General features: G+C 51.7%; 2 long non-coding RNA genes across 2 annotated transcripts; both read left to right on the plus strand.

Moving 5' to 3' along the window:
- On the plus strand, positions 13,980 to 36,853 carry LOC110256830. Its single transcript, XR_002338841.1, has 3 exons — positions 13,980 to 14,157; positions 31,409 to 31,545; positions 35,561 to 36,853. It is a non-coding gene; the product is annotated as an uncharacterized LOC110256830 (long non-coding RNA).
- On the plus strand, positions 37,083 to 40,414 carry LOC110256783. The gene is made up of 3 exons (XR_002338766.1): positions 37,083 to 38,257; positions 39,250 to 39,423; positions 40,285 to 40,414. It is a non-coding gene; the product is annotated as an uncharacterized LOC110256783 (long non-coding RNA).

Genomic DNA, 70,749 nt, shown 5'->3' on the forward strand with positions numbered 1-70,749 from the left:
AACGAGACAGAAATTATGCTTCTGAACAGGTCATGCCCAAATCATTCGGCAATTAATTTGCCAGTTTCTTTGTTTAGATGGTGTGTGTGTGTCTGTTTCTGTATGTAGCTCTAGCACTACTGTGGATGGTGAACTTACATATGTAACTACGTACACACACGTGTGTAGTGTGCTCATTAAAATGGGGAATCAGAGCAAAGGGACTCTACACATCCATGGCAGTAGCTCCCTTAACCCCTGGTGACACTATGCAAAAGCAACACATTAAATGTCTGCTTTTTGTGTGCAGGGCGCTAGCTTTTGTTTGAATACTTTAAAATTCAAATCAAAAAAGTCTGTGTGCCCACACTTTGGGATCTAATCTTTTGGGCAATCTAAAAGGAAAAAAAAAACTTAACCAGGCTAATAGCTTGGTTATCCGGCTCTACGTATTTTATATGCTGTCAGTACCCTGACTTAAGAAGATTCAGATGTTGAAATCAGGCTTATAGGTGTAGTTCCTACTTTCTAAGAAAACCCTTCAAATTGTTAGGCTTAAATGAAAAATGTCCCTGTTGAGGCCAAATGATTAGTTAGCTCAGGAAAAAGAAAACCCTCAATTTTCTAGCATAAAGACGAGGTGAGGGGCATTTCCGGAAGTGATGGCTTGGTGGCACTGTTGAAGGCAGAGGCTCGGGGCTCCCAGAGGATGGTGGATGTCAGGGCTGGTGGGATCCAGCCCCAGAGTGCCTTTCTGCAGTGGACCGTGACCTGTGCAGCTGCCAACCAGCCTGGTCCAGGACCCAGGGAGGGAGTCCTGAGCCATCAGACCGAGCACCCAATTCTGTTTGAGGGAGAGCTGGATGGGATAAAACTGGGGAGCACAAGATGTGGCCTTGACCCCCCGCTTTAGGCAGCCTCTCTGGGTCTCCCCGTTTTGGGGGACACCAGGATACCCCCATAACTCCTAGCCCCTCCCAGGTCCATTCCTCTGTCTCTGCCTGGTAGAGGTGCTGATAAATATATTCAAACTGTTTCAGGACAGCTTCCCTTTCTGTTTCTTTATTTGCAGTTAAACAGTAGACTCTGGTGTTTTGACCAGATGGGTTAAGGAAACGTGGGAATCTCAGTCCCTGAGAAAAGTATGGTTGCATGGCATTTCTACCGAGGCTCAGTGGTAATGAACCTGACTAGTATCCATGAGGACGCATGTTCTATCCCTGGCCTCGCTCAGTGGGTTAAAGATCTGGCATTGCCATGAGCTGTGGTGTAGGTCACAGACAGGGCTCAGATCCTGCGTTGCTATGGCTGTGGCTGGAGGCTGCAGCTCAACACCCAGCCTGGGAACTTCCATACACTGCAGGTGCGGCCCTAAAAAGAAAAAAAATACACAGTATGTTTGGGGCAGCAGAAGGCCGCCTGCACTCTGAGCTTTGCACACGCCTATGCTGGCGTGTGCTAGGGGCGCTGGGTGAGAGGGATGTCATAGGGGAGGTTGGGGGTTGTTGGTCCTTGCAGCGCCCCTGGGAGGGGTCGCCTGCCCCCAGAGGCCCTCCCTGGCCTAGAAGTGGCGGTGCCGGCCCGTCTCTGGTGGAGCCAGGAAGGTTGGGCGTCCCCAGGTGCCTGGCCCTGCGGCTCCTCGGTGTTTCTGGAGCTGGAGCTGGAGGGTTGTCATCTAGCTAGTGGGTCAATGGCAGATAACCTGGTCTCAGATTCTGTCCACAGCTTGGTGGCCTGTGCACTTTCAGGGAGAAGGGCAGCCAGCCTGCCCTCCTGGACCTCCTGTCACCATCACTGCAGTGACCTTCTGCAGATCCTGGCACAGAGGCTGGAAGAACAGGGTAGGACTTTGGGAATTTCAATAGCAGCACACTTGTGGAATTTTTCCTGTCCCGTTCAAATGTGCTCCCAACGAAGAGCGGGAAAACAGGTAGGACGAGGCTTCATCTCAAGGTCAGGCCCTGGGGGAGGCAGGGGAATCCAGGGGCCACTTGGCCAGAAACACGAGCCCTTCTGATCTGCATTCTCCACGTGTCCTGGGGTTTAAGGGTGGGCTGTGCAGGAAGGAAAGACTTCTTTCTTCCATTGCTTGGAAGAGCTCATTGCCGTCCTCCCAGTGGCCACATGTACTTGGGGACCGCGGCTTCTGTTACCCACCACCGGGGCCACCCCTCCCCTGCCGGTCCCGCAACCTCCATCATCTGTGATTCCAGATGCTCCTTCCTGGGGTAACTCCATACTCTCCACACCAGAGGTTCCCCACTAGCATTTCAACACGTTCTGGCTCCTTCCTTCTGTATCACACATGCACATGCATGCTCCAACTTACATGCACACACATGCATGTACACCCACCACCCACCCACACACACACACTCACAGAGTGGCTTCAACAACTGACTTTTTTTCTCACAGTCTGGAGGCTGGAAGGCCCAAGATCAAGGCACCAGCACATCTGATGTCTGGTCAGGGTCCCTTCTTGGCTCGTAGGTGACCGAGTTCTTGCTACGCCCTCAAGGAAGGAGGAGCGAGCAAACTGTGGGGTCTCATTTATGAGGAAGCTAAATCCATTCACTGGGGCTCCCTGTCATGACCCGATCCCCTCCCAAAGCCCCCATCTCCTGACACCACCGCACGGGTGACTGTGACACTGAGGGTGGGGAATGCAGACATTCTGTGCATCACGCCCTCCCCAGAGAAAGCGGAAATGATGACAGTGGTGGTGGCCGGGACATCAGCACGCCCCTCCCACCCCCTCCGGCTCTCCTGGTAAATGCTGCTGCCAGCCTGGCTGTCTTGCTGGACTCCTCTCATTTTCCTCCTCTGCAGTCAGCACGTCCCCTGGATCTCTGTCCCCTCTGCTCCCATTCCCACCAGCCTCCCTGCTTTCCACCCCCATTCTGGTCCCCCCAGCATTTTGGGGGTGTCCCAAAGTCCCCAGGTAATGTATAGATGGCAGAAAGTGGCCTCTGAGGGCCCTGGCTAGCTCTCTCCTTCTTGCCTCTCCAGCATCCTGTTTCCTGCCCTGCAGAGATGCCCTGTTTCCCCTTCTCTGGTGTCTTTGGGCTTCTCCCCATCCTGCCTGGCAGCACATCCTGGGGGGCCTCCGAGCATCTTTTTTCTCCCTTGAGGAGCTTCCAGGACCCTCCAAGGCTGAACCCGCTGTTCTTCATGCGAACATCCCCAGACCCCTGACCATCCTCGGTTCTGTCCTGACCACATGGTGAGGGCTCTGCCTTGTCCTCCCTGCCCCGCCATCCCCCACAGCCCTGCCCTGGACAGCTTTGGAGCCCTGGTACCTGGCAGTGCCCGGCTCAGCTGTGGTTGTTGAATGGATAAGTCCATTTCCTGTCTGAATTCATTTCCAATCCAAACACCTTTGAATTTATTGGGCGACACGTTATCTTTGCCATTTTCCTTGGAGACCTACATTTTTACATTTGATTTATTTAAAAAATATTTCTCTATTATCTATTTCTTATTGGCGTCTAGTTGACTTACATTAGTTTGAAGGGTGCAGCATAGTAATTCAGTATTTTTGCAGATTACTACACTGTTATGAGATCTTAATTTTTTTTTTTTGGTCTTTTAAGGACTGTAACCTGCAGCATTTGGAAGTTCCCAGGCCGGTGGTCAAATCAGAGATACACCTGCCGGCCTACACCACAGCCACAGCAACGCAGGATCTGAGCCGCATCTGTGACCTATACCACAGCTCACAGCAACACCAGATCCTTAACCCACTGAGCAAGGCTGGGGATGGAACCCGCAACCTCATAGAAACTAACTGGGTGTGTTAACCACTGAGCCATGATGGGAACTCCGAGATCCTAAGTTTTAAATGATCAAAAAATCATCTAAAGTCAGTTCTTTCGGAGAGTAACTTTAAATACTAAAATTCTTCATTGGAGGAAAAAGTGAAATTGGTCAATTTAGTGGTTCTCCTTGGGCTTTGGGGTTTGATTGTATGTTTGTGATCAGAAAGCCGGATGATGATTCTCCGTCCCAGAAAGGGTGGTATTTCCAGGGCCCAGACAACAGCCTCTACATTTTCGAGCCCCATGTTCTAAAACTAAATACCTGTGTCCCCAGAGAAGCAGGCGTTAGGTTTCCCCATCCTCCTCCTCTTTCTCCCTCCCCTTCATCTGCCCGCCAGCTGACAGCTGACGTTCCCCAAGGACCCTTCACAGGCTACTGTACACAGTTGCTCCCCCCTGAGTCCTCACACCCGCCTCTGGGGCCGCGTGCACCCCCATGTTACAGAGGAGGAAACCGAGGTGCAGGGTGGGTTGGCTCCTTGCCCACATTTTCCCCAGGGTGGGGCCGTGTACCCGATCCCGCCAGGTCTGGCCAACGCCAGTGCCCATGATCTTGACCAGGCTTGTCCTTTGTCTTACCCCCTGTGGTTCCCCCAAGGCTGGTTTTTGAAAAAAAAAAAAAGGTTCCATTCATCAGTTTATGGTACTTGTGGATCGAGCCGCCCCATCCCGGGTCAGGCACTGTGCTGGGGGCTGGAAGAGAGAGATGAGGGTTGCTCTCAATTTTCAAGGTGCTTACGGGGTATGGGGGCTTCAGCTCTGCAACACGGGTCGGGGGGCTCACCTGGACCCCAGGGAGGGCGCTGTGGCAGGAGGGCGGGAGGACCGGCCAGGTGCACCAGGGAGGTGCCGAGGCTGCCGAGAAAGGGGGTGAGAGGGAGGCTGCGGGGCCCGGAGCTGTGATGAGATCCAGCCCCGCCCACCGCTCCATGCTTCCCGGCTCCCCCGGGCCCCACTGGTCCTGTGCGTGGGGTCGGACCTGGGTGATCCGTCAAGGACGGAGGGGTCACAGACCGCTGTGTATAAAGGATCATCTGAAAGCTCCCTCCGAAGGCAGATTCCTCCCCCGGCCCCACTGCAAGCCTTAGGTGGGACCAGGAACCTGGGCTGGAAGCAGCTTCTCAGACGATGGTGATGCAGGTGGTCCCTGGGCCTCACGCTGAGGACGCTCAATGGTGTGCGGTGACTCAAGGTCCCAGGGAGAGCTGGGGCCCCCTGCCTGCTGCCTTTCAGGCTGTCGCGCTGCATGCACCCCATGAGAAGCGAATCCTGCTTTTAGCATTTTTAAAATGGTAATGCCATTTTAATCTATGTTACCGAACAATATTATTCATAGATTTATATAGTAATAATTTAATAAATCTTGTAAGTAATATAAATAGTATTAAGGAAGATAATAAGATTCCATGTCCAGGGCAAAGGAGGGATCTGCAGGAAAAGCTGGTTTGCAGTCACGCACTGTGGGAGCGGGGAGCGGGGAGCGGGGGGGTGTGTGTGTGCGAAGGGGGCGGGGCACAAGGAACAGCATGTTTGGGCTCCGGAGGTACCAAGAGCCCCCCTTGGGTGGCAAGAAGGGGGCTGGGACATCAGAAGCCGCTTCCTGCTGGGCGGACCCTGTTGCTCACTCTGAGTGGGGCTGTGACAGCGTCCCTGACGGAAAGGTCTCCACCTCGGTCGCCTCCCCCAGCCCAGGGGGGACGGGGCTTTTCAAGCTGGTCTCTGTGGTGCGGGCTCTCCTCACGCCCGTCTGCTAAAGGGACTGGCTTTGGTCTTTCTTCAGGGCCCAGAGCCCAGAGCCCCCGACCCTCCCTGACCTGGCACCTGCAGGGTCTGGCCCGCAGCACCCGCCCCTTTGATGCAGCCCCTCTGCATCCCATTAAGCCCGGTGACAGGCACATCTGCACTCAGCATGCCTCTCTGCAGACCACTGAGTCATTAGCAGAGATGAGATGAGTCCAGATGTTAAGGAACGTGGCAGCGCCTCACGGACCACCACTGGGACAAATAAACGCGGGATGTGTGCAAGTCAATTGGGTACCAGAAGTTTGGCAAGTCGATGCCCTTACGAAAGGAGAGGCTGGTGACCTGGGGGCGGGGGGTGGTGGCAGTGGGGAGAAGGGGACGGGGCTTTAATCCCAGTGACCTTGGGGATGAGTGCTCTCTTCTTGAAGGGAGGGAGTAGGGACTCTTCCCATTCCACTTTCAGAGGGTGATTTAGTCTCATCCTAGAGCCTGTGCGGATGCCACGAATGTAACTTCCGGCCGCTGCAAGGCTGGGCTTGATGTGTTCCTGGCTGAGGCTGCGTGGTAGCGCGAGGCCTCTAAAGTTAGAGGGAGGATAAACCACGAAGCTTCGGCTCTCCTGCCTCTAAAGGGAAGAGCAGACATGCTGTGAGGGCTGGGAGGATCTGGGCACCTGGGCTAAGTGACATATTAGCTCGGGCTCATTAAGGAGGCGCGATGAGGGTGCTGGCAGGATTCAGTCCCTCTGTTCTGTCATCTCCAGTGACCGTGCATTACACGCCCAGCTCAGGGATCTGAGAGCAGAATCCGGACTCGGGCACATGCATTTCAACACAATACAGAAATGCAAGTGCTGTTTTTGGTTTTTTCTTTTTACAAAATATCTTTTGTGGAAATATAGCCTAATAGCAAAGCTCTAGGCCTCAGTGGCTTTGAGGAAATTAACGGTGCATGATGTCCAGCTAGCCGTCTGAAAAAAGAAGGAATGCTTTTGCAAAATGCAACGAAATGTTTATTCAAAAAAATGTATTCAAAATAACCCCTGTCGTGGCACTGCGATCCATTACCTGATTTCTCGCACATGGAGCGGTGTCGCAGGTTGGGTCCTGTAAGCATTCCCCTGCTCAGTTATTTCCAAGACAAAGGCGCTGTTCGGGAGAGACCTGGTCTTTCTCACGGATGCATTAAGGATTTAGTTAACATAGAGCAGACCCGGCCAGGGATGGGACAAGGGCTAAACCAAGATGCCCAGGCACGTGACCACAAAACTTCGTTTTGGATTTTCTGACTAAAAAAGCTTTGCCCGGGGATTCCTCTTTCTGCAGCCAGCAAAGATGGCCGTCCCTTCATCTGACCACATGTGCCTGAAGATGCTGTCTGTGTCCCTGCATCCTTTTTTAGATTAGGGTTTTCTTAGAAGGAAATCTCCCAGCGTTCCCATTTCGGTGCAGTGGGTTAAGGCTCCAGTGTTGTCTCTGTGGCATCTCGGGTTGCAGCTGTGGCTCAGATTTGATCCCTGGCCTGGGCATTTCCATATGCCGTGAGTGCAGCAAAAAAAAAAAAAAAAAAAAAAAAAAAAAGAAAAGAAAAAAGAAAATCTCTCACAATGCACCCAACAGAAATAATAGCACGAATGTCAGTTCTTTTAAGATCTGTTCTCTGCTCCTCCAGGTAGAAACGTGGAGGAGTGTCTGGCTTGATGCTTCGTTTGCTGCATGGAGAAGCCACACTAGTATTATTCTGCACAGTTTATTTTCCTCAATTATAAATCTCACCCAATTGATTTGTTCAGTATTTGTGAATTTAAACATTCAAGAAAGACCAGCAAGCAGAGTTCATAGTTCACTCCGGGCAAAACCAAGAGCAAAACCGAGATTCAGGAGTTCCCATATGGCCCAGACGTAACAAACCCCACTAGTATCCATGAAGATGCAGGTTCAATCCCTGGCCTCGCTCAGTGGGTTAAGGATCTGGTGTTGTCGTGAGCTGTGGTGTAGGTCGCAGGCGTGGCTTGGATCCAGTGTGGCTGTGGCTGTAGTGTAGGCTGGCAGCTGTGGCTGCGTTTCAACCTCCACCCTGGGAACCTCCATATGCCGCAGGTGGGGCCGTTAAAAAAAATAAGAGAGACCAACAAGCAACTAGAATCAAGATTGGAAGCTCAGGAAAAAGAATCACTCAGTTATCCATTCATTTCTCCAACAACCTCTCTTCGTTGTGAGAGAGTGAGGCATTCTCCCTGCCCTGCAGGGCTCACCCTGTGGGTGACACACTTTCCGTGATGTGGTAGCCAAGGGCCGCGGTTACCCTGGTTACAGGCAGGTAACAATGGGCTGGGGGTGATGAATTCCTCGGGGTGGAGATTGAGCAGATTTGGGAGCTGGCGCGGTGGGGATGAGAGAGGGAGAACTGCGAGATGCTCCTTGAGCCTGAGGGTTAAGGAATCAAAACCTGTGTAACAAGATCCTGCTGTGTAGCCTGGGGAACCCTCTTCAACAGCCTCGGATGCAACATGATGGAAAAGAATATGAAAAAGGCTGTGTGTGTGTATGGATGACTGAACCACTTCGCTGTTCAGCGGAAACTAACACGGCACTGGAAATCAGCTCTCCTTCAATAAGTTTGAAAAAGAAGCTGTCTAAAACCTCAGATGGCCATCATTGTCACAGTCAGTGTCACATTCAGGGTGACGTACTGTCCCAGGGTCAAGGCCCGGAAAAATGGAAATGTTTAAGCAGACCCTGTCTCATCCAAGCTTTGCCGCCCAGGCCCCAGGTGCAGAAAGTGTCCTTAACCTGCATCGACCGAACCAGAGTTTCGCCTTATCAACTGGGTGCAACACAGACCTGCCCGTGGCAAAACCAGCTCCAAGATGGCTGGGAAGTGGGCTAAGATCACTGCTTTTTTTTCTCTCTCTCTCTTTCTAAAATTTTCTTTTTGCTTTTCTTATAAGGAGGTCCCAGGTCAGGGATCAGATCTGAGCCACTGTTGTAGCTGCAGCAACACTGGATCCTTCAACCCACTCTGTGGGGCTGGGGATTGAACCTGTGTGCTGGTGCCTTGGAGATGCTGCTGGTCTCACTGCGCCACAGGGGGGAGCCTGCTTTTCTCTTGATATGCTCATTATAGCACATTGCCAGGCTAAGACCCCCTCCCCACGGGCGTGGAGAAACTACATGGATAAAGAAGGTGTGGACCCAATTCCTGAAACTTTTGGCCTTTTCCAAGAAATGAGAGGAGGTCAGACCCCACTCCATCTCTCTCCTTTGCCCCTCTGCAATAACAACTCTCCCCTCATTGGGGAGAAGGAGTTTTTCCGAGCACAAGCCCCCTTCTGCACTTTCTGGCCATTGATCAAAAGCCTGTCTTTCTTACACTGAGCTCAGTGTCCTTACTGGCGGCTTGGATCTGATGGGGAGGAGTTCCCTGACTGAGCCAGGGGCTCCGGCTCACTGTGTCCCAAGAGTGGGGGCTCACGTGTAATTCAGTAATTTTTTTTTTTCTTTTAGGGCTACACCCACAGCATATGGAGGTTCCCAGGTTAGGTGTTGAACTGTAGCTGCAGCTGCTGGTCTACACCACAGCCACAGCAACGCCAGATCTGAGCCATGTCTGTGACCTACACTGCAGCTCATAGCAACGCCGGATCTTTAATCCACTGAGTGGGGCCAGGGATCCAACCGGAGTCCTCATGGACACTAGTTGGGTTCATTACCACTGAGCCACAGAGGCAACTCCCTAATTTGGTAGCATTTTGACAATGAGAGTTTTCTGTAGGGGAAGACCCTGGCAGGTCCTAATAGGGCCCTTTGGTCCTGTCACCACCATCGAGTTGTCCTTAGGCGGCTGGAGGAGGAGGGGCGATTGGCAGGATCCTGGGGTGACATTCCCAGAGAGTCTGCTTTGAGCTGCTTCTTTATGAAATTTCCAGTAATGATGTGAGAGCTTCCTCAACAGTTTGCAGGACACAAATATTTCTCTTTGTCCTTCTTAATCCCCTTTCTCCTTTCCTGCATGTCTATTTCCCCTTTATTTCTGACTTACTGAATTCTCCCATCTAAAGTACATGCTCGTTATATAAAAATTTTAAACTATGGAAGAATAGAAGAAAAAAAAACACTCACAGTCCCTCCTGTAGCAGTAAACACTGTTAACATTTGGTGTCATTTTTTTCAACTCTTTCCCTAAATCATTTTTCTTTCACACAGTATGACCATAGGCTATGTCCATACACATCTGTATCCTGCTGCTTTATTAGGTATCTATTTATTTATCTAGTCTTTTTAGGGTCACACCTACCGCATATGGAAGTTCCCAGGCTAGGGGTCGAATCAGAGCTGTAGCTGCCAGCCTACACCCCAGCTACTGGCTGCTTTAGTTCTATCTTATATTGTAAATATTTTATCAGACTCTTTATAAGTGCTTCAAGATATGACTCTTGCTACTATGTTTACTTTATAGTGTAAATATTTGTCAGACTGTTTCTAAGTGTTTCAGGCTGAGGAGTTACTAGAATGCATTCTTCCCTCCTAACTTCTTACTGAATACACATTACTTGCAATGTTTTTCTAACATAAATAACACCGCAATGGACATCTTTTGGTGGGAAACTCCTTCTGCCTTTAGGACTATTCTTTGGGGCTGGAGAACAGCCATGGAATTCCTGGGTCAGAGGACATAAGCATCATTACTATTCTGGGTACAGTCGGCCCTCCTCCGTGTGGGAACACATCTCCTTCCCGGAACCCTGTGAACAACGGCTGCTGTAATTAACACCCGACCAGCCAACCAATGCTGGTTTCATGATCTGCATTAAACAGATTTACAGATTTGAGACGGAGGTAGAATGGATGACATTTCCCCTTTTTCTAGCTGAGGAAGGACCTGGGCCTCTTGCCTGATACACTGTCCTGGGATTAAGATTGATCTCCGTGGAGACAGAGCTTGGTGAGTCCTTCACTGAGAAAACTCAAGCTTAGGCTACATGTTGGCTCCTGCAACAGGTATTTCTTTCTCTTTCTTTTGCTTCTTTTCTTTTTAAGGCTGCCCCCAAGGCATATGGCAGTTCCCACGCTAGGGGTCAAATCGGAGCTGCAGCTGCCGGCCTACGCCACAGCCACAGCAACGCCAGATCCGAGCTGCATCTGTGACCTGCGCTGCACCTTGTAGCAACGCCGGATCCTCAACCTACTGAGCAAGGCCAGGGATCGAACCCTCATTCTCACGGACACTATGTCGGGTCCTTAATGGGAACTCCACAACCAGGACTCCAGGGACGGGTATTTCTAGAGCAGATTCTAGCTTTCTGTTTCTGGTTTATCAGAGATGCTCAGACGGTGTGTCCATGAGGCCAGGTGTCGCTGGCAGACGGTGAAGCGGAGCCCTGCAGGAGGTGGGGTTTGGGTGCCTTTGCGCCTGGGGGCAGGGGCAGGCCCAGCACTGGCTTGGGGGTGTCAGGAGAGAGGGATTCCCTTCGAGGTCTGCAGGGAAAGGTCAGCCCACCCAGACGTGTGTCCAGGCTCTAAGGTGCCCACATCCACGTTCTCGAGGGGAAGCCTCCTGCTCTAGTAACTAGTCCCTCAGAGCTTGGTTCTTCTGAGCAGCTCCCACTGCCCTTGGCAAAAGGCATCCATTGCTGTCTCCTGCACCATCTGAGCATGTGGGCACCTCCACATGCCCGGATGTCTTGGGCTCCAATGGCAAGTCTGGAGTCCTCTCGCTGATGAGCTCTGGGGACTGACTCCCTTCATTTCTTCCTTTCTTTCTTTCTCTCTCTCTCTCTCTCTCTCTTTCTTTCTTTCTTTCTTTCCTTCCTTCTTTCTTTTGTTTTCGTTTTTGTTTGTTTGTTTGTTTTTTATGGCTGCACCTGCAGCATATAGAAGCTCCCAGGCTAGGGGTCAAATCAGAGCTACAGCTGCGGCCTATGCCACAGCCACAGTCTCAGCCAAACCAGGTCCAAGCCACATTTCCAAACCTCACTGTAGCTCGAGGCAATGCCAGATCCTTAACCCACTGAGCAAGGCCAGAGATCAAACCTCATGGATACTGGTCAGGTTCTTAACCCTCTGACCAACAACGGGAACTCCTGACTCCCTTTACTTCTGATGTCTGCATTTCCACAACTGCCCCTGGATAGGTCTTACGCTGGCCGAACTCTGAGACCCCTTGGCCTCTTTTGGGCCTGAGCAGCCACCTGGAATCCCTGTGGGTGAGCCATCCCCTGGGATCATAGCTGATTCCTGAGGATGAAGGCAGCCAGCCCGGGGGTCCTGGGCCCGGCGGTGGGTCCTCAGCCTGATTTACGTGGCCTTCCGCGCGATCACACAGATGCAAAGTCTCTCTCAAGACAGAACTTTTTGGTTTTGGTTTCTGTTTTCTCACTTCCGTAAACCGTTACAGTTTCTCTCGACAACAAAATGAGAATAAAGGGTAAGTTATAAATGCCACCTCCTAATAGGACAGCAGTTAAATTGGAGCCGTACATCATTGGCCACTATGAGAAACAACTTTCATAATTGTTTTAATTTTCTCTCTTGGTGTTATGAAGCCCTTCATTACATAGAGTTCTATATTTGCACCTTTATTTGTAATGAAATAAAGGATGGAAGAAAATTGAGGTTAAAACATGGCCTCGCTTCTAATGGCAACACGTAAAGTTCAACTCACATTCAGAGGAAATCACACAAGCTTGAGGCTCTAAAAAGCCGAATCCCTGCATCCCCTTTGCTGTCATTTGACCCCCACCCCGGTCCCCCAAGATTTCTTAAAAAGGTAATCTATGCCTGGTGTTATCCCCAACATATAGAAAGCTGTCACTAAAAGCCTGAGCCACCGATAAGACAATTTTCAGAAATACCTGCTCACAAAAACTTCCTCTGGGATTTTTTTTCCAGTCATGATAAACAGGCTTGCTTTTTCCTAAAAGTGAGGAAAAAACAAAAACAAAAAAACTTGGAGTTCCCGTCGGGGCGCAGTGGTTAACGAATAAGACTAGGAAACATGAGGTTATGGGTTCGATCCCTGGCCTTGCTCAGTGGGTTAAGGATCTGGTGTTGCTGTGAGCTGTGGTGTAGGTTGCAGACGTGGCTTGGATCCCGTGTTGCTGTGGCTGTGGCCGGTGGCAACAGCTCCAATTAGACCCCTAGCCTGGGAACCTCCATATGCTGCAGAAGCGGCCCTAGAAAAGGCAAAAAGACGAAAAAACAAAAACAAAAAGAACTTGTCCCTTGAAAACGTAAATATTCAAAGAATTTCTTTCTTTTCACAGTCAAAATCAGTAGACCATTAGATTTCATAGATTTTTTTTAAAAAAAATCTTGATTTCTTTAATTTCCTGTAGAAAAACACCATACTGCACTTTTTTTTTTTTTGAAATTCCTTTGCAGGAGGGATCACAGCAGCACAGAACATGTCTATGGTTTTAGGTGGTGGCGGGGTGGGGGTGGGGTGGGTCTGGTTGTTCATTTTCAAAGCAAGTCCCCCTTTCAGAATAAAAGTCAAAGGAGACAGTTAAGGAAACGTTTTCCTACAGAGCGGGCCGCGGGTGCTGGTGGCCATTCATAGCCTATTTGGTCACCACACTAGGGAACTCCTTTTTCTGTTACCTCCGATCTTTGTGAATTGTGCGCCTGAAGACAGCAACAAGCATGTGGCTGAGATTTCAAACAGAGCAAGAACCTCCCGTCTCCCAAACAGAGTGGGTGAATACTGGGACTGCGGAGGAGCTAAGACACTTGAGATCATTACTCGAGGTCAGGAGGTTTCCTGCTAAAAATCTCCCACTTAAACCCAAGGGGAATGGACTCAAAACATTTTTATCAGAATGGCTCTGGAGTCGGGGATATGCTTTGACTGCTGGTGTAAAGCTTTTGACCTGTAAAATTCCAGAGCCGGCGTTTGAACTGGGGCTTTAAGGAGCCGAGCGCTGACTGCATGGGCTGGTGTGGGTGAATTTCCAGACGTGGCTTGTGTGTTTTTAACTGCACTGCGCTTATAAATCACGTTGCATTTTCAAAGTCATTGGTGTCAGTACCCTTCTGGCTCAGCGGCCTGGAGCTAGAGGGTCGCTGTTGTTTTGGTGAAACAGCCCAAGGGCCGCCCCATTGAAGTTGGGCGTGGACTTGAATGATCTTGTTTATAAATTAAACAAAACAAAACAAAACAAAAAACGAGGTGAGACCTGAATGTCTGGGGGCTTGCAAATGGGTTCTAAGCCGATTCCAGAGTTAGAGTCGGAAGTCAGCCTGAGCAGAGGGAGCCCCTTTGGCGCAGAGGCCGGCGAGGGGGTGGCTTTCAAAAGGGAAAACCCTTGTGGAGAAGTGTGAGCTTCTGCACGTATTTAGAAAAATGAAAACCTCGTGATTTCGAGGTCATGGTTCAGACAGTGCTGTCCCTCCCAGTCGGTGGCTACATTCATTCCATAAATAATTTCTAGGTGGGAATGACTCCTTGCTGGATTGTTTACGGCTGTGAGTTAACAGGATGGCAGCTCTGTTACGAATGGAGGATACGACGGTTGCTTGGACTCTTGGTCAAAATCAGATCAATGGCTGGTTCGCTTGCTGTGGATCTGGCTGGTCCTACAGGTGGGGTGGAGGTTTAATCGCCAGGCTGCTCTCTGGTAAGCACTGTTTGGAGTCACCCTGGGCATGGCACGAGTCCTGTCTCTGTCGTCCCTTCAGGGATATTTAACCTCCTGAGGACAATTTCTGCCACGGAGGAACGCGTTCCCGCTTCCAGGACAGGGGAGCCTGGCTTGCAGGGGCCAGGGCTCGGACGGATCTTAGGCAGCGTTTGCTAAACCCCCTCCCCATGAGGCCTCAGAGGGGGTGTACACCCTGCCCTCCGTTTTAGGAAGGAGGCTGGATTCGGGGTGGCCGTGAATGCACGTGACCCGGCGTCACAGAAGTGGTTCCTTCTGGCTCCGTTCTGGGCTGCCCGCTGCCTCGTTGGTCCTGCTGAACAATTTCACTTTTATTTTACTTTGCCTTAATCCAGAGCAGATTTACAAATCAAGTGGCCTCTTGTGATGAGCATGCGGGACTAAAAATATGAGATTTGTCTTTGCTTTATATGTTATTTCTGCATCTCAGATATTTATAATTGTCTTACTCTTTGAGGATATTTGTATGGGCCAAGGATGGCTCAGGATGGCGGGGGCTCCCCTGGACCCCTGATTGTGGGGATATAAACAAACCCGGCCATTAGGATCTGGGACCACAAGGCGCACAGACGTCCCTCTGTGGTTGGGACAAGGAAAAGCAGAGCTGGATTCTGTGGGAGCTCAAAGCCAGGCAGAGCAGGAAGGCTGGGAGCTCTGTGTGGTGACTGCTGAGCCGCTGGCCCAGCCTCCGTCGGTGGATCTAAACTGTGCCTGACTGAGCGGAATCTGTCACGCGGGGCAAGGTCCTAAGGTCTCCGGGGAGGGTGGCGGCCCCTCGGACCTTCGCTGCGAAGGATGTGCTGAGCTGAGGAGATGTCCCCGGCTTCCAGGATTTCACCTTTTTTGTCCTCAACCGTTTGATCCACAAAATTACCCATTGTGCGGGCATTTGTCTGTTTACTATAATGAAGACAACCGGATTTGTAATTGTCTATTAAATGGTCTATTAAATAGTGTCATAGCTAGAGGGACCTCAGCAAAAATAATTCGGCTTCTCAATGCTTCACAGCCTCCCTCTCCTCACACTGTGTGGCCACACTTTTTGGGAAGATAGCTCAAGGCGCTCTTCTTTCTTCTTTGAAATCTCATAACCTGAAGCTCTGCTGGCGTCCCCCCTCCCCCACAAATCTCAGTTTCCCCAGGATGTTGGGTGGGGCTCTCCTCTCGCCTGGGGGTTCTCCCAAAGCTCCTTTATCTCTCTGAAGTTCTGTTGATATAATAGTTTCTGCTCCTGGCTGATCACCCTTCCTTGTGTCTGGTTCTGTCCGGGGGTCCTGTCTTCTCCAGCCCCCACCCCCAGCGCTGGGTTCGCTTCAGGCCACATCGCTACCTCACCTCCTCTTGTCTCTTTGTTACCTGTATCCCTACCTGCAGCTTTTTTTTTTGGTCCTTTTAGGGCCACACCTGCAGCAGGCAAATGCAAGTTCCCAGGCTAGGGGTCAAATCGGAACTGCAGCCATGGGCCTACACCACAGCCACAGCAACTCAGGATCCCAGCCGCATCTGCAACCTATGCTGCAGCTCTCGGCAATGCCAGATCCTCAACCTACCGAGTGAGGCTAGGGATTGAACCCTCGTCCCCATGGATACTGGTCGGGTTCATTACCGTTGAGCCACGGCGGGGACGCGGTGGGCTCTGTTTCTGGTCTAGCACACTCATCAGTGTCCCCACCCTCCCCATCACGCAGGAAATCTCCCTGGAAGCTTGTTTTACACTCTCCGTCCATAAGGTCACTCTCCAGATGTGGCACGTGTTCTGTTGGTGCCCACAGAATGGCCCTTCAGCCGGGGTACATCAAAAACATTAAACACATCATTGAAAAGGAACTCTATTTCAATTAAAAAAAAACCTTACAGAACTCAAAAGAGATATAAGCTTAAAACTGCCAAAACGAATAATTAGGAATTTGTTTTATCGCTTCTAAGTAAAAGAAACTCATGACATCCAAGAGTTCATAGATGAGGACTGAATAGTGAGAATGAGGCTAGAAGAGAGTTTGGTTTAAAATTGTTTCGAGCAGGCGTGCCGGGACATCAAAATCCTTACAACGGGTAAAAATCACGAGAACTCGGGAGGTCTGAACTGGGGCTGCCCAGTGAAAATCGAGACCCAGTAAGGTTCCTGGATCATGTCACACGCAGGAAGAAACAGAATTTTTATTAATTATGTTTTCTCTATTCTAAGGCAATGTATGATGATTAGGTACAAAAAAAAATTCTTTTGTGGTTTAAAAAGCCAGCTTTGGGGAAGGTATTTAGTCAATCACATTCAGCAAGTGGGCGCATTGACAGCTGCGGGAAGGCAGGGCTGAGCATCCGAGGGGTGAGGACTCAGTCTAACCAGCCTTCCTTTCGCAATGAAGCACAAAGAGGGCCTGGGAGGGAACAGGCTGGTTTCCAAGGAGGACTGCACCTGCGGCTCTTGCAGGGCCAGGCTGCGGTCTGTGGGACCCAGGGGCCACCCTTGAAGATGCTCCACGTACAGGACCCCCTGGAGCGCCCTCTAGGGGATGTGCGCTGGCATCCTGAGGGCTCAAGGGGCTGCCGGGAATTAGACCCATGCCCAACCTCCTCCGGAAAAGCCCTGGGCAGGTGTTTGCCCTGGAGAGTGACTGCGGGAAGAAGAGCTGGGACTGGAGGCCCTCCTCGCTGCTCAGGGTTCTGTCCCCTCGGTGGCAGCTCTTCCGGACTCCCTCGTTCCCTCACATTTTCACAACCATCACGTCTCTTGACTTAGAGGATCATTCATTCTACCCATGGTGGCAGGATCGTTTCTGGAAATACTCATTTGTGCTTGGCTTCTGTTTTCCCGCTTAGGCCCTCCCAGCAGCCGCATAAGCCAGAGCGGGCCAGGCTTTTTGGGGACCTAGCACCTTGGCTCCTTCCTGGCTAGTAGATCCCTGATTTGGGGGGGCCTAGTTTCATGACTTGGATAAGCCAGTCCTGGCAATTTTGTTCTCCTTTGCTAGTGCTTGGTGTTTCAGTTGTCATGTGATCTGGCTCAGGCCAAAAAGAGCTATGGGAAATCTTTGAGGAACTTTTGGGAAGGTTTCCCCTTGTTAATGAGAGAGGAGAATGAGGAGAAATTCCTTTCTGCTTGGGACAGTGTGGCATAAGATGTGAAATCCGGCACCACAGCAGCCATTTTGCTACCAAGAGGGGAGAAATGGTCAACTCCCTGAAGATGAGTGAGGAGGTATGAAGGAGACTTTTTTGAGTTACCAAAAGATCCTCAGAAGTTCCTGCTTCTTGAGATCTTAGGTGAGATAATTAATGCTTTTATGAATTACCTTTTTTTTTTTTTTTTTTTTGCCAGAGTCTCCAGAATGATACCAGGCAGTTTTACTCTCCCAAGCCCCAGATGTTTTCTTCTGCCGAAGGGAAAAGTTAGCAGCAGATCCTACCTATCTTGGATTTTGTCTTCCAAAACCTGAGCTCCTAAAGAGTTCATACCTGGGGATCAGGGGAAGGAGTAGTTGTCAGGAATTCCTGACAAAGGTGATGATTCCATAGAGATGCAGGTGACCATGGTGTACTGAGGAAGGCTGGTCCCTGATACGGGGACTACCCTGAGTGCCAGATTTCCTGGTCCAAGTCTGCCTTCAAACGAACCCCTGGGCACAAGTGGTGAGGCTATCCATGACGCCTGTGATGGGCTGGGGATGCAAGGACTTTGCCCACTTTCAGGAGCCCCCTGAGAAGCCCCCTGTACTCTTATGTGGGCTGAAGGGAGGGTAGGAGCACCCAGGATACGGCTGAGATGGAATTCCTGCCCACCTGATGGGAGAGATGCTTGGCACTGGATTTAGCTTGATTTTAGGGAAATCCTGAGTCTGTGATGTACGCTCCATTCCTGATGTGCCACACTGTGCATCTTGCTGTGCTCCTTGCCCCTAACTTGTCTGGAAAAGGCTGGAAGGCTGCACTCTCCCCAGAGCGTGCTTACATGGAGATGATGGCAAGGAGTGTGAGCCAAAGACCACCTGGGGTCTGAGCAGGTGCACCTTCTGAGGGTTGCCAGCCTTTGCTTTCCTTCTGCTAGAATTGCCTTTAGGGGGTGACCCAAGCAATATGCCATCAGGGACATCCTTCCAATTTAAGGAGCCATTGGGATAGAGTAGCAATTGCTCCACTTTCCTAATTCTTCAGTGTCTGTCTCCTAGTGTGTTTACTATGGGTGGTGGTAGAATTTCTCTAAGTGACTTAGGTTTTTTCTTTGATAAAAATTTCAACACTGCACCTGAGTTTCCTTTCCGGAGCCACATTTCCTTTTAAGATAAACTTTTTTGGGGAGGAATAATTTCAGATTTACAGAAGAAATGGCAAAGACAGTAGAAAGGGTTCCTTCATCCATTCCCCTCTGGTGGCATCTTACGAAACCGTGTGCATTTGTCACAACCAAGAGGTTACCACTGGGAGATTACTGTAACTAAACCACAGACTTTATTCAAATTTCCCCAGTGGTTTTTTTTGTCTGTTGTTGTTTTGTATTGTTTGTTTTTGTTTTTTTCCCCCCAAATGTCCTTCTTCTGTCCTACAGTCCAGTCTAGGAGGCCACACTGCATTTAGACTAAGTCACGTTTAATGTTGCATGTGAGAAAATTGTTTCTGTTTCCCATTCTGTTTTTAGCACCCAGCTTTCGGACACCCAGCTTTCGAGCCACCAAAACATCATTGCTGTCATTAAATACAAAAGTCGTATCAGATAACGTCTCTCTCTCTTTTTTTTTTTTGTTTTTTGGTTTTTGCCTTTTCTAGGGCTGCTCCCATGGCACATGGAGGTTCCCAGGCTAGGGGTCTAATCAGAGCTGTTGTTGCTGGCCTATGCCACAGCCACAGCAACAGAGGATTTGAGCCGAATCTGCGACCTACACCACAGCTCACGACAACTCGGGATCCTTAACCCACTGAGCAAGGCCAGGGATCGAACCCGCAATCTCATGGTTCCCAGTTGGATTCGTCAACCACTGAGCCACGATGGCAACTCCAAGTTAACGTCTCTTTAATAAAATTCCCAACTTCTACACCCTATCTGTGAAGGTGCTAAAACTTGGACAAAATTTAAAGACATTCTGCGCCGCGAGTCAGATGGTCAACGTAGCTTCAAAATATCACGTGGTGAAAAATATTCCCCAGAGAGCTTCTCGGAAGGGAATAGGTAGAAACCCTCACAAGTTAAAATATTTTTTTTCTTTGCATGCAAATTTGGAAATTTCCATTTTCCTCCTTGTTTATGGGCTGAAAGGTTAGGAGGCAAATGGCTTTGTATTTTTTATCCTTTCTGTGAAACGATTAGCATATGCTGCCTTTAAAATGCTCTTAATAGTTTTTAATATCCGTAGACTTTCATAGATGATTGTCTAAGTAATCCAATTGGGAAATTAATTGCTTGATCTTGTAAGTTTCCGAGTCCAAGACGTGGAAGGGACATCAGAATGGAGTTCTGTTTGATGGTATCTTACGATAGACTCACTCTTGGAATTGATTTTTGGGTCCGTAGGCACCAGCGGTGAGAGCCTGAACAACTGGGGGAGGCCGACCTTGCTGTTTGATGCTGTATATTCGCATTTACACTGTGTCTACTTTTGGCTTCGTGAGGTCGTGGAACAAAATTACGACGTGAAAAAGAGGCCCATGATCCATTCTTTTGCCTGTGTGACACCTTCACTGACTTGTCAGAGCCTTTTCTCACCAGATTGCCTGTGCTTTCTCACAACTGTGTATCATCATTGCTTTGTCATCTTCAGGAAACCTCCCTACTAACACTCAATACGGGACCCAGGCCGCCCTCATCCTGACAGCTGCAAACCGCACAGCACCAGCTGCCACACGGGAGCATCCTGCGTTATTTGCCCGGCTTTCCCTCAGTTTCCATTCTCTTAGGACATGGGTATGGGCGTCACACCCTGGACCCTTGACTCTGGGGCAGACTGGCTTCATCTCCGTGCCTCGGAGACCTGGCTTCTTTGAAACCACCTCCTATAAACCCTCTCTGCGCATTCAGATGTAACCTTCCCTCTTCAAATCCTTGTAGACCTGAGATCCGACTTGCTTGTGTCTCGAGAATCTCCAACTTGTTTGCTGGGTTCTCCAACTTTCTCTCGAGGTCTCAGTGCCCTCTAACCCCACTCCCCTTCCCCCGTCCACAGCCCTAGCTTGCAAGATGGTGGCAGAAACTGGTGGAGTTCTGTGCCTGCCTGGTAGCCAACGGAGGACACCATTTCTGGAGCATCTTCTGGGTACCAGCCATTGCCCCGTCCCTCTGGGAACTCACGGGTCCTCCCCACAACTTCATGGGACGGATTCTTCTGTTTCCCTCGTTTTGCCTGCGAGGAAACAGAACTTAAATAGTTTCGTGTGAACTTAAATAGCTTTTCTGGGCCAAAGCTAGTCTGTAGATGAGCTGGATCTGGAACCCACAAGTGTTAGGACTGCAGAGTCAGAACGCTCTTCCCTCCAGGAGCTGACCTGTGACCGGGCCCAGTGAGCAAACGATACGTATTTTTAGCTCATCCATCTAATGGCGTTTCTTGAGCCGGGAAGAATTCCCTCTTCCGGAGAACCTCGCGACGGCATAATGCAGTCTTCTAGTACATTGTTTAACTGCCCCGATCTTGGAATGACTTTATTGTATCACCTCCTGTCATTCTTACATTCTGAAATTGACTTCGAAACAGTTAAATCTTTCCTTTGCACTGAATAATGTGATGTTTGGATGTTGTCCAGGTCTCCCCACCGTGCACAGGCATGGGGGGGGGCGGGAGGGGGGACTCTTAGAGCTCTTGAGAAGTCGTCTGATCGTTTTCACCAGTGACATCAGGGAAGGTGGGCCAGCACCCTTTTCCACCCCTCCGGCTGGGCTGTGGCCCCCTTCCCAGAGCAGAGCTGTTGCAGCTGCCTCTATCTGGATTTCCCTGAGAACCGGGTGACTGCCTGTGGGGTGGGGTGGCACGATTTCCCAGGGGAAGGTGGGCTTTTCTTTTTCCTTTTTGGCGCTACCCACGGCATTTGGAAGTTCCCGGGCCAGGGATCAAATCAGAACCACAGCAGTGGCAGCACCAAATCCTTAACCGCTAGGTTACCAAGAACTCCCCCCCCCACTTTTTTTTAATTTATTTTTTAAATGGCCACACCCATGGTACATGGAAGTTCCCGGGCCAAGGACTGAGCCTGTGTCTTTGTGGGGACGTGAGCTGCTGCAGTCAGATTCTTAACCCACTGCACCACAGCTGGAACTCCCTAAGGGACTCTTAAGGTGGGATTTTCTGAAGACACGGGGCAGGAGGAGGAAGCACCAGTGGCCCGGCCAAGGGGCCATGTGGTCGCCAGACTCTAATACTTATGTGAGTCTCTCAGGTGGGTTAGTCTAGCCTTCATCTTTCTGAACTTGACTGTCGCTGGACCTCTCTTCACTTGCACCAGGCTGCATCTCAGTGCTGTGGATGCCTTGGGAGACCCTTGGTGGAGCTGGGCTTCTAGCACCTGGAGGACAAACATCAGAGGGCTTTGGAGGCAGGAGGAGCTGGGAAGGGGCATGGGCTGGGTCCTAGGACGCAGGGTAATAATAGAGAATGAAGATGCTGTGTGGACCACCTTAACCTTGTCCTGGATTCCAAGGTGGAACCAAAGATATCTTGGTGGTGGCATTAACCAGGCTTTGCGGCCGCCTCCAGCTCTCTTCATTGCTGTAGACCTGCCTGGCGGGTCCTAACGGCTCTTTTGCGGGAGCAGACTCGGCCGCGTATTGGATGGTGAGCTTTGCAGGCGGGGACGAACCTCTGGGGGCTGCTGATGGTCTCGCCCACGTTCCGTGTTCTGTGAAATGAATTGTTGGTTGAGAAGATCACTTACTTCCTTGTCCCTCTGTCTCGTCACCTCTGTGCCTGTTTATGCCACTTTGGCCACAGCACACAGACTGCACAAAGCATGCGCACAGGCGGGGGCTCCCCGTGAAGGTCTATGTGGCACGTCTCTTGGGTTCTCTACCTTGGCAAACTGCCTTTTGGTCGGGAGTGGAGCCTGGAGAGGCATTGCCTGGGCAGGATGCATTTGTTGTGGGTTCAGGGCAGGATTCATGAATCTTGCTTTTTTTTTTTTAGTCTTTTTAGGGCCACACCTGTGGCATATGGAAGTTCCCAGGCAAGGGGTTGAGTCATAGCTGCAACTGCCAGAATCATAGCTGCAACTGCCAGCCTACACCATAGCCACAGCAAGGGCAGATCCAAGCCTCAGCTGCGACCTACACCACAGCTCACGACAACTCGGGATCTTTAACCCACTGAGCAAGGCCAGGGATCGAACTTGTGTCCTCATGGATACTAGTCGGGTTTGTTACCCCTGGGCCATAATGGGAACTCCTGAATCGTGGTATTGCCCAGAGGGAACTGTGTGGTAAATCATTACTGTGTCTTCAAGCACTTTGAACCATTTCTTTTAAAAAAGATTTTTTTTTTAAGACATTCCCTGTGGTGTACGTGGGCAGCTGCAGCTCTGATTCCACCCTGAGCCTGGGAACTTGCATACGCCACAGGCGTGGCCATAAAAAGGAAAAAAAAAAAAAAAAGAACAATTTGATTTGAGTATAGTGTGATCGCAGGCCAAGGTGGACTCAACAAACTTGCAAACTGTTAATTTCAGGTATACAGTGAAGGAAATTAGTTACGCTCGTACGTGTTCATGTGCTTTGAAGCATTTCAAGGCCTTTCCAGGTCTTCTGTTTTATTCGTTCTTTATAACATCCCCGGACACTGAGTCCCAGAGAGGGGAATTGACCTGTCTGGGGTCCCAGGTGGGAACTGGGACTAAAACAGGAGTCTCCCACTGTCGTCCCTGCGCTCATCTCTGGAAGGACTGGGTCACTGCCAAGCCCCTCGGGGGACCCCCGGCGTGCAGGTGGGAGCCAGGAAGGTGGTCCAAGGCGCGCAGCCCCCAGCGTTCCCCAGGGTTACGCCTACAGCGGCCGTGCCATTTCTGCAAGGCCGCGCCCAGGTCACAGGAGGGTTTCTGCAGAGCGGGTTGCAGGGGCGCGGAAGTGAGCGGAAGAATCGTGTGCTCCTCCGCCGCCCATCCTCTTCCTCGGCCCCGGCCTGCCACTCCCACCACTCCGGAGCACCTGTCACTTCCCTCCCAGAAAAGGCGCCCTCTCTCCTTCAGTACTTCAGCTCCAGGGAAGGAGGGCTTGTGGTCAAGGTCAGGGGGGCTGAGCTGGCGGGGAGGGGAGGGCAGGGGGGTGAAACCCAGCTTGAGCCGAGCTGGCTCCAGGGCGGAGGAAGTAACGCAGGTCTGGATGGCGGGCCGGGTTCCATCGGGAAGAGTGGGGAGAGCGGAACGCAGAAGTAAAAGACGTTTGCCAAGTGCCCAAGGGGAGACATTCCTGGGCCCCCCCTTGGCCTAGGATCCCACTAATAAGGGCAGACGAGTAGAATGCGTTCCAAGCAGCAGAACGGAGCTCTCAGCATCCGGTGGGGATGGGATCCAGAGGACCACCCCCAGCCCCGGAAGGGGGCCGGGAGCCACAGAACACCCCAGCCAAGCTCTCCTTGCAGCCAGCGGAGGCCTCTGCCCGCAGCCACTTCAGAAGGAGCAGACCCACTGCACGATGCCGGCTGGGAAGAGGAGCCCGTTCCGAGGGCCGCCACGTGGGGGCAGCACCTTTGAATATTTCAAACCGCAACCCATTCTCTCTGTAGCTGAGACGCTGGCAGGAAAAAAACAAAAAACAAAAAAACAAAAACTTGCACGTTAACAAAGGACATTTCGCATTTGAAACGATTTAGGGGAGAAATCCTGTTTTAATGTCAGCCCAGAGTTTCCGCGTATATTCATATTCAAAGTTATCTCTAGAAAATAATCCATAGAGTTTTAAACTCGGGTGACAGTAATGGATCAAGCATAGAAATCACAGCCAGGGTGGGATAACCCTCTGAAAAATCACAGTATGTGGTCGATTTTCTGAGTGGATGAAACTGGGCTTACAGTTTATGCGGGGAGTATTTGAGCTAAATGAACTCATGAAAGAAGATAATACAATGTACCATCATTTTAAAGTAATTTAATCATGAAAACGAAAAATTTGGAAGAAAACAGATATTTTACTTAATAGAAACCATCTGTACTGTACAGTAGGCAAATTGTATAAAAATGAATAAAACTGTCTCTGGAGGAGAATGGCTGAGGCGCGGGGCTTCTGTAATGAAGATGTATATGTGCCTTTTAGCATTTGCATCGTCTATTAGATGAGGTAAATTGCACGGGAGTATAAGGGAAACAGTTACAAATTTTATTACCGTCATATGACTGATGACAAATGCAGCATTAGAAATAATGCACGTGCGAGGCGGTCTGTCCCCAACTCCGAGTGAGCGGCGCTCCTCTTCGGACTGGTCTTGGCTCCACGTTTATGGCGCATTGGGTCACTCGGAAGGCTTCGTCTAGTTACTACTGCCTGAGTGGCTGGGACCCACTAAGGATCCTCTTTTAACTTGTTTAGGCTCCAAGTGTGCTCTTTGATTTGATTTGGCTCCACCAGGGAAGGAACTAATTTAAACACGTCTGGAGTGGCTTTCGCGCTGGACTTTGGGCCAGACGGATGCAGGCAGATGATCTGAAAAGCATCCCTCTACTCCTGTTGACCTACATCGAAATGCATTGATTTGACAGGAAACTTTTGTTCTTCTGCAACAGGGGCTGGCTCCCTCCTCTCTGTAGCTGAAGGTCGAGTGGCCACATTTTTCAAAACAGGCACTTGTTCCTAATCTGCAAATTAACTAAATAATCACAACTGCTAATTATACAGTATCAGGCCTGGAATACATAGGGCTTGAGTAATAATCAGCTTTTTAAATTAAGTTGGTGACAACCACTATTAGCTGCTGTGATTTAATAATCCCAATAAATGTGCACATTTTAAAAAGGGGCTCTTTGTAATTTTTTTTTCCCCAGCATTTGCAACTGAATCTGTTAATGAAAAGAGAACACAACAGTTTTATGTTACAAATGATGCCATAATAGGTAAATAAAAGGGCTCCTCCAGACGCTATTAGTGATGGAGATGCCACGAATATGAACGGAGAGGCAGAGCGAAGTCTGAGAGCAAGTCTCTATTTCTGTTGCTATGATGAATTAAGGCCAGAAGGAAACCCTGATTCCTACTGTATATTGAGCATTTTGGGGCAATGAGAAACAGACCCCATTAGCAAATATGTAAAGTAAAACTACCTCCCTGAAGATTTGGAATTTGGCAAATTTAGAACAAATGAGATGCAATTTTCTACCTCATATGCTCCTCTGGATTTACCTAATATTATTATAATATATTGGCTCAAACAGTGACCCGAGACCCGGGGATGGGGTCTGTGCCTTGTCGGCAGGTGGGGGCCCCATCCTCTCCGATGCCCATACCCCAGGGCCCCCTGGTGGGACATCCTGATGCAAGTCTGAGGGGCCCAGGGAAGCCGCTGGGGGGCAGCTGGGATCCTCACCCCCTCGCCAGACTCGAACCTGGACCTTCTCTCTCCCCATGGCTGATGGCTGATAGCACTTTCTTTTTTCTAGTGGTCAATTGAAATTTTATGGCTAAGTTATTTAAAAGAGACTATAGAAGAACCAAACGAAGAAAGGATGGTGGAAACGCTGCCAGTCTCGCAATAATTACTCTTGATAGCAATTTGAGCTCATTTGCATGAAAAACACCCATTTAACCGATCTGCTGAAAAGAGCCCCTTCTTGTGCGCTGTTCTGTAACACTGTGCTGTGGTGCTGTTTTTGGTTTTTCCTCCAAAAATAAATTGAGTTTACACCGTGGAAGCAGATCAGGGCGGTGAGTCCACCTCTCTGGGCAGCCGGGATGAGGCTTGTATTCGTCTACTCTGTGCAAAATTCGGATCTTGCCTTTCATTGCCGTTTGGGCGCATTTCTCATCAACTGACCTTTTTACAGGGGAGCAACTTTCGAAGCCGGGAGAGGAGGGCAACGGTCAGAGCCAGGATTCCAGGCTCGGTGCTCGGGACCGTCGGCCAAAACCTTCTCTCTTCTGTCCTGGGTGGTTTTTCATCAGAGCGGGAACGTTAACACAATGCTTTAAGCCCTTCCCTCCCCAATGCCTTTCTGGTACGTGCGCACATACCACCTAAGTGGCCATTGTTAGTGATGAGAAGCTGCCGACAGCATATCCATCGATCCTTCCATCAGAGAATCTTACTCCAGGCCCAGCCCAGGCTGGGGCTCGTGGAGGGTTGGATGGTTTTGTGGGTCCGTCCTGGGACTGAGAAAGTCAGATGGAGACAGTCCCTCACCCCACCCCCCATCCCCGCTCTCTTCAGGTCACACCCGCTGTCTTCACATCACTCCCACTGTCTTCCTCATGCTTTTTTCCCCCCAAAGAGAGGAGAAGCTCCCCGTCTGGTTATAAGCGGCCACCCTTTGGGCCCTCTTCCCGTTTCTTCTTTTCTGCCCTTTTCAGGTTCTATTTCCTTTTGTTCCATTACGTGAACACGTTTTAATCTGAAACTTGGAAAAGAGCTGGCATTTCAGGCAGGCATCTTGGCAAGCCTGTTGGCCACAAGGTCGGCGTGGTGAGCAGGAGGCCGAAAGCCCTGTGTGGAGGTCACCGAGGCAGAGTTCAGGGGCCACCACAGGTCTCACTTTGCAGATGGAGAGACCGAGGCCCCTGAGGGGAGGTGTGGACCCCAGGAGAGACAGGGGAGAGCGCCCACCCCCAAGATGCCCATCTTCCCTGCGCCCATAATTCAAACACTCTGGGAGTTCCCATTGTGGAGCAGTGGTTAACGAACCATGAGGTTGCGGGTTCGATCCCTGGCCTTGTTCAGTGGGTTAAGGATCCGGCGTTGCCGTGAGCTGTCGTGTAGGTTGCAGACTCGACTTGGATCCCTTGTTGCTGTGGCTGTGGTGTAGGCGGGTGGCTACAGCTCCGATTAGCCCCCTAGCCTGGGAATCTCCATATACCGCGGGAACAGCCCTAGAAAAGACAAAAAGACAAAAAAACAAACAAACAAACAAAAAAAAACTCAACGACAACAACAACAACAAAACCACTCTGAATATGGAAGAGAGTTTTTTAGAATTAGAAATTATGGCTGAAACCAGCTGAAAGCCAAGTGCGACCAGTTGGTCTTACTTTGTCTGGCTTTGTTCTTTCCCCTTCCTTCCTCCCCCCGCTTCCTTTCTTTGCTTCTTCTTCTTTCTCTCACTTTTTTTCTTTCTTTCCAGCTGACCTTCTCATCACTTCAGGGTCGCCTGAAGTTCACAGAGACCTTCCCAGCCCTGAGCGGGGTGCAGAGAGACTGGACACAAAGCCATCCCAGGGGTGCCTGGGAACGCAGGCTGTGTGATGAGGGACCCAGGTGGGGCGCTGGGGGCTGCAGGTGTGGGGCGGGGCTCCCTGTGCCCTTGCTTCAGGCCAGAGCACCTTTTGGCTGTGATGCATCCTGCATTCTGCAGAGGCCAAGAAGGCCGGCTGGGCCAGAGGAAGAAAGACGGGAAGAAAGGCAGGCTGGCCCTTCTGCCAGAGCCGCTGGAAGCCAGCACCTGGCCGTTGCATCTGCCATGCACAAGATGGCACTCTTAGGCTTTCCAAGGAGCTGCGTGCACAGAGCAGAAATGTGACATTCCGACCTTCCCCAGTCACCTCCTCCCAGAGAGGCTCAGGGGGAGGCAGGAAGAGGGGAGGAGAGTTGGGGCCCTCCTGGACGTTTCCTGGCGCCCCCAGTGTGGGCTCCCCCCGCCCCCACCATCCCCTTGGACAGCCAGAGCTCCCAGGCACTCATGGAGCTGCTGCTGACAAACTCAGGAATTGCCAGTGCGGTCCTCACGGAAGCCTCCCCCCTCATCCTGTCCCCCGAGAGCTGCACTGGGAAGGATCTCAGGCTTTGTTTCCTGAATGGGGCAGAAGCCATCCAAAGAGCTGGCTCTGACCCCCAAACACTGCCAGGCCGTCCAGAGCCACGGGGCTTGGTTCCTGGATCTGATGGAGATGCTGCCCTTGCCCACCTGGTGCTGGAGAAGGCTCCCCATAGAGGGGCTCGGGGTGTCTGCGAAAGCCGGCACCCCCTCTGGAGGGGCGGTGAGAGCTCCTCTCTGGGAGGTGTGCCCAGGGCCACTAGAACAGATGAGGACATGCCAGACTGCATGGCATGTGATAAGGATACATACGATCTCTCGAAACTTTTATTTTAGCCCACGCAGACATACACACAGAGACACAGACAGACAGAGACACACACACACACACACAAATGTGTGTGTATGCACAGATGTGTGTACATCAGGCCCTGAAGTTCACGTTTGGAAGCACCAGCCCTTGTCCCTGGAGGACAGCACGGGGCAGGGTCCCTGGAATGAGCCGTGGCTTTGCAGTCCCTCACATCTGGGCTCCAAAGTGGTTCTGCCACATGGTGTGACGTTGCTTCCGTGGCCACATACCTCTCCGAGCTTCACTGGGCTGAAACCCACAGCTGTGCCGAGCCCGATTTATCTGGTGTTCTTCAAGTCAAGTCCGCCTACATGTACAGCGTCTTAGGTTGGAGTAGTTTTAACTCAACTGGAGACTTGCTGGTGGGTCCTGGCGGGGTGCGCAGAGGGAGAGGTCTGTCGGATGGAAGGAGCCAGAAGAACAAGGTGTCACCGTGAACACTCCAGGGCTGTGAACGCACCAGCGAGTGGGCGGCAGCGGTGTGGCTGCAGAGGCGCCCCCCACCCCTGGGGGGTCACGGGGCTCCTGGCTCCTTTTCTGCTCTGAGCGTCAGCTGCAGGCTGATCCGAAAGGCGCAATGGACCCTTTCTGTCCTCACTCATGGATTGTCTCTGCCACGGGCGGCGTGCCTGGTTTGGACAGAGTGTAGGTGAGTCTTGTCGTGCATGACTTGGTGTCTTAGGACAAAGCTGGGAAGAGGGCGCAGCCCCCGATCAGGCAGAGCCCTGGGGGAGGTGGCATCTGCTCTCCCGTCTGGCCGGCTGCCGAGCTCCTGTGTGCACAGCCGGCCGCGGCAGTCTCCCCTCCCGCATCCCTGAGAGCACCTCCTGAGAGGACCAGCCCCGGCCCCCCGCCTGGGGCACTGCCACAGAGAGACCCACGCTCGCTGGGAGGTGGGGCCTTGCGCAGGTCTGTACCTGTGCCCTGGACCTCAGCCTCCTCATCTGAAAAGCAGAGAGGCCGGGTGGGATCATCTACTGGGCCCCTGAGTCCGGCTGGGGCAGAGGTTACTCCTCTGCTTCCCCTTCCCTTGGACTTGAGTTCCAATGAGCCTTTCCCGGATCCGGTTCCGTGGTTCCCGGCGCTGCCTTGAGCCTCACAATTTAATTCACAGAAGCTTCTGAGTGAGGAGTACCACCCTGGCCTGGACTCAAAGCCCTGTTTCTGATCCAGTGGGAAATTTTTAACCTTCAAGAATGTCATGCAATTATCTCCCAGGAGTTTTCCTATTAGTTTTATAATCAACTTCCCTGGACCAACTAAGAATTGATATTCAGCCCAAACGCATTCTTGTCAAACTGCATAATTTTACCTCCTGGTTCTATTACTTTGTTCTATGTTATTAGAGATAGTATTTTAACTAGCATTTTGCCTTAATTGTGTTTGCAGAATGTTATTTCTCCAGGATATTAGAAAGTGTTTTGCAAGGAAGTGGGAGGAGTGTTCCGTAATCCAATATATTTGGGAGGCACGAGTCAAATGCATTTGAACGGGTTTCATTAATGCGGGCCTTCTCAGAGCCTTATCTATGCAAAGAGCATTGGGCGGGGTGGGGGTGGGGGGCAGAGGCCAGCCCCTGCCAGCTCGACCTCTGCCCTGCTAGGAGTCTCTGTGGGTCCCTGGTCACTGCCGCCACAAGGGGTTGAAAGACATATCTTTGAGGTCCTTTACCAGCTCTGTTCTTCCCTAATTTCTCTCTTCCTCCGAAAGGAATTTCTTGGGCATTTGCAGTGTATAGGACACTGATGGAGTGTGTGTCTTATTGTCCATAGCTCAGACCCATGTCCTGTGGGGGGACCACGTATATCAGACATGGCCTCTGCCCTCAGAAGGTTAGACTCACCTTGGGAAGGGACATGCTGAGGGCTTCCTGGCGATTCAAGGTCACCTATGGGAAGCTATGACAGGTAAGAAGTCCAGAGAGTGGAGTTCTTGTTGTGGCTCAGCAGTAATGACCCTGACTAGTATCCAGGAGGACTTGGGTTCAATCCCTGGCCTCGCTCAGTGGGTTAAGGGTCCAGCGTTGCCATGAGCTGTGGTGTAGGTTGCAAATGAGGCTCAGATCCCACGTTGCTGTGGCTATGGTGTAGGCCGGCAGTTGCAGCTCTGATTCAACCCCTAGCCTGGGAACTTCCAGATGCTGCACCTGAGGCCCGAAAAAGACAAAAAAAAAAAAAAAAAAAAAAGTCCAGAGAGAGCTGTATGGTGGTCTGGACTGGTCAGGAGGGTCCAGTGGACGGAGCTGGCCCTTAGGCAGATATTACAAGGAGGCTGCATTTGCATCGATGGGGGACCACGAAGAAAGAGCTTTGAGTAGAGGCCACCAGAGGGGTGGAGGCAGAGGGGATGAGATGGACTGGACCCCTTTCATAGGGAGGGGTGGGGACATTTTACTCTGACAATGCAAGTGGCAGCCCAGTTTTCCCTAAATAGGCTTCCTTGTCACAACTGTGGCTCGGATTCAATCCCTGGCCTGGGAACTTCCATATGCTGTGGGCGTGGCCATAAAATGAAAATAAAGAAATGAACAAAGAGGCCTCCTCTCCTTAATCCTGGGGTCCTCCGGTCTGTCCATCAGCCCTGCTCGGGTTACCCCTCCCGCCTGAGTTGACTTGTGTACGTTGCCAAAGGAAAGGTCACCCCCCTTCCCCTGGCCTGTATGGTGTGACCTGGGCTTTCTCCTTTGCTCTCGTGAGGGGGGCTTGGAAGGGTGTAGAACGGTGCCAGCATGTCCCGTGGCATGTGGAGGTGTCTTGCCTTCTCCCCTGCTTTGTTCCGAGGTCCTGTGTGGGGACACTGGAGGCACAGATGTCCACGGGTGGCTGCGGGAACCCGTGTTCTTGTGCTCCTCCATCCTGCCGGAGAGAACGGAGCAGCTGCCTGGGAGCTGTTGAAGCCACTGTAGCTAAAGGAAGAACTGGTGACAGCTGGAGTCTTTGGGATGTCTGCGTCCACACGGAACGGTTCTGTAAGTTAACGCCCTCGTTTCTCTATCCACAGATACGTTTCTCGGACCATCTCATGGGCTAGGCCCTTGCGGGACAAGGGGAAAGGCAAAGGCAAGGTCGTGGTTTTGAGGAGGCCCGTGATCACGTCGGAAGGACAATCCTGATGAACGACCACGGTAAACAAATAAGGTAAAGCGCCACGAGGCAGACGTTGTACTGAACTTGGTGCCCGTTGGCTGTGCCCGTGTTTCAAGCCTGGTGCTGGTGACCCACGCTTTTCCATTTTCTTCGTTCTGTTTCCGGCTGCACCCACGGCACACGGAAGTTCTCTAGCTGGGGATCCAAGCCGAGACTGGAGCCGCTGCAGTGACAATGCTAGATCCTTAACCCACTGAGCCAGCAGGGAATTCCAACGCTCTTCTTTCATTAAATGTTCACCAAATACTTTCCGAGCTGGTGTCGCTAGTCTGTGGTATGTGTTATTATATCTTCTGCAGATGCAGAAACTGAACGGCAACGCAGGCTGAAGATCTTGGCCCAGGTGGTTCTATGGGCTGTTCTATCAGTCACTGGGGTCAGGATACATGCGAGGGTTCTGGATCACAGAGGGGGGAGTCGCTGACTCCGAGCACTCTTCACAGTAGCTAAAAGGTGGACACAATGTCTACCGACAGATGAGTGGATAAAGAGCATGTGGTACCTGCACGCAAGGGAATATTATTTGGCCGTCAAAAGGAAGGAAGCACTGATAGAGGAGGAACCTTGAAAACGTGCCAGACCATAAGAGACCGCCTACTGTGTGCTCACTTGATGCGAAAGGTCCAGAGGAGGCGAATCCCTGGAGGCAGAAAGCAAATTGCTGGTTGCTAGGGGCCAGGGGTGGGGAGGCTGGGAGAGCCTGCTGGGGGGCTTTATTTCGGAGGGTGAATTTGGGAATCAGAGGTGATTATTCATCACTGTGAATATAATCAATGCCTTTGAGTCTTGCGCTTAAAGACACTTCACTTCACGTCATGTGAATTTCACCGCAAACGTAACTAAATAAATCCCAGCCAATGCCATTCAGGGGTGGGCATGGCTCATGGGCTGGTAAAGGGGGCCGCGGGGCCGAGGGCCTCCGGGTGGGCCCCACCTGTTCAGGCGCCCCAGGAAGCCTGGTCCCCATTCTCATGTCACAGACCGTCCCTCGGGGCTCCCGGGAGGAAAGGATTCTCACCACATGTAAAGAGGTTTTTCCAAGTGAACCCACCTGACTCTGGGAATCACTTTTCTGAAGCGAGATAATAAAGGGTCAAAGGGACTCCGTTCCTATTCTTTTAATTGCTAGGATCGATGGGCACAATTGATTGGAACTGAGAAATAGTCTCCGGGTGACATTTAGGGAGAAGCCCGGAGACGGGTGCCTTGCGCATGGCCATCTCCGAGGGCGCCGCCTGCGGGGCTCGGCCGGCCCAGCCGGGCCTGCGGTCAGAGCGAGCCGGCCAGAGAGGCTGTCTCCGTGGGATCCTGCGGCCGGGCCCTGGCTGCTTCCAGAAGCTTGTGCCCTGAAACTCTGCTGGAGGCCCGGCTGCTCTGGTGCTCGCGAGGAGCCCCCGGCAGAAACTACTCCCCGGAGCACCCGGGCAGAGCCGGACCTCCTGTTGGGCTTCGTCCATCAGAAACTTCCCTGTAAGGAGGAGCTGTTGGCCGAGGTCACTTTCTGAGGGACTTTCTTGCCACCGTGCTGCACCTTGGAGAGGAGGGCAAACCTCCCCTTTGGGTCTCTGTTTTGGGCATCAGCCCGGGATGTGAGACAGGGACCGGGTACCACGCTCAGAGCAGTTCACGCCTGGGGCTCCCTGCCAGCTTGGTCCTTTCTGCAGCTTTTGGGAGGAACAGCTGGCCTCAGAAGAGAAACCAGTTTCCAGCCCAATTCTCGGGGAGCGATATTAAAAGGAGAAAAAAAATCCTGTGGACTCGTCACATCCTGCGTTGCTGGGACAGCTCATCAATAGGATTGGAGGACTGCACTGATCTTTTGCTTATAATGCAGAACATTGGATGGAAGGCAAAAGTGCTTTTAAAAGGGGCCCCTGGAACACTTTGAAAATATTAATTAGTGTGTTGAAGCATTCTGCGGAGCATGTCATAGTGAAACTGCTCCAGGGGTTGCTCAGGATGAATTATTAATAAAAACCCCTCTGCCTCCTGTGCTTCCTACCCACCCTGATTTTATGGGTGTGGGTGTGGGTTGGGTGCCTGTTCTGTTCACTTATTGCTCATTTCATGCAAGTGGGAAGGTTGGGGGGGGCCATGTTTGGGGCTCATGTGTCTGGAAGAGAAGACACACCCCAAACACCAAGAACACGCCCTGGAGGGGAAAATGCAGTCACTGGTGGTGTTGGTTCGGGTGCTTTGTGTTCCAGTTGGAAACCAAATGGGCATGACTTTGCTGGGTGAGTGAGATCTTCCCTACAGGTTCAAGGCTCATGCAGCAGTGGCTTCTCCAATCATGAGCCTTGAACTTGGGATTGTATCTGCGAGAGTCCTGGGCAGCTCACCCTGAAACACCACGTCCCCTAGACAGGAGAGCGCTGAGATTCCAAGCCGAGAGCAAAGCCCACTTTCCCCTGTTCTCAGAAGCACCGATCTGTAGAAATACAAACGTATTAGGGAGGGCATTTCCCTTTAAGCATTTTAAATTAATTCAGTCAAGGATCATGGAAATACTTCTGGTTCTGCGAAACTGCACACTGAGAATCGGGGGGTTAATCTAGATATTAGGAGCCTGCCTCCCCGTGGAAGGGAGCCAGACCTTGACGTTTTCACAGGACGCCTTAGACGGGCCCCTGGTTTGTCTGCTTTTGTTCCTTCCTGCCCCCACTCATTTCACACTTCACATTTATGGATTCCATATCTTTTCTCTTGCAAAAATACGTGCAGATGTCTTGGCTCTCTGGAAAACAGTCAAAAACTGGGTCTGTAATGATGGAGCTTTTGACACGAGGGCAACGTTAGACAATCAGATGAAACGGTGAATTTTCCACGTTCATTTTATTGGTGTTTGCTGACTTCAGGATAGAAAAGAAACGGCCTTTCCAGTTTAAAAATGAACTAGTCGACTGGACGTCTTTGAGCAGTAGGTTCTACCAGGACCCCTCTGGTCCACTGGCCACACGAATGTGTCACACCTGCTCCCGAAAGTTTGAGGTGTCCCGTTGGTCTCCTCTGTCCAACCCTCCAGGGAGCACCCCCCACCCTAAGCTCAGCTGGAATTTTCGGGTTGCGAACGTCCTGCCATTACGCCGGGAGCCGATGGCCAGCCACGGACTGTGTTCCAGCGGGGAAAGGGAGCGGAGAGCCGGCGAGGCTTCGGAGCCACAGCAGAAACGCGCCTGCTTTTTACGAAGGGAAGAGCAGGACACGTTTGCTCCAGAAATCTTGCTCGCATCCTGAGGATGTGACGGCACCACGTCGTCTGGAGCAGGTTCCGAAGCCAACTGATTAAAATTTCAAGCATGCAGCGACCTCCAGGCCCTGCGAGGCCCATTCTCACCATCGTCCTTTGTCCATATCTTTCCTTCTTGGAGAGAGAGAGGGAGAGAGAGGAAGAGAAAGAGAGAGGGACAGAGGGAGAGAGAGAGAGAAAGAGAGAGAGACAGAGGGAGAGAGAGAGGTAGGCTTCCTAACTGAAGATCTCTATAAAATTGCACACGCCGGATGCCATACTATTCTTTTACCCACTTCTTTTCATCCGAATGAAGCCCAGATTTAAAAGAAAAATCAGCTTTGCAAACAGATCCCTGCCTGGCCTCCTCTGGGTGACCTTTGATAGGGTTCTGCTTTTTGGAAGGTGTGACACGGCCGGCCTGTGGGCAGACCCTGCGGTGGGGTCTCCCATGTAAACTGAGCTCAGAGCCTGAAAGAAGGAAATGATTCCATGAGCGCGTTCCCACCTCGTAGGGACAAAGGAATCTGCAGTGAGCAGTTGTGTGTGTGTGTGTGTGTGTGTGTGTGTGTGTGTGTGTGTGAGTGTGTGTGTGAGAGAGACCGAGGGGCTTGCGAGCAATGGCAAAGTTTTATTTTTATTTATTTTCGGGTGATGATTTAAACACTTTCTGCTGCCAAATCCTAAGCAGAAAGAAGCCCACGTTTGGCTTTTATCAGCTAAGAGAATTAAGGTGATTTTTTTCCTTGACTTTTTTTTTTTTTTTTTTTTTAACAGCCCGAGTACCTTGGCCAGATTCCAGTTCAGGTAATTACATTCTGTCTTCCGAAATTCCCTTGTAGCTCCAATTGGGCAAGCTGCTCGTCACTTCCCTCCTAAAGGCTGATGTGCGGGGTGCCTGGCGCCGGATGGGGTGGCTTCCAAGAGTGAGTCCCACGGCGTTCGGTGGAAACGCATTTCGAGAGGCTTCAGCGTGCAGGGCTTGTGTGCACATGGAAGGCGTATTTATTGCTCTTTCCATCAGTGGCTGCCAACCCGAAACTGTCTCTGGATGACATTTTAAACATGAAGGCCGGGGGCATTAGGACGATGCGATCCGAAGTCCGTTTGTCTCACCTTTGGGATTGTTGGGCGCTGAACCCGGGGTGGGGAGGAAAGGAAGGAGGGAAACGCCCTGTCCTGGGAAACCCTCTTACGCTTCATTTTCCACAAAATGGCTCTTTTCTTTTTTTTCCTATTTTCTGATTAAAATTAAGGGGGAGTTATTGGGCTTTTGTGTTTTTGTTTGTATTTTTCTAAGGGTAAATCTGGACATGGAGGGGTTTTCCATGTGTATAGGACTGAAATGACATGCCCCCTTTAAAAAAGTCGGATTCACTTCATTTAAAGTTAATTCTTTAAGTGTTTATTGAGTCTCTACCATGTCCCAGACCTCTGTCAAAGGGCTCTTTTGCCACGGAAGCACTTTCCTTTTTTAACCTTTTCCTTAATATTTCTCTTCCTCATGGATACCAGTGTGTTTCTCAAAAACAATGCAGGTACTTTTTATAAAAGAGCATCTGTAGGATAAACAAAGCATGAGATTGACCTGCCTGTGTTTCTGTGATTTGTCCTCGTGCCTTTGCGGAGCCAGCGGCCTTGGGTGGTGGGACATTTCCTGAGATGGACACCAGTCGTCGCCCCAAACGGGAATTTAGGAGGAGTCCTGAAAGATAAAAAAGAAGACCAGATGCATGAAAAGCATTATCCTTTAGAAAATAAGCAGAAGGGTAAAGGGATCCTTTTTCCAGTCGCCATTAGAGACTCGGGAACCTGCTGCCGCGGACCTCCTGTCAGTTCTGTTTTTGGCCTAATTCCTACACAGTAGGGATGCCAGGCTTAAGAGATGGCCTTTCTGAAGGAGGCGGTGCAATGCCCCGGGGGGGGGTACCCCATCAGCTGTCCTGGTCGGCGGTCTTCCCACATACTTCGAAGCAGACAGATCTCCCCAGTACTTTTAGTTTGTATCTTCTGTTAATTTTCCCTACCTTGTGTCCTTCCACTACTAAGTGCCACAAATTGATGGCCCTGTGCATTTATTTTTATTTAAAAAAATTTTTTTTTGTCTTTTTTCTTCTTTTCCAGGGTCACACCTGCAGCATACAGAGATTCCCAGGCTAGGGGTCGAATCGAAGCTGTAGCTGCCAGCCTACACCACACAGCCACAGTGATGTGGGATCTGAGCCGCATCTGCGACCTACCCCACAGCTCACGGCCATGCTGGATGCATAACCCACTGAGCGAGGCCAGGGATGGAACCCACAACCTCATGGTTCTTAGTAGGATTCATTAACCACTGCGCCGCGATGGGAACTCCGATGGCCCTGTGCATTTATGCAGCACCAGCAAAGCCGCTCTGAGGAGCCTGGCGACCACGGCCCCCGCATTGAGGTCATACTGTCATTTTGCCCTTTCACTCCCCTTCTCTAGAAAGCACGGAGTCCGGGCAGATATGAAACCACTCCACTCAATCCCGCGATCTCCTCTGGGCTTGTAACTTCAGTGAATTGCATTTTTTCATAATTACAGGAAAAATAGCAAATTGGCAAACATCAGGAAGTGGGTACACCCCCTCTGATTTACAAGGAAGAGTGCAGGGTGACTTTACAGCTCAGGAATTCAGTGAAATAAATTTATGGTTAGAAAAATTCATGTTCTTAATGTGACGAAGGTCCTTTAACTTTTAACACGCTTCTCCGGTTAAGCTGCCTAAGACTCTCACGGAAATGGCTGTCTACAGCTGCTGCAAATTGATTTATCCCCAGATAATAGTCAGAGCTGCAGACCGAATTGTTGGAAAGAAACCGTTCTTTAATTTCGGTGTTTGGGGCTGTCCATACATTGTGGACATACATTCCTGTACATGAGCAGAGATTGGCAGTGGCCTGACTTTTCCAGGCAATCAGGGCAATTTTCCTCCCCCCCTGGTGGGGGGGCTGCACGGCTGATAATCTCCCCATAGAGTCCCCCCCCCCCCCCACTGGGGCCTGCAGCCCCCATCAGCTCCTTCCTTGGCATTCGCGAAACTCTGAGCAACCTACGTGAGAGTGGATGGCGTGGATGTCTGTGGCAATACTAATTTCTCTTTCGAAAATTATATTTTGAGGATCTGCTGAAATCGTTGGTCCTGGGAGAGGGATGAATCTGCTCCACTGAAGGCGTTTTCCTGGCACGACAGAGGCGCCGCCCCAACCCTGACGCGGTCGTGGCTCCCCTGGGGCTGCCCCTCCATCTCCAGAGGGAGCAGAGCGAGATGTCAACCCCTGGCAAGACCTAGGACTTCATTCAGTGACTGTTGGCTGAGCACCTACTATGTGCAAAGCAGTGTGTCAGGTCCTGGGCACAGGGGTGCACGAGACAAGACATGTCCACCCCTTGGGATGACAGTCCATCGAGAGATAGAAAATGAGACAAGCAAAGAGATGCTTTGCGTAGGTAATGACCCACTGTGTGGCAGAAAGAAAAACTACAAGGAGTTATTAGAGGGGGGGGGGCGCCCTGCTCCAGGCGGAACCTGGGAGGAGGTGACAGGAAGACAAAGAGGCACTCAGTCCTTTCTCTGGCACAGGAAAGATCCTGGGGAGATGCTATGGACAGGAGCACGTGTCCCTGGCTGGTTACAGCACAGGCTCTGTGGTGTTCAACCCAACCCTGAGGTCCACTGCCCATCCCAGGTCATCATGCGACAGTGCTGGGGCCCTGAAGAAAGTCCGTCGTCTCCAGCTGCACATTGTTTAGGGCCCCAGGCTTCATGCGGACGGTCCCTGCCCCCCAGGGTCGCTGCAGCGCGATGCTGCTGTCCTCCTCTATGATTCCCACACTCGGGGTCGCCAGTGGTCACTTGCCTGAGTGCCCCCCATCTCTGGTCTAAACAGAAGAATACCTAGTACTCCAGCCCCCCGAATACATTGTCTTGCTTTTCACTTTTCTGTGATCCCAAGCCTGGATGTTTGGGTCTGATCTTTTTGAGGGCAGCTGGGGATATGCGGGCAGAAATCTAAAATATTTTCCTCTTTTGTATAGCTTTCTCCTGGAGAAAATATTCACTGTATATTCACGTGCTTTAAAAAACAGCCAAGTGAAAATAACTGGAAAGAAATATCTACCTGTGTATGGTGATGCATGTTAACCAGACTCATGGTGGGGATTATTTTGCGGTGTATACGGATATGGAATCATTAGGGTGTACTCCTGAAACTAATAGAATGTTATAGATCAATTATATTTCAATTAAAAACAAACAAAACCCTTGAACTTTATGAACTGTTTTTTTGCTTTGGATAAGATGAAAAGATAAAAAAATGAAGATAAAAAACTTAGAGACAAACATAGACATAGAAGAATTACAAAGAACTTAGGAACAAAGAAACTCTATTATGGATGACTCTTAAATCCTTGCCCCTCTGCCCTCCCCTTCTTTTCCCAAGCCTCTGTCAAGTACCTACCTGATCCTGCGGAGATGCTGCCAGACCTGGAGATGCTGTGATGCAGAAGATGTGGCTGCTCTCTCTTCAGGAAGCACGATTTGGCTCGTGAGACAGCGATGGACACATCAGCTGCTGGGACGAGCCTGGCTGACATGTATGAGTACCTGTGCTCAGGTGAGCCTCTGGTGCAACTTTCCTTGGGGGTGCAGACAAGAAAGGGTGATTGGAAGTGTCTGGAAAGCCTCCCCAGTCGGGGTCCCATCTGATTCAGGCTTTGAAGACTGAGGGGCATTTGTAGAAGGAGCCCTGGGGAGAAGGGGGTCTCCAGAGCAAGGGCAGGTACTGCGGAGGGCAGATGTAGAGGAGGGTGTGTGCCTGGGACAAGGGGGGATGGAAGCTACCTGCCCGGGTCTCTTCCAGGGTGATGTGCGGAGCAGCCCTTATTGTTGAACCTGTCTGGAGTCTTTCGAGAACCTTCAACACTTTGCAGTCCTTTGTACCATGCTGAGGGGTCTCTTTCTGCTGTCAGCTCACGAAATCTCTATATATAAATGCCCTTGCCCTTAGGGCTCCTCGGGGTCTTGCCCACAAAGGGATCAGGATCCGAGGAGGAGGCTGGGATGACTTGGAGCAGGCGACCCTGATGGGACCTGTCACTGCCACGCAAGGGTGGGTGCCCCTGAGTCACACCTGTGCCCTGCAGATAGCCATTGTGGGGACTCAGTCATTCACTCCACAAAGGTCTGTGGGACCGGGTATGACAGGGCAACATCACCACCCTGTCATCTTGAGCAAATATGTCCCTGAAAGAGAAAGCACTGGACCCGTCCCTAGCGTTTGCTCTGCTTTTCCGTATTTAATGTATTTAGCTTAAGCTCTTCAAGGAGAACCCCGAGGAGCTGCTGGACATTCCCCACAAAGTATTTTCACCTTAGATCACCTTAGAGCTCACCTTCATCCCCCAACTCATGCGAATGTCTATTTCTGTGATAAGTTGAAATGTTTTTTCCTTCTTCTTTCTTTGTTCATGCTTAGAGATGCATTCTTGGACGCAAACCTAATATACTGGACACCTTTCCATGGCGCCCATCTGAAGGCTTCAATGTGTGGGATGCATTCCTTTCTTCATCCAGACAACTCTTCACTGAGGCCTAGGACATGCTAAGTAAGCAGGGCATCTGGTCCCTGTCTTCATGAAGCTGACAGTCTAGTGGGGGGGGGTGAGCAAATTCCACAACCGACTGTAGTAAGAGATAAGCCACGACATGGTTTCAAAGAGCCATATCGCTGATGACGATGGTTAAGCTGGGAGATAATTCCAACTGGGTCACGTGGTGGTGGTTGTGGGGCACCCTGAGCGATTCTTGCAGAATGTATAAGGCATCGAGAGGCAGAGAAAAGAAAAACGGCACTTGGGGCAGAGGCAGGGAAAAGATGCAGAGCTGGACGGATCCCAGCAGGGCCAAGGCCAGGCCAGGAGGCTGGTCTCCAAATGCGGCTCAAAAGATGGCTCTGGCCAGCTTGGCAGGGCCCAGTGCCCTGCTGGGACATGGCCCTGTAGATGCAGCCATGCCTTATTTATCCTCAGGACTGGAGGAAAAAAAGTAGGAGGCAGGAAACAGGAGCCAGCAGGGCTCTGAGAAGAGGGTTATAGGAGAGGTCTTTGATTTAGGGACACAACTGACATAAAAACAGAAAAGGGACAAAACTAGACCAAAGAGTCTGATTATGCACGCACACAGAGAAGTGAAAGGTCTGTGAGCTGGGCTTCCAAACCAGGACCCGCACTGCTCAGGGCCTTGCTCATCGCCTCCTGGTGTCTATACCGCAGGGGGCAGCCATCCACCCACCCCCTCCCAGATGGTTATAGAAGACCTACCGTGTGCAGATTCCGGGGGTAGGAGAGGAGAGGTCCATCTGCCAGCAGAAGGAGCCCACGGGCTGGTGAGGCCAGTGGCGAGTAGTTCAAGGCAGGCCGGGTGCAGGGCCAGCATCATCATGGCCAAACCTGCAGGTGTGTGAACGATGAGGGTTCGAGCCCGGCTTTCAAGGACGGGCAGGAGAGCTTTCAGCTGAGAGAGGAGAGGAGGGCCTTCAGGATGGAGGTGGGCCGCTCGTCTCCAATAAGGGTTCACGTCGGGGAAGACGATGGAGCAAGGTTTGCTGGGGCAGCTGAGTGTGGGGCCTTGAAAGCCAGCGGCTGGGAGCCACGGAGGTGTCTGAGCAGCACAGGGGTCTGGGGAAAGGAGACATGGGGGGACGAGGAGGCCCAGAAGCTCTTTGCATGTGGGTGGGTTGCCTCAGGGCTGGGGGGACAGAATCTCTCGGGAACAGTCATGTCCTACTTTTGGATTTTGCCCTTTGATGACAGGGACCTGTGTTTGGCTCCTCTGTCTGCTGGGTTGGGCAGGGGTGAGGGAGACTTTCCTCTCCGGAGCTCAAGGGTCAGTGGGATTTGGTGTGCGCTGGGGTGGTCCGAAGGGAACTGGCCATCTCATGGGTCTGCTGCTCCCGGAGGCCTCAGCCTGCTTCCGGCCACTCCTCATTCATTGAGTTTTGCTCTGTGGCTGAGCTGGTGCTGGCACTGGGGGGTCAGACACACAGAATCCTGCCCCAGCCCCAGGGATGCCCTGCTGGGCAGGGCACAGAGCCGAGAAGAGCCAACCAGGCCCCTCGGAGTGGGGACACTGCACGGGGGTGCTTGGCCCCAGGCTGAGGGGAGGGCTGCCTCGGTGTCCCCGCTTTGTGCTGAAGATGAGGGCTGGGCTTCAGGGTCACCCTCTCATGGTTTGCTGAAGCAGCCCTGGGCACCTCGCCAGGGGTTGGCGGGCCTGAACAACCATGAGATAAAGCCGTGGAAACTGGGTTTCCCCTTTCTTTCTTTTTCTTCTGTTTTCTTTCTAAGGCCACACCTAGGTTCCCATGCTAGGGGTCGAATTGGAGCTGCAGCTGCCAGCCTACACCACAGCCACAGCAACACTGGATCCGAGCCACGTCAGTGACCTACACCGTAGCTCGTGGCAATGCTGGATCTTTAACTCACTGAGCGAGGCCAGGGATCGAACCCGCATCCTCGCAGAGACGTCATGTCCTTAACCCATTGAGCCATAATGGGAACTCCTCCCCCACCTTTCCGATGGGCTTCCTGGTGGCAGCTTAGGGAAGACGCCCCCTGAGGGGCACTCACAGCAGCTCATGTAGCCTGTAGGTCACCTGAGGCCTCCATGCCAGGAATAGGGCCTCATGGAGATACGAACACCAGCCCCCCTCTAGGAACCAACATAAGGCGACAGTGACCAGTGGGAGCCCTGTCCCTCCACCTTCCATAGGACTCGGAGGAGCTGCTTCCTGGGGAAGGAAGGGGAAGGTGACAGAGCAGGGCCGCTGGGGACAGGCAGGAAACCTGAGAGACACTGGCCTGCTGCCCATGCTGCAGAGTGTGGCCAGGTTGTCTCCCGCTCCAACGGCTTCGGAAAAGGGAGAGGCAGCAGGAGGATCACACGGAATCCGTGGGGAACCTTCGGTGATCAGAACCCTGGAGAACATCAGGAGCATCAGAATTTACCCAGGCCAAGAGATGACATTGGACCGACCTTTGAGTCTGGACAACATAAATAATTCCTGGGGAAGGCTTGCCACCCACCCAGCCTGGCAGAAATAAAAGCAAGAAGGCGCAGCTGGATTGGCCAGGACCCCTCTCCAGAGCAGCCCTCTCCAGGCTGAATGACATTCACAGCGTATTTTAAGAGCGGTACGTCCCGGGAGAGGTTCCGATCGATAGACTCAGCCTACCGTGCCGACCGTGGTCCCTGAGACTTCCAAGTATTTGAAATAGTCCCCGACTACAGGAGCGGAAATAACCGAATAAAGAGAAGGCCTCCTTATGGGGTAATCTTCCAAGAGAACTCCGTCTCTTTTCCAAAGTGCTCTGAATTTGCTGAATCCACTCCAGGTCACTCTTTCTCATCTGGTAGCATCACAAGGAAGGTCTGCCTCCTGGACCCTTGGGGGTCCTCAGATCTGTGCTGCAGGATTTTCGAGGCGCCTGACACTGTCCTTGCCATTGTGGACAGTGAGGAAAGGAGCATTCATCCCTCACGGATCCCGACTTCCACTCAGGGACACAGCTCTCATCTTGGTGACTTTGTTTTCGAAAATACCAAATGTTATAGAACAACGCCAGCGTAGGTGTAACAGCATAGGCATGTGGTTTGCAAACAGGGGCTGAAAGGGTACATTTTAAATGAAAGAAAGCGTTTGCAGTAGGTCCCGTCAGGGCTCAGGGGAAACGCATTTGACTAGCATCCATGAGGATGACACAGGTTTCATCCCTGGCCTTGCTCGGTGGGTTAAGGATCCGGCGTTGCTGTGAGCTGTGGTGTAGGTCGCAGCCAGAGCTTGGATCTGGCGTTGCTGTGGCTGTGGTGCAGGCTGGCAACTGCAGCTTCGATGCCACTTCTAGCCTGGGAACCTCCACAGGGCACCGGCGTAGCCCTAAAATAAACACTCGCGCAAAGAAAGGTTTTACAGGTAGAGCACGTGCCAGGGGGCTGTTTGCCCAGGTCAACCTGGAAGGGTAGTCCTTGGGAGGGCATTCTCTCTGCTTTGCCAAACGCCACGCCCCCTTTTGGGAAGGGTGAGTTCATTTCCAGGCTCCTGCCAACACTTTCCCTCATCCAGCGGCATCCTCTCCCCTGACAGCGTTTGCTGGAATGTGGGTGACCTGGGGATGCGGTGGCTACAGCGCCCCAGGGACACCGGAGGAAATTACAGTTTGAGCGCAACTCAATCAGGGTCTCCTGGAGAGAGCAGGGGCCTCTCTTGGTCTTAAGAGGAGGCTGCCTCCTGGGCCAGCGCTGGGCTCTCCAGACGCATGCTAAGTAGCTCTCACTCATCCGTGTAAACACGGGCGTCCTGGCGCTTCCAACAGGCCTTATGAGAAGTGATCAATTGCCCCCAGAAAGGCTCAACCAGCACGTGGGCCCTAATTGTCTCCTGGCACCAGGGGTCCGTCAGGCCCTGGAAGATGAGGTTGCAGCTCCTGCAGGCCATCCGGAGGCCCGCAGCTTTCCTTGTCCCCCACCCGCTCCCGCGAAGGCCACGCAGGGTGCACCCCTGGGCGCGCCCCTGGGGATGCCCGGCGGCCCAGCAGCCCAGCAGCCGTTCCCCGAGCCCGCCTGCGCCTTAGCATCGCCGTCGCCGCTGGGGGCAGGGAGCTCGCGCTTGCATCGGTTAATTAGGAGCCGGAGTCGGTGGGCCCCCGCCCGCCGGCCTGCGCTCCGCCCGCCAGGGGCGCCCTCCCCGCCGCCCGCCGGCCCTTTGATCGCCCGCGGCCTGCGGCCCGCAGCCCGCGCGACGGCGGGCAGGTGGCGGCAGCAGGGCGCGGCGCGCTCGGGCGCTCGGGTCCCCGGGCCGCGGCGCGCTCCCCGCCACGCCGCACATCAAGGCCCGGCCGGCCGGCGGGCGCCTTCATTAGCAGCCTGAAATTATAATATTATGTTAAAGAACAAAGCTGCTCCCCGGAAAAATATGTGCTGCATATCTGACAAAGATAAATTGGATTATTCAAAATATTCTTGATGAAATGTTACATTTTGCAACTAATTATCAATCTGTTTTATCTGCAGACCAGCTGGGCATTTTTGTGCATGCAAGACCTGCCTTTCCAATGATCTTAAGATGTCACTGTAGCGTTTACATCTTTTATTTCAAGATTTAAATAACTAGGAAGTAGCTAATGTAATTCACTGCTGAGAAGAAAGGCGAGCTTCTTGATTCCTTTCCAAAGTGATAGCCTCCTAATGAACTTCTTTGGACTGTGAGTAATGAGGCTTTATTCAAATAATGTTTAAGGAAGCCACAGCCAGTGTAATTTCTAAAAAAAAAAAAAGGGGGACCAATGTTTAATACATTTAAAACATCTCTATTCATACGATATTAGCTCACGCCCGTCCACAAGAGCAGTTGCCGAAGAGACTTCTGTGTTGCTGCTCTTTTCAGTTGAACTTGGCCACGGCCGAGCCCTCTAATTCCCCCACAAATCCAAGGCCTTGGCCGCCCTTTTTATCTGGCGTTTTCTAGGGCTGAGATGTTTAAGATACTCTGGGTTGATATAAATCCTCATCATTAAGAAGAGTCAGCTCTCTGCTCTTGTCTCCCCATCAAAATCTCTCTCCTGTTCCGATCCATCTGGGGGATTGTGTCGATACAGTTTTCTTGTTGTTTTGTGAGCATTTTATGGTTGGAGGCAGCAGAAAAACAGAATCTGACAGCTTCTAGGCCTTTCCCACTTGGCTGGGGGCTACAGAGTGACTGGAAGGGGCTCCTTCTGTGTGTTCAGCAGTCAGCCTACTTCTTTCGAGGTGGTAAATGCATTTCCCCATTTAGACGGAGGAGGAAAACGAGAAGCTATTCGTGTAGATGTTCAGAAGTGCTTTTCCCAACCTGGTCTTTATTTTGTTACAGCTCAGAGACGAATGTAAGAATATTCTCCAGTGCTTGAGCAGCCTTCACTTCTTCAGCCTCGATAGGACACTCTTGACAACCCGAGATGGAAAAGGCAGGTTCGGGTTTCATTCCCATTGCCCAGATGAGAACACTGAGGCTCAAGGAAGGAGAGGATGCGACTTGCTCAGAGATACCCTGAGCGCCTGGGTGAAGGCGAGGCTGCAAGCCTTTCCTTGCCTGGCACGGCGTCGACACAGACTACCTGTGCTCCGCGTAGACGGATGAAAGATGAACTTGTAACGGATGGGAGGCACGTGTGGGAAACTTCAGGCTGTGGATTTCCCTGCTCAATTGACGGGACTTGAAAGTGGTTCTGAGGGAGCACGCCAAGGAGAATCAAGCAGCCATTTTCCCACTAAAAATGACAGAACATACATCCTTCTTGCTTTTCTAATTGATTTCATTCTGACTGCTTTTCCATAAAATTATCCCCAGACAGGTTCGCAGAGCTGTCACCAAGCCATTTGAAATTTTGCACAAAGCACATTTATGGGTGCATTTCTAGATCTATCTGTATAACGCGTGCTTTCCCCCCTTATTTGGCTTGGTTAGAAAATGTCTTTTGTGCAGATTGCAGAGGAAAAGTACAGCTGATCTATTCTCTGCCTGACTTGACTCCTGGGGTTTTCTCTTTGGACGTTTCTACATTAATGGTCCAATTACGGCGCTCAAAACATAAAGGCTCTTAAAGAAACACTGACTGGACCATCCTAAGATTGTGCTCTTTGATGAAAACTCATCTTCTGTTTTTAAAATGCATGTTTCCTGCCAATGCCTCTTTTGTTGGGGTTGGGGGGGTCCATGGTTGTGCCAGATGTGAAGGTGCAGGTGTGCCCTGGAGCTCAGAGGAGACCCTGCTGGCTGCTGGCCTTTCCCAGCCAGTCCCCTGGGTCTTTTGCCCAGAGTGATTTTTGGCTGCATCACGTGATGCCCCAACACCCGCCCCTTCCCCCAAAAAACCCCTTTTGAATGGAGAGTAAAATCTCTGTCACAGAAATGATCATTGACAGGGTACCAAAGCTGTGTTGTTTTTTTCCCCTAAGATAGTGTCTGCTTGTTACTTGTTATATATATTTTGCAAGATATAAGACAGTTTTTATGGTCTCTTTTGCAGCTGAGTTATTGTGTGTGTGCAAATTCTTTAACCAGCTTCACAGGATGAGGTACCAGAAAATGTGAGAACCCTCCAGAAAATGTTTGCTGTGCTTTCCTTATTCATCCCCAGACACCTCTGTCCTCATCTGAGGATGGCAGGTGTAGCTGGCTCCACCAGGGTACTCTGGAAGGTTCTGCAAAGAGTCTAGAGCAGGGATCAGCAGGCCTTTCCTGCAAGGGGCCAGATGAGACGTTCTGGACCTTTGCAGGCCATCCCGTCTCGGTCGAAAGCACGCCATCCTGCCGCTGTGCCTCGAAAGCAGCTGTAGACAATATGTAAATGAACAAGGGCGGCTGTGTTCCAATAAAACTTTATTTATGGGCACTGAAATTTGAATTTCAGATCATTTTCATGTGTCATGAAATATTATTCTTCTTTTGATTTTTTTCAGCCGTTTACAAATGTCATAACCATTCTTAGTTTGTGGGCCATACAAAAGCCGACGGTGCCCAGATTTGGCCCGCAGGCTGCAGCCTGGCTTCCCTGCCTGAGAGTTTAACGTGGGTCTTTCCAGCTGCCCTTAACCCCCCTGGCTGCTTTTGGAGAAGTGAGTCAGTAAGGCCCTTTGCGCTGATTTGAATTTGCTTACAGGATAATAGGCTCTCTATTAGCCCCTTCCCCTCTAAACAGTTAGTAGGTTCAAGGAATTGTGGATCTAAACTCGGCTAAGTGGGTTTGGACCAACCTCTCTGCCCAGCTGCTGGCAAGGACTGTGGTTGGATGGGGGGTGGGGGGACGTAGAGAAGAGGTGAAATGGGGCAGAGGGCTGGGGAAACGAGCTTTAAAGACAGAACAAGGTGGGGGCCTGCGAGCTTGATCCCCAAGGGAGCAGGGCAAACCCCCAAAGAAACCCTTGGTGACCCACGCTTGGTTCACGAGGCGTTGTATGGGGATGGATGCTTCGAGGATTTCGTCCAGGCTCAGGGGTTCAGGGACAGCCCTCGTGCTACCTGCCCTGGGAAGCGTCTCTTAAGGCCAACTTTTTCTGCAAAATGACACGCTTATACTCACCCATTCCACAGAGATTGACTGAACACCTGCTAGGTGCCAGGTCAGTGCCCAACCCCGGCCAGTGACAGAGCAGGGTCAGGATGGTGCTGCTCGGGCTCTGCTTACAGCCCGTGGGGCAGCTGCCCGGGGCTGCCGTCAGAGATGGGCAGAGACTCAGACGATCTGTTCTGTGTCTCTCTCCGAGTTTCTGCTGTCGGCTGCATCACGGGGCTTGCAGCCGCCTCGCTCCAACCTCTGCATCCTCTTTGCAAGGTGCCCCTCCTGCCTGCATCGCGGTGTCCAAATCCCCCTCTTCTCAAGGGAAAAGGCACTGGCTCAGGGCCCAGCCCGCTGCTGTCTGACCTCACCTTCACTCGATGACATCTGCAAAGACTTGGTTTCTGAAAAAGGCCACAGTCACAGGTTACCGGGGCTCAGGACTTGAATTTTTGGGGTGACACAATTCCATCAACAGTTGAGTAAATAGATGTTAGAATTGGGGACTTCCCATTGTGGCGCAGAGGTTATGAATCCGACTAGTATCTATGAGGACAGGGGTTCGATTCCTGGCCTTGCTCAGTGGGTCAGAGATCCGGCATTGCTGTGAGCTGTGGTGTAGGTCACAGACACAGCTCAGAGTCCATGTCGCTGTGACTGTGGTGCAGGCTGGCAGCTGTGGCTCTGATTTGACCCCTTAGCCTGGGAACTTCCATGTGCTACTACAGATGTGGCCCTAAAAGGACACACACAGACACAAAATAATAATAATAAATAAAAAGAAAGAAAGAAAGAAAGGCATTGGGACCCGGGTTCCAGCTGTCTCTTCTCTGTGGCTCCTGTGGCCTAGAATTGTCCCGGATTTTTTCTTGCAGCGAAACCCAGTTGTAGCATTGACCACTGCTGCAAGGTCTCCAGAATGATCCATCCCCATACAATGCCTCGTGAATCAAGCGTGGGTCACCAAGGGTTTCTTTGGGGGTTTGCCCTGCTCCCTTGGGGATTAAGCTCGCAGGCCCCCACCTTGTTCTGTCTTTAAAGCTCGTTTCCCAAGGCTCCGCCCCAGTCTCACGTTTCCGTCTTCACTGGAATAATTATAACGTTTTAGACGGATCCTAACATATATACTTTTTCCCCTTTTAAACTCACTCAGGACTGGCATGCGGTAAAGTGGCACCAGGACTCCGTGACTGGGTGTTGACCCCTCCATGACCCCTGCTATTTGTTCCTTTTTTTTTTTTAAATGAAGCAGAGTAGATTACAATGTCTTGCTTTTGTCGGTAACAGACTTGCAGATTCTCTTAATTTTACATCTCACCGTGTCCATTTCTAAGCAGTCGGTCACTATTGGAAACTTGTTTAAGACCATTCGTCCTCACGTGGTCACACAGTTTCTTTCTCCTCCAAAGAACCGGAAAACAGTTTACATTAAATATTAGAGCATTTTGACGAGGGCAGGCGGACGAATTGAATTGTAGATTTCAAGATAAGCGTCCAGGATGTTTTTCCATCACTGGAACCATCAGTGGTGTTTTCTGGGGAGAGGTTTCAGTTAAAATCCCTGGCCAATCAGTGCTCGACTCTCAGGAGGAAATTAAAGAAATGAAAATGACTAAGAAACAGGAAAAAAAAAAAAGAGAGAGAAAAAGCCCCCTTGGCTCCAGGAGGCCTCCCGGAAAGGTGGTTGGGAGGTCAGCTGCGTGCTAAAGGCTGTTCCCAGCTCCTGGGTCCTCCCTTAGCACAGCGGCTCCGACAGCACTGCGACGAGAGAAGCCGGAGGTGGCTCCTTTAGAGATGGCTTTTGGTGGCCCGCCGTGCTCTGTTAAAATCATAGCGGACCTATAGCAAGCGCCCGGGCGGAGAGCGGGACTCGAGACTGGGTTGGTCTTTAGCAAAAGAAAAACAAGCCCAGTATCTACTCAGAGATCAGTTTGCGCCCGATTTGGTTTAAATGCTAAACCCTATGAAATGATCTTAAGCAGAAAAATCAATTTCCCAGAAGTCTCAGATGTACACTGGAACTCTCATATTTGAACTAAATCTAGGTAGAGTTAAATAATTGAGCTTGCTCTCTTTAAGTGCTACAAATGTATTTCGCGCTGGAAAGAACTCCTGCGAGTAGGGCAGCTCGAGGGTGTCCAGGCACCCAAGCCCCTCAGAGAAGGGCCAGGGGCAGCCTGAGATCGCACCTGCCCACAGGGGCAGGGGCAGGGGCAGGGGCAGGGCGGGCCTGAATCTCAGGCATCGTTCTCTCTAGGATAAACTGGGAGAGGCATGGACCAAATTCACCATCAGAGCTGGAGACGCTTGAAATTACCTGCAGAGACATCAAGCGACGCAAGGGGCTTGCCCTGCAGTGTGGCATTTGAGAGGCCAAGCAGACAGCCCTGGTCCAGCAAAGGAGCAGAAAAACACACTGCAGTTTGGTTCTGATGCCCATCTCCTGCCTGGCTTGACCTGGGGTCCGCCACTTCTCAGAGCCTCAGTCTTCCATCTGTAAAAGGGGACCTCATGTGAATTGCATGTTTTCAAATGTTGTATTCAAATGTTGAATTCGACATTCAATTCAAATCTTGCACCACTGGGATACAGCAGTGAACACAGCAGGCTTGCCTCTCTGAGCTTGTGGGTCGGGTGGTGAGGCAGATGTGAGCCAACGAGTTTGGGAAGTGCTGGCGAGGAAAAACAAACAGATCTTAACAATCGTATCTGCTTCCTTGCGTCCATGGGGGAACTGAATAAATTAATAAAGTGCCCAGAGCTGCTGAAGGAATGCTAGCTTTTACTACCGTGGTCCTTCCGATACGTGAGTTCTTCTTACCGTTGCTATCATCAGTGTTGTCTTCAGCATGTGGAGGGAGAAGGAAAGAGAGGAAAATAGGAAATTAGGAAAAGGGACCTAAGTAGAAACGCAGGGCTAGTGGAGGGGAGATGGGGGTTCTGGGTTTGTGCCCACCAAGATGTAGGCACATGCTGCTTGCCTCAGGCCCAGCCACCAACCCCCCAGCCCAGTGCAGCGGGGGAAGCATGAAAGAAGCTTTCTGGGGCCAGAGACATGGCTTGGACCCCGCTGGCCCTCGCCGTCCCTCTGTTCCGTTTCTCCGCTTTATCTGCAGAGCATTTACAAGTGGGAGCAAGCCAGGCTCTGGTGTGAGCCCCTCGCTGCTGGCCGGGGACCAGCGGGGAGCGAGGGCTGGTGCTGTCGGGTTCCAAAGAAGGGCGGGAGGCACCCCAAATGCAGGGAGCTCGAGTGTGCATGTTTATGGCTGGATTTCCAAGCTGGCCCTCGGGGTGCACTCGCACCGCAGCCAGAGTCCCCACGGCCAAGGCGTCTGGACGGCTCTCCCGGCCTCCCATGTTCGCAGCCCATCCTTCCTCGGAGTGTTTTTAACAGCTGGATGTTTGTCTTGCCAATTTAGGATACACGGGTCCCGTAACGAAGGCCTCGATAACCCGTTGTAAGGATGACGTGACGGGCGCAGATTTGGAAGATAGAAAGCAGATGAGGGTTACTTGGAGGTGAAATGTGGTTTTCGGTGCTTACAATGGAGGCTCTGAAATCCAAGCTCCCCCAGAGTTTCAGTGGCCTCTATTTGTTTGCTTATTTTGGCCGCGCTCTCCGCTGTTGGAATCCCCGCTCCCTCCCCCGCCGCGGGGCCAAATGACACCCGTTTAATCTAAAACCATGAATCCAGGGTTGGAGGGCCGATGCTGTCACCAACCAGCTGCGTGACCTCGACAGGCTACACAGCCCTCTGGCAAGGCCCCCACGTTCTCGTCTTCGAGGGAGGGAGCCGATCCCAGGCCGGGTTCTGTGGGTCCCTGGGAACCGGCTTTGCTTTGAGAATTCGGTCCACACAAAATGAGATCATGGGGGCCTCGCCAGGGTCTGGGGACTGAGGCAGGGGACGAGCGGGGGTGGTGTCAGTTTTTGACACCTTCTATGTTTGCAGGAAAGCGCATCTGACATCCTTCGGTTGGGTCGACTCAACATGGAATGCAAAGTCCTGGTGACACACTGATCAACTTGCCTCTTGAAGTAAAAGCTCTGTGTGACGAGGGCCCCACTCCCCAAACAAGCTTAATATTGAACAGCACCCCAATAAGATGGATTAGTTGACATGGGGGTTGGGGGCCAGAAGTGGTCTCCAACGTGTGACGAGCTGCAGTCGGCCAGGGACGGCGACGTTGGCTTTTCTCCAGCAGGAAGGAACAGTAAATAAATGAAGAAGTATATTAGGCTGAACCGCTGACATTTGTATGCGGGGTAGGAAATGTTTGTAGATGAGGAGCAGCAAAAGATTTTTTAATAAATGCTTTTGTGGCGGATTTTATACTAAATCATTTCTTGACATTTCGACTAAAACCAACAGCTTAGATAATGGATCTGATGTTCATACCACGCATATACTCTGGTTTGATAAATCCTCTGCTAAGAGGACCTCCATGAAACTGGATTCCCTCTAGACCAGGAGAAGATTGTACGTGGAATAAATTAATTCGGGGAAGCTGGGGAGGGCCGGGTCTGTGATCTTGCCCACGCTCTGGATCTGAGCTGAGGCTCAGCGCGGGGTCTCCTTGGGCTTTGAGTCTGGGCTGGACCGCGGTAAATGAACTCCCTCGTAGAAATGACTTTATGATGGTGCTGTTTTCTGATGGGAAGGTTTACTCAAGAAAGCCAGCCACAGAGGGCCCGAGAGCGGAAGGGGGGAGTCAGCCAGGCAGCACGTGGACAGGCCAGTGTGGACATGTCCCCCTGTTCTCCCTCTCAGCTGGGCGGGCCCTCCCGGCCCTCCTTCCCCTCGACCAGCAGATGCCAAGCCGGGACACAAGGCGGGGCTCCTTGGGTCCTGGAGCCAGCCCCATCTCTTCGCCTGCAGGCCCCGGGGCAGGGCCCTCTCCCTCCTGGTCTGGCCTCCTGAGCTGGCCTCTCTGGATTCGGATGCGGGGTGGGGGGAATCTTCCCACCTGTCTCTGGACCATTTCCTGCCCTCCTCTCTGCTGGGGGCTCCCTGGGCCCTTCCCTGTGTGTGGGCAGAGAGGACCCCTCGCCCCTGCCCAGGAAAGCGCCAAGCTTTCTTCTAGAAGGTGTAGAGGGTAGGAGGGGGGCTTGTGGCTCACCAGGGATCACCAGGCACGCTGAGAGATAAACACCAACCCTAAATGCGAATCTCTGGCACCAGCAGGTACACCTGCCGGGGTCCAGAACTTGCAAGGGCCCCTGAGGGTGTGTGGAAGGGATGCAGGAACAAACAAGAGAGGAAGAGAGGCTCGTTGCAAGCTGTAGGTAGGTCCTAGACTCTGGGTGAGGCCTCATCTCGTATCTTATTGTCATTTTACACGTGTCCTGTGGTTTCCAGTGACCTCATGCTGATCCATTATGGTGTAATACATTAAGCCATCCTTCAGAAAAAGATTAAAGAGCTTTGACAATGATAATTGCTGTTAATATCACTCTGGACACAGTTTGACTGATGGATGAGTTTAGAAAATTTGCTTCTGAAACAACATGAGAAACAACCTACAGAGGTGACGGCAGGGCCAGAGATGGCCTCTGTGGGGCCGGACGGGAGCTCCTCAGCAAAGCCAGGGCCGTCCACGTGCGGGGCCTGCTGCCTCCTGGGGCAGGGCTGTGCCAGTCCTGCAGAGCTCCGTCCTGGGCCATGTGGGGACCCTGAAGGACATTGCAAGGCCCTGTCCCCAGCTCGGGGCGAGACACTCCTGCGGCCTGGGGTGAGCACCAGCAGCTCCCCGCTCTGATTCTCCTTTTCCCGTTTATATGCTCACGCTCCCTGGTGGCTGGTCCTTGGCAGGTTTCCCAAGATATCAAATTCCAGGCGAGAAAGTACACAGGTCATGTGTAAGGACTCCACAGAACTTAGTTGGAAACGACTTTTGTCAGGTGTCTGCAAAACAGCTCCGCCTTCAGCTACAAGTTAATCAGGCAGATGTAAAGCAGTGGACGGACCGGCCTGGGGCCCACGTGGCCTCCACGACTCCTCAGGTCACCTTGAGCAGGTCACGCGGCGTGGGGGGCCCAGGCTTCTCATGCCACGCATGAGGGCCCTGGATGAGCTGGGCCAGGCCCCCCCCAGGTTGGAGAGGGGGGGATTCAGTTCCCAGCCATCAGTCCCAAGCTGCCACCATCCGCCACTGGGACTCGGAAGGCTGAGCCCCACTTAAACCCCTTTAGCAGGAGCGTGTAGCTGTAAACCTGCCTTTAGTTTGCTTCGCAGCTTGCTCTGACTTGTTTCTAATCCTAGACACAGGTGCATGGAGCGTGTTAGAAATGCTGATCACGTCAGAAGGTGGCAACGCTCTCTGTGCTGGCGGCAGTGGCGTATTGAGCAGGTTGGTGGGACCCGGAGGTGTCAGCTGGCTGTAGTGGGGGACATGTCTCACATGTGCACGTGGACAGGTGCCCCGGCTGTGGCGGCGGGGGGGGGACCCTGGGGGATCCTGGTTGGAGATGGGCTTGTGGGCCCGTGTCTGGAGGGGCTGGGTTCGGAGCCTGGGTTTTCTCATCAGTGCAATGGGGGCAGCCGTTCCGGTCTGGCAAGGAGCAGTCAACACGGTAAAAGATGTTATATACGCACTGCAAATATTCGTAGCACACCGGGTCACGGAGGCTACGCGAGCATCCGATGGTAGGACAAGCTGTGGCTCATTCTCATCCCCCCTTGTGCTGGGGGCAAGGTCAAGTTTCTGATTTCAAGCGCCATGTGAGCGGGTTCTCCTGGCCGACTGGAGCCTGGAGATGGGAGCTGGTCTGCGGAGGGCAAAGGCACCTTACGAGACGGTGGAGGGGACAGTGAGGGGGCAGCAGTGGTGGTTGGGGGGGCAGTGGGGAGGTAGATGTGGCCCCACCTCCTGGACATTTAATCTGGGGACCATCTGGGCGCGGCACTTGTTTGGCGGGTTTAACACAGGATGGTCGCAAGCTCAGACAGCGCCAGGAACAGGACACAGGACGAGCCCCCGCTTGATCGGGGTGGCCCAGGCTGGGGCTGAGCTTCCAGCAGGGCGTGGTTGCCTGGGGACATGGCTCCACGGCAGCAGTGGTGTCCTTGTGAGGGATTCTGTGTGCGTGGCTCTCTGGGGGCAGGGACGGTGCTGGGGCTGCTGGTTACATGGGGACACAGGTGCTGCTCTGAGGGGCATTTCATCCAGTGCGGCTCTTTCTGGAAATGGGGGCCCCCGGGGCCGCATCAGCCCCGTCCTCTCAGCATTTCCTGGGAGGAGCACAGGCCTGTGTCCCTGTGGGCAGAGCGTCACCCGCCTGGTGGTACAGCTGCCTTGTGTCCCCTGCCCCGCCTGCACAGGGTCTGTTGTAGCAGCTGGGTTTTTCCAGCAGTTGTGCTGAGGTACAAATGAGACACCATGAAATGCATGCATTTTCAGTTTCCACGTCAGGGATTTTTAGTGGATTTATCAGGTTGTGCAACCATCATCACAATCCAACATTTAGGACTTTCCATCCACCCCAGAAGAGCCCTCGGGCGGCTTGGCAGTCCCTCCTGCTCCCACCCCAGCCCCAGGCACACCCTCATCTGCTTTCTGTCTCCGTGGGTTTGTCTTTTCTGGACATTTCCCATCCGTGGAGTCAGGCAGTGCGCGGTCTGTTTCAGCAGCCACGTGGATCACTCTCCCGCTTGGTTCCTGGCAGGAAACCATTTGTATCTGTGGTTGGAGAGTATCTGGGGTCGGGGGAGAGCCGCCCCTGCCCACGCGACTGCAGCCACACGCGGGCCTCCCTCAGCCCCTCCCAGCCCCCTCCTCCCACCTGTCATCTCTGGACCCTCTGCTCCCTCTCTGTTCTCCATCTCGCCACTTAGAACAAGAGCGATGCTTCTGTCTGGTGATGCCCGGCGCCTGCCCCACATTATCAGTGAGTTGGTGGCCTTCCTTTGGTGGGTAGGCTCTGGTGTGGCCCTGCCATCCCTGGCACCACCATCCCTGGCCCCAGGGCCCTGCAGTGGGGGTGGGGGGCTGTGGCTTCCTTCCAACCCCAGACTGCAGCCAAGGTGATGGGAAGGTCGTGACACCACGGTTCTGGGACCTAAGGTTGCAACGCCAGTCTTCCTGGAACTTCTGTCACCCCATTGGCTGGGAGGAATCAAGAGGTACTGTGGGGGTCCTTACATGATGCATTCCTAGGGGCGCTTCCAGAAATGACGGGCAGCCTCCTGAAACCCAGTTTTCCAGCCCCAAGGAGCTGAATCCTGCCAAGGGTTCAATCCAACCGACAAGGAAGCTGGTCGTTCCCCAGTCACACCACCAGATGAGAACTCCTTGCCTGCAGCCTCCTGGGGCCCAGGCAGAGGGCCCAGTTAGGCTGGGTCTGGACTCGTGACCCACTGGAACTGTGAGAGAGTAAAGGTGTGTGTTTTTAAGTTGCTGGTTTTATGGGAATGTGGTATCGTAGGCATAGAAAACGAAGCACTTCCGGTGTGAGGCAGGGTCTCAGAGTCAACCTTCCTGCTTCTCCAGCCCCCCTCCCCCAACCTCCCCTGACTCCACTGCTCTGCCTCGAGGTGGGCCTCACATCTTATCTCTGGACTGTTGCAACGGCCTCCCACCCACCTCCCTGTCGAGGGTCTTTGTGGGAAGCAGGACTGGCTCCGGCAGGCCCCGTGTGGCACCACAGAACCTCCAACATCCTTCTCAGACCTTCTCTTGGGTCCCTCCCACCCACATCCTCACCTTCTGGCCACACAGAAAAACGTGGCCCTGCTTGGACATTCCGGGTTTGTCCCCTCCCCCCCTGTGGCTTTGCATCTGCTCTTCTCCCTTCACGGAATGAGTTTCCATCTCTTCTTGGCCTGAAAAACTCTTCTTCATCCTTTAAAACCCAAGTCCGGTATCACCTTTTTTTGGGGGGGGGTAACTTTCCATGGACTCCCCAGACAAAAAGAAGTGCTCTTTATGTGACACGCTGCCTCCCTGGGCTCGCTGGTCATCACGTTGTATTTCAGTCTTTGTCCCCAAGTACCTCCAACACAGTATGGATTTGGACTTGGACTGATTGTCCCCTAACTGACCTGTGGTGTGTAATGCACATCTTTAGGACGAATAGCTGACCGCCTACTTGAATCACTGGCTGACCACGTCCACGCATGAGCCAGAAGCTTCAGCTCTGGCATCCTATCTTGGGTGTCTTAAGGCTCCTTGAGCTCCAGGGCGTTGGGTGGGTGGGTCTGGTGAGATGGTGCAAAGGGAGAGGTGGAGTCCAAATTGTGAGCTATATCCTGGACAGTTCTGCAGATCTGAACGCCATAGGTACCGTACTACTGAAGGTCTCTCCTGAGCTGGACACCTGCTGCCCTGCTGCTCCGTCCCCCGCCACCGCTCAGTGGTCCCAACACATGGAGACAGAGCTGCCAGAGGTCTCCAACCATGTATAAAGGCTCTGAGAGATTGAGGACCTTCCCCCAGTTATCACTGCGATTAAAGTTCCTCCCCCTTGCCCCAGGGAACCCCTTCTTCCCTGCTGTCTGTCTCTCCCTGCTGCTCTGCCATTAGATGTGCATTTTCTTATTTATCTGCTTGTTTTCTGTCTCCCCAGGGAGACGGTAAGCCAAGAGAGCTGGGGTCTGTCTGTCTGTTCGTGTCTGCCATTCCGGTGTCTTTGATCCTCGGGGCTCAGGGCACAGGGTCAAATGAAGAGGAGGGAGCAGCACAGCCCCCCGGGTCCAGCCCTGGCTGCATCAAGGCTGCCCCCCCTCTGTGACCTTCCTTCCCCTTAGGATAAATAAAATAATCCTTGCCCCCCAGAAAATAGTCATTATCTGTTCATCCCAGAGTAAGGATTTAAAGAGAGTCCCCCCTCTTTCTTTATAGATTTCATATAACTCTAGCCTAAACTCTAACTCTAGCCCTAACCCCAAAGTCTGAAAGGTGTAATATGAATTCTCCCTTCTGTAGTATTTTTCCTTTAGACAAAATCATTTCAGTGTCTCTTCGTATATAAAACAATTAGAAATGCTTAGACCATGAGTAAGCTCCTCTTTGGTGGGTTACAATTTTAGGGACTTAGAGCTTTAAAAGGGTGAGGGTCAAAACGGTCTGAGAGCCAGGTGGTGTTGCAGCGCTGGGTGGGACCTGGCGCTGATGGGTGTCGGACCATAATCTCCTACGTGGGTCATGACCTTGGGCCGACTTATTCCTGTGTGGTGCTGGATACGGGTGGGCTTGACTGTTTCTATCAGTTTCTGGTCCTTTGCAGAGGGAAGACAAAACCCGCTCCCATCACTGCTACTGGGGCTTGTTAAGCCACGGCCTGGGGGGCCAGCCGATGAGTGGGAGAAGTGGCCAGCAGCCTCGGCAGTCACGGGGCAAGGACAGCCTGTGGCTACTGGGGCTCGGGGCTGGCCGTGCCTCATGGAGGAGTCACCTTGCTGGAAATACACAAGCCGGTCACGTTAGCATCCCAGAACCGGCTGAAGTCTGCCTGGCTTGGTATTTGGGGAGGCGATCAATGACATGTAGGACCTAAACTTGGCCCACGTGTACCTCGAGGGTCTCAGGGTCCGCGTTTCTCCAGGCGATTGTTTTCTATCAGCGCGTCAGTGGCGGAGAATGGAAATGGCACGCCCAGGCCTGCTAGGGAACCCAGGTGGATAAGGCAGCCTCTTCTAGGTCAGCACTCTCTGTGTCCTGTGTGGTCCTAGGAAAATAACACGGATCCTCTGTGGCCACCTGCTTACCCTAAAGGCCACCCCTCACTTGGGCTTTTGTCCTCTTTTCATCAACGAACTACCCCACCCCCTCCAGCAGTGATGTGAGGACTTTCTGGGGAGAATCAGGACCAGAGGCTGCATCTCATCGGCTCAAGGAGAGAAGCTGGTATAGCCTGTGCCAGCCTGCAGGGCGCACGTCCACTCCAGGGGCTGCGAGGGAGTGACACCAAGCACCGGATCCTGATCTGTGCTGCTCTCCAGGAGCTGCCGCCTGAGCCAGCTGTGCCATAGGAGACCCAAGCAATCATGTGGCCGGGCAGAGCCCCCTCCTCGGCAGGCATGGCAGGGGCACAGCCAACCCTTGAGAAGTGGAGTCCAGAATGACCAGCCCTTGTGCTCTTGAGATGGCCAGGTCCTGCCTCCGCTGAGCGAAAGAGACGCCTCCCTCGGGCGTCTTTCCAGGAAGGCAGGTCCAGGCGCAAAAGCACGAGGGGATTAGAGGCTCCCAAAGGGTCTTCCTGCTCCTCACTGCTCTGCCCAGTGGGGGCCATCCCCCCAGAGCAGCCCTGGGTTCCAGGGAGCACCTCATTCTCCCTGGAAAGCATGCAAGGTCCAGATGCCAGCGTCATCCTCGTGCTCACCCCCGCCCCTGCTGTCCTCTGCAGCAACGCCTCTGATTCGGTCTCGGAAGCCCTCCCAGATGCCCTCAGAGCTGAGCTGTCAAAGAGCCGCGGACAGGAGTCCCCGTCACTGCCCTCACCGAGGTTGCCCAGGGGCCCCCAGGAACTGATAATCGAGACCAGGACACATGGCTCAGATTTCTGCTGAGCCCTTGCGGTCAGTGACGCTTCACGGCAGGTCCCGGTTCCGTCCTTGCTCGCACGATGCCAATTAACTACCTGCTCCCTTCCTTGTGGGTTCCTGGATTCACTCCACGCCCTTTGCAATGATGCTTAGTAATTCTCGTCAACTGTTGAGAAGCCTCTGCTGGGACGCTGCCAACTGATCTTAACAAGCCCACTTACTGCAGGGTTTCCCACTGCTTTCCTGGGCTCGGAATTCCTTAACCAAAGGCAGATCTCCCAGGAGAACTTGCGGAGGTGGCTCGTTACGAATATTTTGATGTTGGAAATGTTTGGCGCGCCAGTCGTTTGCAAAGCCGGCCCGTGTCCCTAGAAGAACAGGGTGGGCCCTGGGCAAACTTGGAGCAGGTGGGATTCCGATTCCGATGGCTTCGGCTTTTATCCTCGCCTGTCTTTCTTCTGGCGCGTCCCACCCGCCTCGCCCGGCTCCAGCCGCTCCTCCGCAGGTCCACACGGACGGCTCGCGCTAATTGGTGATTAGGCATTAATGCCTGGCGACTCTTGGCTTGTTTCCCCTCCTGGATGACTTTTCCTTCCTTTTTGTATTCGTTAGAACCTTTCATGTCTTAACAAGAGGGGCCGGCGTGTGTGCGATTTCGGGCGTGCCAGGTGGCCGAGTTCTGAGCTTTCGGCTTCCCTCCCAAATTGCAAGGGCTGGGCGACCACGTGGGCTGCACGGGGCGTGCCTGGCCCTGAGTTCTGCTTCCACAGGGTTCCCAGGGCTGTTGGATGGAGATGCTGGTGGGGGCGGGGGTGGCGGTGACCTCTGCGTCCTGGCTGCAGACGGCAAGAGGGGAGGGTCTCTGGATGTTAGGTGGCTCCTTCGTGGGGGTGGTGAAGGGTGCAGCTGCCCTGTGTGCAGCCAGGCACCCCAGCTGACAGGAACGCCTTCGAGGACAGACTCTGTTTTGAGCGCTAAGTACGTAGAGGGAGCCTCCCGTTAGAAAGACGTGCGCCCAGAAATTAGCCTTTGCTGTCAGGCAGGCTGAAGGGCTTCCAGCTTACGCAGCAGGAGTCAGCAGGCATCTCTATGATCCAAGAGCTGGTGAAGTGGTTCAGGAACAAAATCAGCCCCATAAGTGGACTGGGCCTTACAAGTTCACCATGGTTGTTGTTGTTGCTGTTGTTTTGTCTTTTTAGGGCTGCACCCGTGGCCTATGGAAATTCCCAGGCTCCGGGCCACTTCGGAGCTTCAGCTGCCGACCTACGCCACAGCCACAGCAGCTCCAGATCCGAGAAGCATCTGTGGCCTTAAGATGCAGCTCGCAGCAACGCTGGCTCTTTCACCCCCTGAGTCAGGCCGGGGATTGAACCCGCATCCTCGTGGACACTACGTGGGGTTCTTAATCCGCTGAGCCACAGTGGGGACTCCTACCAGGGGGGCTGATTCTGAGAACTGATTCGTTTTTATCTTCGCAGATTTCCTCAGATGTGGAAGAGAAGCCACGTGGAGAGAGATTATGGTTCTGCAGATTAAGAACCGTGTTCTCTGGGCTTGAGGCAGCACCATCCATTGAACCGGCCCATGATGCTCTGTATCCGTGTGGTGCGCAATGTACTAACTTGTGACGTTGCTGTATTCTTTATACACTTTTTAAAATGAGCCATTACAAAATATTGAGTATAGTTCCCCGTGTGGTCCAGTAGGTCCTTAGCATTATCATACACTTATTTTCAACCAGCATTTCCTGCTCCACGTCCAAAGGGTTTGTGGCTTGAACGAAACCAGTCCCATCTGCATTTATCCTGCTTTATGTATCTGAACTGTGTGCACAGCTTTGGCCTGAAGCTGTTCCTTGCAGCATTATTTAGTCAGACGTGTGACAAGGACGCGGCGGGACGTGAGAGGGTGACAGGACTCTGCATTCTTTCAGTGACGGCAAGAAAGTATTTAGGGACGTGAAACTCATTCAGAGGATGTCCATAGGTGAAAACAAAATCGGAGTGTAACACAGCACGTAGAGCGTAATCCCATTTTTGTTTCAAAAATGTGCATAAGCTCAGCAAAACCAATTAGGATAATATACCCCCAACCGGTGGTTACTCTGGGAGGCAGAATTAGAATTATAGCTGCTGTAACATTTTCTTTTTTTCTCCAGCTTTTCTATGACTTCTCTACAAAACACGTTTTGCTGTAAAATTGGAAAAAAGCATCTTTTTATTGGTAAAGGACAAGCCAGAGGGAAAGGAGCCGTGGAGGCAGGGGGAGGCCTGGAGGGTCCTGCCTTGGAATTTGTTCCATCTCCCGAGAGCTCATTGTATTCCTTGTTTTTTTTTTGTTGTTGTTGTTCTTGTTCTTTTTTTTTTTTTTTTTAGGGCCGCAGGCTAGGGGTCCAATTGGAGCTGCAGCTGTTGGCCTGCACCACAGCTCACGGCAACGCTGGATCCTTAACCCACTGAGCGAGGCCAGGGATCGAACCTGCATCATCATGGATACTAGCCGGGTTCGTCAGCAGTGGGCCACAATGGGAACTCCCAGTGTATTCAGTGTTTTCCGGATGTGAAACCGGGAAGGCTGTTTCCAGTGACTCCCCTGTCCTCAATCAAAGAAGCATCTTCCTCCTCAGCAGAAAGCAAAGTGCAGGCTCCGTCAGGTCCCTGGCATTGAGCCGGCCTCCTGCAAAGGCCCCAGTGGGGCCAGGCCTCTGTGGGCGGGCAGGGGTATGGCCGCTCTGCCCACTCAGCCGAGAAAGGCAGCTCGGACACACGCTGGCTTGGTGGATGCTGTGAGGATGCAGTGCAGAGCTCTGGCTCTCCCAGGGACAAGGACACGGCTGAAATGGGATTGCCACTCTGTTCGGTGGAGGATTCCCGCTCCCAGGGGTCCTGGCTGTCAGCAGGAATCCACAGGGGCGTGGGAAGGGCCAGTGGCGTTAGGACGCAGGCGGGGGCCGGCCCCTCCGTAAATGGTCTTCCTAAGCCAGGCAAACCCTGGACCACAGAGCTGGGGCATGGCGAGTGGACAGGTAAACAGTTTTTAATTGGATCCCACTATTTCAGCTCACTCCTTTGGTGGGGAGATGACCTGCAATTGGGGAAAAAAATTCTTTAGATGTTTCTTTAGGTATTTCTGGCAAGATAGTCCTGACTCTTGGGTCAAGGTGGAGAGAGCTGACTGCAGCCAGCCAGGCCAGGCTCTGCCTCCTCTGCAGCCTCCCCAGGGTCGCTTTGGGAGCCACAGGACACTGTGCAAGTGGAGTATTGCTCAAAAATTCATTTAAACTTGACTTTGGGAACAGCCTACACAGCTTGATGGCCATTCACCCAATGACTCTTAAAGTGGCCAGTCTTAGCCTTAGAAGAAGGTAGATTTTCTCTTTGGAAAGAGAGAAAGGTCACTGCAGCTGAAGGTGATGGGGAGTCCAGCTGTTGAAGGGCAGCTGTGCCATTGAGAGCGCAGCAGGCAGGAAACACACCCTGCATTTTATGGCCAAGGGCACAGAGGCGAATCCACGTTCTGAGCCCCCACGTCCACTGCCCAGCAGTCTGGCTCCGCCTGGAGTGAGGCTGGCAGATGGGACCTGTGCTGGTGGCGACTAGCAAGGACCCGCCAAGTCCCATGGTGATCGCTGCTGTGTCCCGTGCCCACGCTGGTTCCAGGCCTGGGGTTGTTTCCGAATCACACTAACTTGGGAATGATGCCAGCCCTGGTTAAACCTCGAGATACCGGAAGCTCCGTTCCTTGCAGAATGATGCACGTTTTTACGTCTCTGCTGATAGTGGCCGGTGAGAAGTCTGGGCTCCTTTCCTCGTTTTGCGCTGAGATCACATATTTGCTGGGTCGAGCGAAATATGTTTTCCTCCCAATAATGCGTCTGCCATTTAAAATGACGATTTGGATGCAGTTAGAGCGGCGTGTGCTCGGCACACGCTTCCCCAGGGGTCCGCACTCTTGTCGGGGAGCAGGGACCCCACCACCACTCAGAAGTTAGGCTGGTGTTTTTCTGCCTCTGATGAATTATTTGGACTTTATCTTTAATATATATTCAGATGTTGATCTTTTCATGAATTCAGAAAATGTTTGTACCTTCTAGACTTGATGCGTTAAAGGGAAGGATTCACGGCAGCAAGGAGGGTCTGGCTCCCTTTGTGTAATTTTTGTAATTTGGGCTATAGGGGATCTTGACCGTTAGTATTTCTTTCTAGTTTTTTATTTCCTTTAGAATTAGAGCATTTTAGAGTCTGGGGCTCAAGTTTTTGTGATCTTTTTCTTTCTCCTCTTCCTCCACTTCCTCTCCCTCCCCTCCTCTTCCTTCTCTCGTTCTCTCTCGTTCTCTTTCCATCGCTCTCTGCCTGTCTCTCATTAGAAGGAACCAATGAGAAAAGCACAGAACCTCTGGAATTAGTGCCTGCTGCTGGAAGAACAGGGCGGTGCCAGCCCATTACAAGGGGCACCAAAGCCAGCTGTTGGTATGATAAGACATTACCAAGGCGCTGGGATGCCATGGGCAAGGCAGCAGGGATGTGAAGCCTTTGGAGGAAGGATGTCGGGCCTGAGCTGAAGGCCGCTCGCCAGGGCTGGTACCCACGCAACAAGTGTTCTACTTTTTGGTCTCTCCTCGGTCGAAAGCTAGTCCATCACTGGGCTTTTGGCTTAGAGCCCCTCCCCCTCCCCTCCTGCCTCCCACCTCTCCCCACTCTATCTTGCAGAGGCTGGTCCTTGTTTGAATATTTTTCTTTTTACAAAGAAGGCAGTTCCAAGACGGGGTTGTTGACTGATCTCTTGATGCCAGGAATCCAACCTGTCTTAAAAAGCTGCCTTCTCTGCATGGTGGGTTTTCAGTACTTAGAGCCACAAAGCTGGCATTGTTTTGAGAGGGTTAACTAAGATTAATGAGGAAAGAAACATGAAGCCATAAAGGATCAGCGTTTCCAATCAATGACTGAATAAATTTAATGTGTATTCCATCTGCAGTTTCTTTGGCACACAAGTCCAGACGCCAATTCTGAAAGGTTTTGCCTTTTTATGCTTCTAAATAACCTACTAAGACGAGAACAGTGTGCACGTCCAGTGTAATAGTGCTTTATTTAAGGTTTATACCACAGTCGATGTATGGATCAAGAGGAATTTGTCGAATGCACAGGCGTGTTTAATAAGCACAGGACAGCGCACCGCAAACCTGCTATTCCCAGGACTTTTCATAATTGTGACGAGCAGCTCCAGCATCTTATTGGAGAGGTGAAGGCAAAGGCAAAGAAAAATTAATTGTGAACGCGTAATGGATACGGCAAAACGGGAGCTCTAGGACCCACCCAACAGCCAAGTCATGAAATCAAGGAGCGTCTCCATAGGTCTTCCAGAGACAGCGGCTTTGGGCACCGGCTTTTGAGAGAATGGGTATTTAAGCCGAGTGTAATCACCATTGCAGATGGGGAGTGATGCAAAGGCTCCACGTGCTTTTATTTCTGACATTAGCTCTGTACCAGCCACACAACACCTCTCTCCCTAATCACCCCGAGATTAGCCTGAAGTTGCCTCTTTCTAGTCGCCATTTGAATAACAAGCTTGATGAAGCCACTTAACTCCCTCCAATTACAGGTGCCAAATGGGGGTACCAGCGAGAGAGGCCTTTTACACGTGTGAATGGTCTCAGAGTCCAGTGTCATAATCAGATTCCAGAAATTGAACTTGCAGAAAGTTTGTGCTAGCCTTGTGGATTTTCATTTCAGATGTTGTCAACTCAAGGGCATTTGGGCCAATCAATATCTGTCTGTCTTCTTGCACATAGAAAGTTGGCTATTAGAAAAGAGAGGCTTACAGCAGACTCAGCCAATACCATTAGCCCTAGCCTTAGGGCAGTTCTGTCCATGTGCCCGGCTAGGCACCTGCCCCCTCCCCTCCCCCACCATTACAGAGGCCACTTGGGAAGTCATTTGGACAGAGCGGGCAAAGAGCACTTCTTTATTCTTTCTCTTTTTTACACCCAGACTCCCCCAAAATCAATGAATCTGTTCTTTGCTTATTTTCAGAACTTTGCTTCAACATAAGCAAGGACTTTCCTTCCAGCAAAAAACTTGAGTAGCACCACGTCAGGCTTATGTGTGTGTGTGTTTTCTTTCTCTGTTCCAATTTGAAAAATAATTGGAAATAATATCTGATTGATGTTCTCCTTCTCTCTCTCTTTTTTTTAGGCTAAAGATTTCTTAGATGAAAGACCTTGATCCTCGGCCTTTCATGATTCAGCACCAGATTTTTTTTGCTGCATCCATCCTTCTCCTCTGAGTGATTTTTGCGAAATTAAGGAAATGCACTCTTAATCAGAGAGAACTTTTTACCAATTGTGTCCACTGACTGCTATTTTGTATTTCGTTGTTGCTGAAGCTTTGCTTGTGACTTTTTGTTTTGCACCGAACAGCTCCCTGACTGAGAGAAAACCCTCAAGCCGTTAAGGAGTGGGAAGGGAGAACTGAGAATTGCTTGGCGAAGGTTTGGGGTGTCTCCTGGCAGGTCTTAGAATTCTGTTCAGTTTGTTGTGATTTCTCCCTCTCCCCCTCTCTGTTTGCTTCTCGTCAGAAAGGCACAAAAAAGTTGAAACTGGTCCTCACGGTTGCAAAGCCCCCTTAGGAAGAAGGGGACACCAAAGCTGGCTGGGGCCGGCTTGTCGCATGTTGAGGCGTTCCCAAGGCCCCCATAACTCCAAGGGCGAGGTGGGAGGGATGCAAAGCCTTTGGAGGTCCCAGGTAACTGCTGGAGACCCAGGGACCCAGGAGAGACCAGATGCAGAGAAGGTCTGGTGGGGAGGCGACACGGCTGAGTGTGTCTTCTTCACAGGGGAAGGGAGAGCGGGGATGTGGCGGTTGAATACGTGGACCGAGACGACGGCATTTTCTGTGCCTGGAACAATGTAGAATTAATGTGTATCTGCAAGAAATATCATTAAGGATTCTTCAGAGAGAGGAAAGAATCAGAGAATTCAAGTGGGTTTGCTGGCGAGAGCCAGCCCTTGGATACCTGACCCATTTGCAGGCAGAAAGGGCATCCGCTGCAGTAAAGACATCTGTTGGCAGACAAAAGTAAAGATGTGAGTTTCCTTTCAATTTCCTGAGAGAGTACAATACTTTCAGTTCTCTCTTTTAATGCGACGCTGGATTCATTTCTCCCTGACAGTTGCTGCCGAGATAGTGTAGGCTGCTGCGTGGCGCAGACGTACTCTTTATTTCATGGTAATTAGCAAGGGTAATTTTCTGGCATGGCTCCGGAATGGTCCATGAGGGGCTTTCATACTTGAAAGCAGAGGAGAGCTCAAGGTGAGATCCTGAGCTTCGGCAGCGAAGACCAGTTCGAATCTGGAGCTAGGACGGAGATGCTGAGACACAGGCTGGGTTACAGACCACAGGCTTTCTTGGGGCTCGGGGCCAGGGTCTCCTATGTCTCTTCTGGGGCCCCAGTGGGGTTGGGCTCACAGGATCTGGAACCTGAGTGGCTATATAAGGTAATTGCTGTACAGAGGGCTCCGTCGATCCGATTTCCTTTTTGAATGGGCACGGAGATCATTCAGGGGTTCGCCTTTGCTATCTTGACCTAAATCTTATCAGTCATCGTTGTGCTAAAACTGTTTCTGCCCACCTTCCTTCCCAGGCAGTAAGAACTGGGTGGTTTTTTTTTTTTTTCCACCTTCGCATCTTCTGCACTGTCAGAGGACCTTGCAGAGGCAGTGCTCAAACGTGTGAAGTCGGATGTGTCACTGAAGACGCTGTTTCATCCCACTGACATTTTTGCTTGTGATGGCAAGACTTTCTCACTCAAGGAAGCAGCATCCTGTTTGTTCCCTGCTGAGACATATCTTGACAGGGACCGGTATCAGGCAGTGCGTGGAGGTCGCTGCTCCTTGGACCGGACGCAGAGGGATGCCAGTCTCACCCGGAGCCCGCCCTGCTTGCCTGGCTCTCAAGGTGATACAGCAAACCACTTGCTCCCCGTTTCCCCCATGGGGAGAGATGGAGAGGGCACTGAGGCAGAGTCGATCCTAGGATCCTGCTTCATGGTCTGGTGACTGGTTTGCATGTGGTCATGGTGCAAAGTCTGACCTAAGTCTAATCAAAGCTGAGAGAGTGAAAAAAAATCTTTTCTTTCTGGTTGGGAAACTGGGATGAAATGAGCGTGGCAGCTTCCAGAAACCCTGGTTTTGGCCGCAAAGAGACGCTTCAAAGGGGGCATAAAACCAACCTGAGTTGGAATGGACATGGCAGAGACTTGGCCTTCGCTCTGGGTGTTAGATCCAGCTGTCCCCACCTCCCTGTCACTTTTCCAGTCGTGGGCGTCAAGCATCCGCCCTCCTCCCCAGCTTGTCTGAATTATATTCCTGTCATTGCTACCAAAAGAGCGTTGATGAATAAGACATCTCAAAATGCCATGGGAGTTTTGAAAGTCGGAACTTTTAAGTGAGTCCTTACTTTTTAAGAGTATTATTCTAAAAGAGGGGACTTCCACATTCCAGAAGAAAAGGAATTTCTATAGATGCCATGTGGTCTCTCTGAGAAATTTGAAGAAGACTGTTTTTCAAAATACGTAAACAACTGTTCTTTTGAATTATTCATCTTCCGACATATACGTGGTTCTTGGCAAACAAGAGACATTTACATTAATCAGTGATCATTAAGCAAATTCCCCTGCAATCCTTTCTTTCCAGGTAAACACAGAGCTTTTTAAACGTCAGAGGGACATGGCACCGGTGTTTTAGCGTGGCTTGCTCTTTTACAAATAACGCGAATGAAGTTGGAAGCAAAAATAGTCTTTCTCCCCCAGTAACCATTGTATTGAAATCTGTTTTCAAGGCCTTGGATCCCCCAGTACTTTTTCACTAACAGACCATAAGGTGGAGTTAAAAAATAGTAAATCTACCACCATGTTCAGAATTATCAATCTCAAGCTTGAAGCAGGTAATTTGAAGCCTTCCCTATAATTTCTTTTCCTTTAAAACTGTTTCGAAAATTAAATTCTCTGTAACTTTTTTTTTTGCTATGTGATCTGAACCTAAGCTGCAAAATTGGATGATTTTAAGTTAAAGGATCAAACTGCATCTGAAATTGCTACAAAGGTCCACTTTCTGATTGACCACAGTAGTTGTAAGGATGCTTAGAGGACCTATACTTTTTGTCTGTCTGGAATTCTTTCCTTTGAAGAAGGGGTTCTTTTACATTCTAAAACAGTCTTGCCTGGATTCTGAGGTCAGGCTGGCACCCCCTCCTTCTGCCTTCCAGCTTGGGAAGCCGTGGAATGGACCCTGATCCCTGATGCCCAGAGAACCTCCTCTCTGCAGCACGAGTGGTTGTCTTGACAGTTGGCTTTGGGCCACAGAGAATCCTGCCCTGAACCTGTGCTGGAGCTTTCAAGAAGGAAGCTCACTTTCTCTGGGATCGGGCATTTAAGGACCAAAGACTGGAGCTGCAGAGAGAATCTGTCTGAAGCTATGACGCAGCAGGGCTGGCGGAGAGAGCTGTCCAACCTTGGACTCCAGTCATATAGGAAGTGGATCCTGACTCTGCCTCTAGACTTTCCAGGTTACTTGGGGCTATAGTTTATCTTTCGTGCTAAAGCTAGATTGCGTTGTGTTTCTATTACTTTTGACCCAATCTGGCAATGACAATATGATAGGGTAGACATTAGGAACCACTTTAGTTTTTGTTTAACTTCTGCCAAATTGCCTAGACGTGCTGTTTATATGTCTGTGCGGGTCTAGGGAACTGTGTTTGTTTGAATCATGGCGTTGAGTCACTGATTTCTTGTATAGGATGCACTGCCTGCTTTTTTTTATTGCCTCTAAGTAAGTGGCAGACTCAAACAATAGGTTTAGTTTTGTTCCAGAATCATCAGTAGTGTGTGGGGAATTTGAAGCCTGTAAGATAAACAAAGCATTTAAAAGTTGCCATGGAAATGATAAATGGATTGAGAACTGGAGTCAGGTTAACTGAAGCGGACATGGAGTGGGCAAAATTTTTAAGTTATAAAAAGCTGCTGCACAACTCGAAATCACAGTCTCGAGTTGGGCCCCATTTATCATTTGCCTTATACTTCCGTTTCTTTGAGTTCTGGCAAGGTGGCATCTCCTGCTTCAGGGTCTGTGACCCTCACCACCTGCAAAGGATAGAAATGCTAAGCCTTGGCAGTGTGCCAAAGCATTTGCCCATCGACATCTGTTTTAGCCCAGCTTCTAGACTTGGTCTTGTCTGTCACAGGCTGGGGAGAAAAAGGACCGCCCAGAGAAGGGCGTTCTTATGGGCGGAAGAGGACACGGATGGAAGCAGAAGGAGGGTGGTGAGGTAGACGCCCGTCTGAGCTGCTTATATTTCCGAGGTGAAGAACCCGAGACAGCTTTCCTCTCGTCCTGCGGTTCTTGCTGTGGAAGGTGGAACCCTTGGTCTAAGAATCCTCTGTGACTGACTCGGCCACTTTGGCCTTGGCTGGCCCTCCTGGCTGGCTCTCAGGAGGCGCCACATCTAATAACTGAACAGTGTCATGGGAGGAAAGGGCTGGAGGAGTGCCAACAGGAGGCAAAGCCGAGGGCACAGCAAAACGGCTCTCTGGCTGGAAGTCGCCAATGCCAGGAGTAGTAATCTCAGCCAACTGGCCACCTCTCACGATGGCTTCTGTGATGCCTAGAGGCTTAATCTCGTAGGATGGCTAGCGTTTCAGAAAACTAGATTCTACTGTGAGATCATCGTCGATTTGCATTGGTTGTGAGAAACGATGTCGGGGGTTCCTGTGTCCCCCTCACTCTGCTTCTCCCAGGGGGACCATTTTATGTTGCTGTCGCAGAGCGTCACAGCCGGGACATTGAGGTGACACAGGCCATCGACTTTATTTAGACCTCACTAGTCTTACATGAACTCGTGCGTCTGTGTGTGTGTGTGTGTGTCTGTGTGTGTGTGTGTGTGTGTCTGTGTCTGTGTGTGTGTGTGTCTGTGTGTGTGTGTGTGTGTCTGTGTGTGTGTGTGTGTCTGTGTGTGTGTGTGTCTGTGTGTGTGTGTGTGTGTGTCTGTGTGTGTGTGTGTGTGTGTGTGGGGTTTTATGCCATCTTCAAGGTCCGAGGGACCACCACTGCCAACACAGGGAAGAGTTTCACCATCAGAGGATTCCTCCACATCTGAAAATGTGAATCTGTAGGTATTTTTGTCGTGGCTTAAGTGGGATTTGCATTGTTTGGAGCCCAGTGTTTCATGAAAGATCACGGGAACATGGATTTGGGGTGCCCAGTTTTGTTCAGCTCCTCCTAAGATCTGCATGGGCCAGGCACTGCAGGAAGCGGGCCTGTGGTTTCCACAGTCAGGCTTCTAGAAATGGAGGCAAAGGATGCCGCGTCTGGGAGGC

This window comes from Sus scrofa, chromosome 14, assembly GCF_000003025.6.
Source record: "Sus scrofa isolate TJ Tabasco breed Duroc chromosome 14, Sscrofa11.1, whole genome shotgun sequence".
Taxonomy (NCBI): domain Eukaryota; kingdom Metazoa; phylum Chordata; class Mammalia; order Artiodactyla; family Suidae; genus Sus; species Sus scrofa.